General features: G+C 36.2%; 6 protein-coding genes and 1 pseudogene across 6 annotated transcripts in view; 2 read left to right on the top strand and 5 right to left on the bottom strand.

Annotated features, from left to right (window-relative positions):
- Positions 1-2315, bottom strand: part of LOC145032341 (acetyl-coenzyme A synthetase, chloroplastic/glyoxysomal-like) — a 4315-nt gene extending 2000 nt beyond the window's left edge. Inside the window, exons 1-9 of the mRNA XM_078981115.1 lie at positions 1835-2315; positions 1611-1754; positions 1366-1521; positions 987-1278; positions 797-879; positions 621-722; positions 425-513; positions 248-338; positions 47-160 (exon numbers count right to left, since the gene is read on the bottom strand). Of these exons, the coding sequence (XP_078837241.1) occupies positions 47-160; positions 248-338; positions 425-513; positions 621-722; positions 797-879; positions 987-1278; positions 1366-1521; positions 1611-1754; positions 1835-2212 (1449 nt within the window). The 5' untranslated portion in view covers positions 2213-2315. The remainder of the gene's footprint in view (positions 1-46; positions 161-247; positions 339-424; positions 514-620; positions 723-796; positions 880-986; positions 1279-1365; positions 1522-1610; positions 1755-1834) is intronic.
- Positions 2316-7246: 4931 nt separating this feature from the next.
- Positions 7247-8428, top strand: LOC145030289 (NADH--cytochrome b5 reductase 1-like; annotated as a pseudogene).
- Positions 8429-35916: 27488 nt separating this feature from the next.
- Positions 35917-37264, top strand: LOC145032339 (WD repeat-containing protein LWD1). The gene has a single exon (XM_078981113.1). The coding sequence runs from the start codon at positions 36029-36031 to the stop codon at positions 37112-37114; it is 1086 nt and encodes a 361-aa protein (XP_078837239.1). The 5' UTR covers positions 35917-36028; the 3' UTR covers positions 37115-37264.
- Positions 37265-37393: 129 nt separating this feature from the next.
- On the bottom strand, positions 37394-39794 carry LOC145032340 (Cysteine proteinases superfamily protein). Its single transcript, XM_078981114.1, has 10 exons — positions 39618-39794; positions 38926-39194; positions 38742-38815; positions 38552-38606; positions 38390-38464; positions 38229-38302; positions 38038-38086; positions 37862-37946; positions 37723-37779; positions 37394-37634 (listed from the first exon to the last, which is right to left on the bottom strand). The coding sequence occupies exons 2-10, from the start codon at positions 39139-39141 to the stop codon at positions 37588-37590; spliced, it is 732 nt and encodes a 243-aa protein (XP_078837240.1). The 5' UTR covers positions 39142-39194; positions 39618-39794; the 3' UTR covers positions 37394-37587.
- An 8806-nt stretch (positions 39795-48600) lies between these two features.
- LOC145032338 (magnesium transporter, putative (DUF803)) lies at positions 48601-52824 on the bottom strand. The gene is made up of 14 exons (XM_078981112.1): positions 52456-52824; positions 51660-51932; positions 51485-51569; positions 51328-51389; positions 51148-51233; positions 50988-51061; positions 50763-50865; positions 50547-50675; positions 50346-50445; positions 50117-50236; positions 49545-49635; positions 49405-49465; positions 49121-49223; positions 48601-48996 (listed from the first exon to the last, which is right to left on the bottom strand). The coding sequence occupies exons 2-14, from the start codon at positions 51750-51752 to the stop codon at positions 48778-48780; spliced, it is 1326 nt and encodes a 441-aa protein (XP_078837238.1). The 5' UTR covers positions 51753-51932; positions 52456-52824; the 3' UTR covers positions 48601-48777.
- Positions 52825-53618: 794 nt separating this feature from the next.
- LOC145032337 (DEAD/DEAH box helicase) lies at positions 53619-57829 on the bottom strand. The gene is made up of 12 exons (XM_078981110.1): positions 57059-57829; positions 56456-56927; positions 56188-56322; positions 55971-56095; positions 55744-55883; positions 55589-55659; positions 55344-55505; positions 55164-55250; positions 54876-55049; positions 54737-54781; positions 54245-54601; positions 53619-54057 (listed from the first exon to the last, which is right to left on the bottom strand). Exons 1-12 carry the CDS (start codon positions 57763-57765, stop codon positions 53956-53958), a joined length of 2577 nt encoding a protein of 858 aa, XP_078837236.1. The 5' UTR covers positions 57766-57829; the 3' UTR covers positions 53619-53955.
- Positions 57830-59062: 1233 nt separating this feature from the next.
- NUDX13 (nudix hydrolase homolog 13) lies at positions 59063-61661 on the bottom strand. Its single transcript, XM_078981109.1, has 6 exons — positions 61384-61661; positions 61196-61287; positions 60168-60279; positions 59989-60072; positions 59751-59900; positions 59063-59670 (listed from the first exon to the last, which is right to left on the bottom strand). Exons 2-6 carry the CDS (start codon positions 61264-61266, stop codon positions 59422-59424), a joined length of 666 nt encoding a protein of 221 aa, XP_078837235.1. The 5' UTR covers positions 61267-61287; positions 61384-61661; the 3' UTR covers positions 59063-59421.
- Between the last annotated feature and the right edge of the window lie 9946 nt (positions 61662-71607).

Here is a 71607-nt window from a genome sequence, read left to right as displayed (position 1 = left end):
GTTTATGATGAAGTTTTATATAATAATAATAATAATAATAACTTGCCTCGTCACCCTCACGCATTAAAGATCGCACCAGTGTAGGAGCAGTGTAAAATATTGTCACCTTGTACTTGTCAACAATATCCCAACATCGCCCAAAATCTGGATAATTGGGAACCTGAAAACAGTCAAATACCATGTATTTATTATATATGGAATCATAAAAAGTTATATCATAAAATAAATAAAAACTAAATTAGTTTACCCCTTCATAAAGCACAACCGTTGCTCCATTAAGCAGAGGTCCATAAGCAACATAGCTGTGTCCAGTAATCCAACCACAGTCAGCTGTACACCTACAATACAATAGAAATGGATTAAGTCAAAAAGATTCACTCACTCATATCATACATTCATAAACAACTTAGCTTAAAAGATTTACCAGTATACATCAGATGGTTTGTAGTCAAATGCATATTTGAATGTTGTTGCAGTGTAGATCATGTATCCTCCTGTAGTATGCACAACACCCTAACAAATGCACCAACATCATTTAAAAAAAAAAAAAAAAAAAAAAACAAAAACTCAACCACAGATTAGAAAAGATCAAATCAATAGGAGGCAGGGATATTATCGACCTTTGGCTTTCCTGTGCTTCCGCTGGTGTACAGAAGGAAAAGCGGATCCTCCGCATCAACCCACTCCACATCACATTTAGTAGAACATTCTGGAACAACATCCTGCAATTTTTTTTATAATTAATTAATCCTGGAAATTGTATAATTAGAAAAGAAACCTAGTATTTTTTTACTACCTGCCACCAAGCATCTCTTTCCTTTTGCCATTTAGTAGCTTCCTTCTTCATGGCTGACTCATTTGCATATGTCAAACACAAATCTGTTTGTGAACAATAAATAGGTCATACTCATGCATATATATAACTTAATTTTTACCTTAATTCTAATTATGTTTTTGTTATCAACATAAAAATAAATAGCTCATACCAACAGAGACTCCATTTTGAGATGACTCTGAGAGTGCAGAATCAACAATTTCTTTAAGGTTAATGATTTTTTTCCCTCTTTTAATTGCATTACAAGTTATCACAATTTTCGGTTTGCAATCCATAATTCTTTGAACAAGAGAATCTGCAGAAAACCCAGCAAAAACAACCGAATGAACAGCACCAATTCGAGCACATGCGAGCATGGTGATTGGTAGTTCCATAAGCATAGGTAAATAAACAATTACAGAATCACCCTTTTTGACTCCATTGTCTTTCAAGTAATTAGCAAGCTGTCAAAATGCAATCACAAGCTACAAATTGAGATCGAATAGTAGTGTGTAATCCATGAATGTAAGAAAAGGTATGAATCGAATCACCTGACAAACTCTATCTAGCAACTGGTTGTAAGTCAAGGAATCATCAACACCAGGTTCGTTTCCTTCCCAGTGAATTGCAATTTTGTCACCGTTTCCAGATTCGATGTTTTTATCCAAGCAATTATAGCAGATATTCGTGATTCCACCCTTGAACCACTGAACGAAATCACAAATAGCAATAGGAAAACGAACTTGTTAAGAATACGATGGAATTGGAATTGCAGAAGAAATGGAGATCTGATTACCTCTATGTCGATTTTCCCTTTTCTGATGTCGAGATTCTCAGAGTAAACCTGCTGATCCCATTTCTTCTTCCAGTAGAATTCGGAAGCTATGTCGGACCAAAAGCTAGCTGGGTCTTCGATTGATCTATTGTACATCTCCAGGTACTGAAACGGTATCAATGAACATCAATCGCGAGATTTTTTTTTTTTTTTTTTTTTATTAACGATGAAATGAGGGGAATTACCTTTTCGAAAGATGAAACGTGGGCCTTCTGGGAGAAATCATGACTGGGTAGGATAAGATCGTCATCGGAGGCAAGATGCTCGCCGAGGATTACAGCTTTCAGTTTCGATAACCGGGAGGTAAGAGAGGGTAGATGACGGAGGTGAAGGGCTGTGGTAAGATTGTTCGCCAAGTCCGGCAACCGTGATCGGAAGGGATTACCGGAGTTCACTCTTGCTCTTATTGTTTTGAACGATGAAGAAACAAATACGTTGGAATTGGTTCTATCCACAAATGGTCGATCGCCTCGATGAAGAACTTGGGTGAACTGGCAGTAGCTCCTCCTGTCAACGATATCGCCATTAATGCAATCGTAATTGAAACATGCATTAACAGCCATCTATCTCCTTTCCTTTCTCCCTCCCTCCCTTCTCTCTCTTAGAAATTCTAAAACCTGTAATTGAATATGGGAGCTAACTGAAACAATGAACATTGTTTTTCTCTTACCATAAATACGAAACCCAAGAAATCTAACCTTGGTCTTCTGTTATTTTTGTCTTTTCCTGTGTGCTATCTTGATTCATCGTACGTTTATGTTATTTTATTAAACTTACTGTAAAAAGAAGTAAAATTGAAGATGAAGAGTCCTTACTTTACCAGGTATATATAAAAGAAAGGGTTCTTTTTGCATGGGATTGGACCCCCATCGATTCTTGCAAACAACACGTCTATGGATTCGGCATTTGTTTTGTCTATGCAAAATCCCCCCCTTTTCACAGTCGAATGAACAAAACATCAGTACGTTCCAATGATACAAATCGAGAAGATCATCAATAATATGAATTGAACGTGTGGATGTCATCTTTACATAATGACCATCATCTTTAATTATGGCAATATTCATCTTCAAACCCTCAACTATACAAAAGAAGTTAGGCGAAATGCAAAATGTTATGTTTGCAAAATGCAAAATGTTATGTTTGCCATAAAAAATAAAAAAATCTTATGTAAACATGAAACATGTATCTTACAACACGTGTCTTAGAGCGTGTTATGGTTATTGAAAATATTTTACTTTTTTCATGAAAATTTTGAAAATATATTTGGCTGATTTAGTTTTTTAAGATTTTTCAAAAAAAATGAAATTTTATGTTTTGCAAATTGTATGTAAATTAGAAAAAATATTTTTTATTTTTTTTTTTATAAAAAATTCTATTTTCTAAAATAGAAAATGAAAACTCAATTTGTTTCAACTAATCGTGTCTTCTAAAATTTTCATTGAAAACTGAAAATAAAATTCAACTCTATTTTATAAAAATATTTTTTAAAAAAATAAAACAGTTTCCTACAACCAAACACAATATTAACTTTTGGTATACTAAAAACTCATAAAAAGATTATGTAATACATAGTACCACATCGTTAAGGATGAGTTTACACTATGACAAGATGACAAGATGGGTCTTTTACTCATCTAAAATTTTAAAATATACAACAAAATATGTATGAAAATATTAGGGCATATTGTAAAAGATATAAAGGACCTATTTATAGTATTTGACAAAAAAAAAGTATCATAACCTACTTTATAGTGTTGGAAAAAGAAATATAAATTAATAGCAAATCTATCATATTTGATGGCATGAAAGAGTTTCACATTGACTCCAAGATTAAAATAACGAGTGATTTTTCATTATAAGTAGATTATTCATCTTTCACATTTCTACACTATGAAGTTTGTTGATATTTAGTTCAAACCGGCTTTACTTCAAGTTAAAGTTGGTTTTAGTTAAAAATAAAAATAAAAATTAAGAAATGACCACTTTGGGCTCAATCCCTCACCATCAACTTTTATACAAATTGAAGCAGTTATTTTTTTTTTAACCTGATTTTCTTTTGAACCTGCTCGGTTGAATCTGGTTAATGAACCATATGGTTTTCTATTATAGATATTTTGTTAGCGCGTCGTGCCATAACATTCATATTGGATTTTCATTAAAGAAACAAAATAATTGGTTTTAGGTAATGTATAATAAGATTATGTAATTATGGATTAGATTTATTATTATTATTATTATTATTATTATTATAGAACGGCTACCGATACATACTCTAATCTACTTATGAATTTAGTATATGTTCGAGACAAGACTTCAACTCTCAACCTTATGGAGGGATGATATATCACCATACCTCTAGGTTAAATCTATTGAAATTTTGTAGAGTTCAATGAATTATAGGAAAAAAATCATAATATGAAAATAAAATAATAATGTAACAATCATTTAAAATATACAGAATTCAATGTATTATAGATATCTTAAAAAAATTCATGAGGCATACTTGGAGCAAGATATCATATCAAAATTGGAAAATAACAACTTAAGAGTTTCGACGCATTTATAGATTCAAATACCAACAATAACCAAAATTTAATACAACATACTAGATTTGATTAATCCATATCACCATATACGAATGCGTCTAATAACCATATCAATATCCTATATTACAACCAACAAGATTAAAATGGATGTTACCACAAGTATATGACTATTTAAAAAGTTTTATCTCTTAGTATACAACTATACATTAAAATGATATAAAAAGGATGTCTCTCAAAGTATAACATATGTCGAAAAATCGGCACCAAACATTTACTCTTCCCCATACTGGTCATCTTTACTAAAACTTGAACTATATGTTGAAAGTATGTCGTGGGACCGTTTCTATAAATTTAATGCCTTAAAAAAAATACTTCTCCGTTCTAAAATTATTATCCACGGATAAAAAAACACACAGATTAAGAAAGCATTAATTATTACTAACTTTATGCAATAAAATGACAGTTTTGTCATTACTTTGCATTTAATGTTCCATTAAATGCTTAGTTGGTTAAATAATAATTAGGAGATATTTTGTTAAAAATATCATTTATTTTTAGAAGTGGACTACTCCCTCCGTTCCAAAATTATAATCCATTTTTCCTTTTTGGTTTGTCCCAAAATAATAATTCACTTCTAAAAGTAAATAACATTTTTACCAAAATACTCATCATTATTACTTAACCAACTAAGCATTTAATGGAATATTAAATGTAAAGTAAGGACAAAACTGTCATTTTATTATATAAAGTTAGTTGTAATTAATGTTTTCTTAATTTGTGTGTTTTTTCTCTGTGGACAATAATATTGGGACGAAGGAAGTATTATTTTGAGAAAAACCAAAAAGAAAAGATGAACTATAATTTTGAGACAAAGGGAGTAATAATAATAATAATAACAACCAACACAATTGATAAAATTAGCATTGACTAACAAATCATCAATATATAGATGTAAAATAACACATCTATTTCCAACAACCTTTACAAATAATGAATAATCGCTCAAACTTTTCTTAACACCAAATTCTATCCTTCCACTTCATATAGGCATGTTTAATCCTATTGATCGATTTGAGAAGTTTACACTAGGTTTTTTTTATAAATATCCTTTGTGTTAAAGTTATGTAGAGATATCCTCGTGAAGATCCCTATATAGGAAGATATTATTGACATCAAACTTAAATAATTTCCAATTATAATTAACAAGATCAATCACACATCTTATAGTAATCAAATTAGAAACAAGTGAAAGAGATTCAGAAAAGCTGATTCCTTATTTCTAGTTAAAACCTTAAAAACTATCATGGCCTTTTACCTTTCCACCTCTCCATTAGCCTTATACTTGATTTTGTGATCCCACTTACACCCAATAGGAAAGTTACTTACAATTCAAGTTTCATTCATGTATAGGGCCTTTGGACCTAACCTAGTTCCGGTCTAAAAGGCTTGCTGATGAGTAGTAGGCTCAATAGTTTTGTCTAAGTTAAAGATAAAGAAATAATAGTTCAAGTATAACAAGAGAGTAATTGACAACATTCTCAATGCCATATTTATGTTTCCCTTGTATTATATAATTACCAAATGTCATGGGAACCGTATACTCTCTTCCAGAACTCTTAGGAACAACATTGCTATCATAAAAAAGGTAGGGTATATCGTTCCTTCTTCCCTCAAAATGGTTGACATTAATCATATCAATCTTTTAAGTTTTAGGATCAACATACAACCTATAATCAATTAGGGAAATACTAGGACTTAATTCACCATCATTTCTAGGTTGCTCACCAGGATCCTCATACTACCGGTTATAATATGACGAATGTGTCGATCATCAAGAGTTTGACCAACAATGCTAAAGAAATCCAAACAACTAATTTTATTATCTCCAACGTGTTCAACTACCTTTTTTTAAAATCTTCATAACATTTGACATCCCTAGAATAAAAAAAAGCTTTTACTATCAACACTTAATACTTTATAAGATTTCTTTAAATTGGAACAACCCATTACATATCAAGAACTATATTAATCTTGAATATGTAATTCGGTAGCAAAACATAAGCATCCAAACATTCTGAGATGTTGTAACGAAGGGATAGAAATATAAGCTATTTGATAAGGATTTTTTCCTTTTAAAACAGAAAGGAGTTTTGTTTATAATATATGTGGCAGTAAAAACACAATAACACCAAAATATTAAAAGAGCACCCCTTGAAATAACAAAGATCTATCTACATTAAGTAAATGTATGTGTTTCCTCTCAACAATTTCAGAATGTCATGTTTAAAAAAATTACCTATGTTGTTAAAAAGTATTTACAATTATTAGCTCTCATGATTTTGACATTTTTGCCAAATTGGTTTTGTAACATATTAAAAAAAACAATATTTTAAAATACACCATCCTTACTTTTCAAAGGATATTTTCCAAACAACCCTAGTAAAATAACCAACCATGATTAAAAATATTTAAATCCATTAATAGTAGAAAATTTATAAGATCCCCACATAACCAAATGAACCCAACTTAATTATATTACATTCATTGAGTGTGGAGGATTCTCTAGTTTGTTTAACCTTGTTACAAAAGGATTCTCTAGTTTGTTTAAATCTGTTACAAATTTCACAGAGTTTTGGTTTAGAATGAGTAATATGGGAAATATTCATTTATATTTTAAAACACAAAAACTTAATTAGAGGGATGACCTAACCTATGATATCGTCTAGAGTAAGACACAAAATAGACATGAATGAACAAATTAACCTTACATGTGTTACACTACAAGAATAAACATCTATAGGGACAAAACCTATAGGGACGACAAAATTCATCCCTATAAATAACCTATAGGGACGACATGTTGCATTTGTAGGGTTCACAAATAATGTTTGAATTTTTAAGTTATAACAACTCCACATCACCTCTATAAGTAAGGCAGGAATGAAAAATATTTGGCGCATGTTCGAATAAGAAAAACACCTCTATAAGCCTAATTTATAGCAATTTCAGATAAGAAAAACACCCAACTCTTCACCTTCTTCTCAAGCAATGGAATTCTTGGAAGCAAAGGAGATCCAAGTCAGAATTGTTGTTGCCATTGTTGTTGTTGTTGTTGCAACTGTAGCTTACTTTTATACCTCAAAGAGAAGCAGATGTTTTTATTTCTATTTCATACGATCTAACTAGTGAAGTTGTTATTTTCAAATTCTTAGTTTCCCATGGTTCCCATCTAAATAAGAAACTATTGTGTTGTCTGTAGGGAACATAGACCCTGGAAATTTTAAGGAATTCAAGCTTGTGGTGGACAGCACATAAGTTGCAGGTATATTTATTTAATTGGCTTTGTTTTTTCTTCACTCAATCCATCCTTTAATCACTCATAAATACCATATGTTATCTTTAAGTGGTAGGTGTGTTAGGTTTTGTTTCCTACAATTATTTACCTTGTTTTGTACTCTAGGGGTAAAGATAATCAAGGGGAGGAGGTTATCAAACCATACACCCCAACCACCCTGGACACTGATGCGGGATATTTTGAGTTAGTTATTAAAGTACACATCAATATTCAAATTTGTTGCACTTTGTGATTTGTTAATTCTTAATCTTGTTGTATAAATGGTTGTGACTGTGATATGTGTAGATGTATCCACTAGGTCGGATGTACCACTACTTTAGAGAGTTTTGTGAAGGTGACTATATGGATGCAAGGGGACCCAAGGTAGATAACCTCTAATAATTATAACTTCTTTTTCTAGAATGTTTGCAATTGTTAGAAAGAGCGAATTTTTATTCATACTTCATGTATAATTTCTGTAAATTCCATTCCAGGGGCATTTCAAGTATCAACTTGGTCAGGTGAGAGCTTTTGGAATGCTTGATGGGGGCTCTGGAATCACTCCAATGTTTAAGGTGTTTATTTTTTAATGTCTGAGGTCTTTGCATTTCTTTATAATATCATAATTTATGTTTTTGAGATTTTTTTTTTCTTTTTCAATGTAGGTTACTAAAGCTATACTAGAAAACCCAAAGGATAACACCCATGTGCATCTCGTATATGCTAATGTCACATATAATGACATCCTTCTTAAGGTGAGTAATTATAGGAAAGCATCCGAGAGTTGTCCATATTAATTATAAACATGAAAATGAGCGAGTCATGGCTTATGTAAATTGTCTTTATATTGCATCTATCGAAGCGGCATGTTGTCTTTATAGATGAACCTATTGTGACATCCCTAAAATCACGGCCAGAAAAGACCGGTTTCATTTATGTTTTTAAAATAATTTCAGTGTAAATCTATTGATTTAAAAAGAGTTGCGGAATTTGTTCCCAAAAACAAAATATGATAAAATAATATTTACCAAAGCATGTCATAAAGGAATTCATTTTCATTAGATATCAAAAATCAGGATATCATGTTCCGATACATACCAAAAAACATAAACGACAAATTACAAGTCATACAACAGTTATATACAACTACATGCTTATAAACAAAATAACTTGATGATTCATCCATCTTATGCCCTCGCGTCACTTCCTGTAATACAAATAAAACTGAGTGGGTCAGGCTTGGGAGACTGGTGAGCATATATGGTTTTCATCTCACAATAAATAATTATATTTAAATTCACCAATCAACAATAACCCGATTACCTATTCCCGTTATCCTCACTTTACGTCCCTAAAACAACATCTATCTCAAGGGACCTAATCTAGGATTTTTCATCGGGATGGACATTACTACAAGGGGTTTCCACAACAATAGATGTCCTAAAGGAAACCATGAAGAGGATAGAGTACACTGGTGAACATCAAGCCCATAACACCTACAGGTTATGAACCCGCCAGCATTCCACAGGACAGTCTAGAAAGAGTCTTTGGGCATCATCCATACTCCGCTAGATGACTAGATTAACAACATCAACATCGAGGTCTCTCATCAGTTTATCACGCGACAACTATTTACCCAAGTTCTACCCAATATTTCGTAGATAACAACATACATATGCAACTTAAAAACTGATAAGATATTCATTTAATACTCATTCCAAATATACAGATTCATTCCAAGTAACAGATAATATATATCTATATAGACATAGCACGTATTCACTAGGAGATACTTAATATCTATGTGTTAGAAGAAAAGGAATATACACTCACTTGATCAGAAGATGATCGGACAACACTACGACTTTAAAAGTAGTATTCTTCGGTGAAACCGGGAGATCTTCACAAAAACCGGGCTTCTCGCGGGTAGAGTTTCGGCTTAGGAACTTTGTTTCTTGGGATCTTCGGTGTTTCGGGACTTGCTTCGGGTGTCGGGATGATACCAGGACTTTGGGGGTATTTCTTGCACGTAAAACGAAGCAATAAGGATTGATAGAGAAGAAATGAGCAACAAATCCCGGAGACCTTGCATCCTATTTATAGGGGGATGCTGACCCTCAGAACGCGGGGCGTTCCCTCTAAGTACGCGGGGCGTTCCTACGAACGTGACGCGTAGGAGAGGGTTCCGATCCTATCCGATAAGACTTCCGAGTCAGCAGTGACGTGGCTGATCCGAGGCCTCGCAAATGAACGCGGGGCGTTCCCTCCTTGCTATGTGTGCATCGATCTTCATGAATTCATAATTTTCACATACGGACACCATTTTCGATGTTCTTTATATCCACACGTCGGTGAGATTAAGATCTACAACTCTCGTTTTGACTCCGTCGACTAAATTTGACTTTCATTTTTATTATATTATTTTTAGTAGGCCGGGACTGAAAAACTCCGTTAGAAGTTCATAACTCTACATCTGACGTCCGTTTTTGTCTGTCTTTCTTCCGTTGGACTACTATCGACGAGATCTTCGATTCTCGTTTAGATTGTTTTGTCTAGAAATCCCTCGATCTCAAATCCGAACTTCGGGCTGCATATTGCTAAGTCGAAACTTAGAAAAATCATAACTTCCTCATACGAAGTCAGATTTAGACGTTATCTTCATGCACGCTCTCGGTTTAACATATTCTACGACTTTCGTTTAGAACACTAAGGTTAGATATCTCTCTATCTTAAATTCGTATTTTACATCATACAGTGTCGTGTTGGTTCTGTCGCGAAACTTCGACAGGTCATAATTTCTTCGTTATAACTCGGATTTCGACATTCTTTAAATATTCGTAAACCTTGCCACGACCACTACAACTTCATGTATCGATATTGGGTTTATCTAACATTTTATTTTTAACGCTTAAGTTATCCTTAATTCAATTAAGTCACAACAATTAGGCATAAATCACATAATACTCAAATAATACACTCTTATTATTTCAAAACGAGTTACAAAGGGTGTTACACCTATAGAGACGACATGTCGTCTCTATAGCTTTATCTATGGAGACCAACAAGTTATAGCTACGAATCAGAATAGGACGACATGCTTTCTCTAAAGGTTACCTATTGCGACGATATTTTAGCGACGACAAAAAAGATCTATTGTGACATGCCTATGGTGACGAGAGCTATAAGGACGACATGTCATCCACGACACCTATAGGGATGACTTTTGAACCTATTGAGATGACATTTGTCGTCCCTATAGGTCCCATTTCCTGTAATTTTACTGAATCGTTTTTAACAAAAAAGAAAACGAATTTTACTGTTTGATATCGAGATATATTTGTAATACCTCATTTTTCATCTTTTAGCAAGATTCAATATAAACCGTCATTATAAAATTCAAAGTAGACATATACCACTTTTTAGCCCAAGTAATTGTCATAAACATGTAGGAACCTCGCTATGATTTCCATAGATATATAGAACGCTTAAATCTAAATTCGTAAAAATAAATTATGTCTCTTCAAAGTTTCGCAATTACACCGACATGGATCGGCGTATCGTAAAAAGTGACTTTTAAATAAATTGCTTAATAGCCTAAACATTGTAAACTAAAGTCGTAGTAGTAATAAAACCGAGAGTATACATATAGAAAACGTCCAAATATGAATTCATATGAGGAAGTTATGATTTTTCAAAGTTTTAGTGCAGCAGTGCGGACATAGAAATTGAAATTCAAATATGTTGATAGTTAGCCGAAATAATCTAAACAAGAGTTAAAGATTTAGTAAATAGGAGTTTGTTGATATAAAGACAATCGAAAACGGACTTCGTATGAAAAAGATATGAATTTTAAATGAAGATTAGTAGTCTAAGCCTTCTAAAATAATAAATTAAAAATTAATGTGAGAATTAGTCGACGAAGTCTAAAAAAAAGTTGTAGATCTCTTTGATAGCTACTGTCACACCCCCAAACCAAGGATGGCGGAAACGTCCGGGGGTGGAGGACTTCATGTATAGCATCATAACCACAATTTCAATAGTAATTCAAGCAAACACAACCAACATATATATATATATAATTGAAAAAGTTACATCACTTGTATGAATTACATGTTTCAAAATCAATTACAATATGTTGTCAAAATATGAAAAGTTTGACGCCTTAACGTCCCATCCTCAAAAGCACTTGATAACCTGATTAGTGTTTTCCTGTGAATACAAGTTGTTTGAAAAGTGTCAACACAAAGGTTGGTGAGTTCATAAGCTTTTATTAATAAACTTAGTAGAAGTCTTTCACATGTAAATGTCGCGTTTGTTTCAGAAAAATCCGATATTTTCCTTGAAATCCGAAAAATGTAGCCTTACAACCAAAGACTAGAATGTATGAGAAATCATCGTTTCTTATTAGGAATGTTGTGAGTTTAAAATGAAATGGAAAGTAAATTTATTTTATCAACCTAAAACCTACTTCGGTTTTATGAAACCCCGTAAACTTTATGAATTGTTGTCTCCCTAAGTGAGTCGCTATAATCATACTGTGACTATGTGAACCTGCCACAACGTTTCTCAGGCGTCGCGAAAATGAAATGACATTTGTCACCCGTAGACCTGCAGGTCCCACTGTAGCTAGCAGCAAGGTGTGGGGTGTCAAACCCAATATAGATCTATATACAAGTATCACGTTCTCCCTCAAGGAGATTCTGATTATAACTACCAGGAATTATATCCCGCACTCGGACGTACGGGGAGAGAGAGAGAGAGAGAGTCTCACAACATAGGTTAACAAGTTTACTTGAAATGTGTGTGAATATAAATCTTTCTTGTATGAATGTACCCTTTTTGTACGAGTGCGTTGAGTGATGTATCACAAACTATACCTATTATAGTTTATCTAAAGTGTATGTAATATGTATGAACTCTTTTATGGAAATGTATTAGTGTTATGAATTTATCAAACTGTACTTTTTATAGTTAAATAATCCGTGTTCTAAAATGAATGAATAATATTTAATATGAATGTCTTAGTTTCAGTTCATAATGATAAACTAACATGGAAACACATTCAAATATTAGAACTTATGATTATACACTTTGCTCAACATAATACAAAGTGTTATGATGTTTACATGCTGCTGGCTAAATTTAGCCATTCTACCCTGTTTTTGGAAAAATCATAGAAAAATCATACGAAGTCAAAAACTAGATCCGTAAATTCTGAGAGTTCACAAAATGTGTCTAGTTTACTAATAATTTTTATCACAATTTTTAATGACCTCCAACTTGGGTGAAAAAGTCCAAAATCACAGACTGGTCCGGATTGTTGTTTGAAATGATAGGCAGTTTTGTAAAAATCACCATAAATTGTAGAAAAATCGTATGGAGATGTGCAAGTAGCCATTTTAAAGCTAAAAACTTGAACTATTTGCACCTTGTACAGTTTTGAAAACAAAAATGTTTAAGATGCCCAAAACAGTCCGTGAATGGAGTTGAACTTTTCTGATGTAAGCTATTAGCAAAATTTAGTTATGTTCTTAGTGTTTTAACTTGTATTCCCCCCCTAAAAACTTGAGAAAACATGAAAATGTAGGGGTATGAACTCACCTTGAGTGATTTCAGTAGATGAATGTTGAAGAATGAAAGTGTTTAATTCAAGAACACTTGGAGATGCCTTGAAGGTTTTCGAGAATCTAACATCATAGTTAGGGAGTTTGTGTAAGCAACCAAAGATTTGAGTAGAATGAAATGAAATAATAATAGGGAGGATGAATTTTTACTTACTAAGTGTGGAAGAACACTTGAAATCAGCCTTGGATCTCGAAAATTTGTGTAGAAGAGTTTGAGAGAAAAAGTGATGTTTGTTACTTAGTGGAATGAGAGAAATGAGAGAAAATGAGGAGTGTGGTTGATTGTTCCAGCTCAAAAACGTGGGAGTGAGTGAAATTTGAGTGTAAGGGAACATTGAAGTGACATAGGTAAGATGGGGAGGTATGGCTGGTCATAGAGTGGGTGTGGGGTGGTTGCTTGTGTCATAAGTTAAGGCAAAGTCAACACTCTACCTTAAATAAATCCCCCATTAGATCTTTATTATTTAATTAATGATTTTTATAAAAATATGTTTAAATTATGAATATTTAGAGTTTATTATGTTAAAATAAAATTTCTGGAGAAAATCCCGCTTTAAAATCACGAAAAACGGGCTTAAAATGTTAAAAATATCAAAAATGGGCTGAAATGACAAAAATGCGAAATCTGGCCGAGGCTCGGCCCTCTTATGCTGAACCGAGAGAGAGAGGGAGACGGAACCGAGAGGAGAGGAGAAGGAGGGAAGAACCGAGAGCACGAAGAGACAGAGAGGAGAGAAAGGAACAGAGCGCGCGAGAGACAGAGGGGAGAGAAGGGAACAGAGCGCGCGACGCGAACAGAGAAGGCGGAACAGCGAACCGAGAGGTGGAATAGCGAACAGAGAGTGGGATAGCAAACAGAGAGTGGGATAGCGAACAGAGAGTGGGGGCGGACCGAGAGGCACCGATCGCTCGGTTAGTCTCGGTTCTCTTAGCCACCAGAGGCTCGGCCTCTGGTCTCTTAGCCACCAGAGGCTCGGTCTTTGGTCCTAAGAAGCCTCTCATTCCGGTTTCGGTTCCTAAAGCCTATTTTTCTCGTTTTCGTCCCGTTTTAAGCCGTTTTTGACCCGGTTAAGGGCCGGAATGACCCGAATGATTCTAAAAAGTTACGGGAAACTTTTGAGAGAGATTTGGGAGAGATTTCTCACACTTGGAGAGATTTGGGAGAGATTTCACATTCTTGAAGAGATTTCCCATACAAAGAGATATTTGAGAGAGGTTTCACATACTTGGAGAGATTTAGGAGAGATTTGACATTCTTAGAGAGATTTCTCATACAGAGAGATATTCGAGAGAGATTTCACATACTTGGAGAGATTTAGGAGAGATTTGACATTCTTGGAGAGATTTCTCATACAGAGAGATATTCGAGAGAGATTTCACATACTTGGAGAGATTTAGGAGAGATTTGACATTCTTGGAGAGATTTCTCATACAGAGAGATATTTAAGAGAGATTTCACATACTTGGAGAGATTTAGGAGAGATTTGACATTCTTGGAGAGATTTCTCATACAGAGAGATATTTGAGAGAGATTTCACATACTTGGAGAGATTTAGGAGAGATTTGACATTCTTGGAGAGATTTCTCATACAGAGAGATATTTGAGAGAGATTTCACATACTTGGAGAGATTTAGGAGAGATTTGACATTCTTGGAGAGATTTCTCATACAGAGAGATATTTGAGAGAGATTTCACATACTTGGAGAGATTTAGGAGAGATTTGACATTCTTGGAGAGATTTCTCATACAGAGAGATATTTGAGAGAGATTTCAAGTGTGGCATTTGTGAGTGTTTGGTTCCGTAATGCGAGTCTCTTGAGCCCGTTAAGTCATGATTAAGGATCCCACACACTCCTAATGAGTATGCAACATGGTTTTCATCAGTTTAATTCATTGATTAGTACTAAGGCTTAGGAAATTTTTAACACAAAACTTTTCTCCTGTGATGTTTTCCCATTAATATAGCAAGTTATACAGTACGAACATAACACAAACCCTAATACACAAGGTTTAATAGAGTTGACCGGCTTGACTTGATGACTTGACTTGACTCAAGTTTGACGATTGTCACATCATCCCCCCGTTAGAGGGAATTTCGTCCCGAAATTTAAATTCGGCTGGGACTTCAAGGGTTTGGGAAAAGATGTGGATACTTTTGCTTCATTTAATCTTCACGTTCCCAGGTAAACTCAGGCCCTCGTTTCGCGTTCCAACGAACCTTCACTATGGGAATGCGACTTTGTTTTGTTCTCTTGATCTCTCGATCCATGATCTCGACGGGTTCCTCCACAAAGTGGAGATTTTCATTAACTTCGATTTCTTCGAGTGGTATTACGAGTGTCTCGTCAGACAAACATTTCTTTAAGTTGGACACGTGGAAGGTAGGGTGTACATTACTAAGTTCTTGTGGTAGTCGGAGTTTGTATGCCACAGGACCAATCCTAGCAAGGATTTCGAACGGACCGATGTATCTTGGGTTTAGTTTCCCTCGTTTACCGAAACGTATCATCCCTTTCCAGGGGGAAACTTTTAGTAGTACCCGGTCTCCGACCTGGAATTCTAAAGGTTTGCGTCGCCTATCCGCGTAACTCTTTTGTCGATCACGAGACGCTTTTAGTCTTTCCCGAATTTGAATTATCTTTTCTGTGGTTTCCCTTATGATTTCCGGCCCAGTAAGGGTGCTATCAGGGATTTGCCCTCTGGCTAGCTGAGTATCTCCAACTTCGGCCCAACACAGTGGTGATCTACACTTGCGACCGTAGAGAGCTTCGAATGGAGCGACTCCAATGCTAGTGTGATAACTGTTATTATAAGAGAATTCGATAAGCGGTAGATGGGTATCCCATGCCTTACCGAAATCTATCACGCAGGCTCTCAGCATGTCTTCCAACGTCTGGATGGTTCTTTCGCTTTGTCCGTCCGTTTGCGGATGGTAGGCCGTACTCATGTATAGCCTGGTTCCCAGAGACTTCTGTAGGGACTGCCAGAAACGTGAGGTGAATCTACTATCTCGATCAGAGATAATGGATGTTGGTACACCATGTAGTCGCACGATCTCTTTAATGTACGTCCTGGTTAACTTCTCCATCTTGTCTGTTTCCTTTATTGGCAGGAAGTGCGCGGACTTGGTCAATCTGTCCACAACCACCCATATGGTATCCATCCCACCTGATGTCTTAGGCAGTTTGGTTACGAAGTCCATGGTTATTCGCTCCCACTTCCACTCGGGTATATCCGGTTGTTGAAGTAGTCCTGATGGTTTCTGATATTCCACCTTGACCTTGGCGCAAGTGAGGCACTTGCTCACATAAGTAGCAATTTCAGCCTTCATGTTTGGCCACCAGTATAACCTTTTGAGGTCTAGGTACATCTTATCTGACCCAGGATGAATGGAGTATCGAGTCTTGTGGGCCTCCTTCATTACAACGTCTCGGTACCCACCGAACTTCGGTGTCCAAATTCGATTCATGAGATAACGAGCTCCATCCCCTTTGACTTCCAAGTTCTTATCCATCCCTCTTAGTGCTTCGCTTGCCACGTTTTCTGGTTTCAGGGCTTCTAATTGGGCGTCCTTGATCTGGGTGGCCAGTTGGGAGTGGATGGTCATGGTTAGGGATTTTACTCGGCGACCCGAGTATTCCTTCCTGCTTAAGGCATCGGCTACTACATTAGCCTTGCCCGGGTGGTAGCGAATTTCACATTCGTAATCATTCAGAAATTCCACCCATCTCCTTTGGCGCATGTTAAGTTCTTTCTGATTGAGAATGTGTTGAAGACTTTTGTGATCAGTGAAGATGGTGCACTTGGTACCGTAGAGGTAGTGCCTCCAGATCTTCAGGGCGAACACCACAACTCCCAATTCAAGGTCGTGGGTTGTGTAATTAACTTCATGTGTCTTCAGTTGCCTTGATGCATAAGCGATGACCTTTCCCCTTTGCATGAGCACACAGCCGAGGCCTTGATTTGAAGCATCGCAATACACCACAAAATCATCGGTTCCTTCTGGAAGAGACAAGACTGGTGCGCTGCATAGGGCTTGCTTTAGTGTCTGGAAGGCGGCTTCTTGTTTATCTTCCCATTCGAACACCACCCCTTTCTGAGTCAAGGTGGTGAGAGGCTTAGTGATCTTAGAGAAGTTTTGTATGAATCTTCGATAGTAGCCTGCGAGTCCCAAAAACTGTCGGATTTCTGTTGGCGTTGTAGGTGTTGACCAATCTTCGATTGCTTTGATCTTCGAGGGGTCCACATGTATTCCTTCCTTGCTTACTACGTGGCCAAGGAATCCTACTTCTCGGAGCCAAAATTCACACTTTGAGAATTTAGCGTAAAGCTTCTCGGTCCTTAAAACTTCCAAAACTAGTCGTAGGTGATGTCTGTGCTCTTCTTCGCTCCTCGAATAGACCAGGATATCGTCGATGAATACGATGATGAATTTATCCAAGAAGGGTCGACACACTCGATTCATCAAATCCATGAACACCGCAGGCGCATTTGTTAACCCGAATGGCATCACTACAAACTCATAGTGCCCATAACGAGTTCTGAATGCCGTCTTGGGGATATCCTCTTCCTGAACTCGCAGTTGATGATAGCCCGACCTCAGGTCGATTTTTGAAAAGTGGCTGGCTCCTTGGAGCTGGTCGAAGAGGTCGTCGATTCGGGGTAGGGGATAACGGTTCTTGATAGTGAGTTTGTTTAGTTCTCGATAGTCTATGCACATGCGAAAAGACCCATCCTTCTTCTTTACAAATAAGACTGGTGCTCCCCAGGGCGAGAAGCTTGGCCTGATGAACCCTTTGCTCAATAGTTCATTCAACTGGCTGGATAGTTCTTGCATTTCTGTCGGTGCTAAGCGATATGGAGCCCTGGCGACGGGGGTAGCTCCTGAGATTAAGTCGATCCGAAATTCGACTTGTCGTGCGAGGGGTACACCAGGCAGATCGTCTGGGAAAACATCAGGGAAGTTGCATACTTCTGGAATTTCTTTGATGTCCTTCACCTCCTGTTTCTTATCTACAATGTGGGCTAAGAAAACATGGTATTGCTTTCGGAGGTACTTTTGGGTTTTAACACAAGAGATGATTTGTAGGTTCGCACTAGGTTTATTGCCATAAACGGTGAGAACGTTGCCATTCGGCAGATTGAGGCGGACGGCCCTTTCGTAACATAGAATGTCGGCACGATGAAGGCTTAGCCAATCCATACCAATGATTATATCGAAGCTTTTTATGGTGACCGGCATAAGGTCGATTTTGAACAAATGGTTGTCTAGAGTGAGAGTACACCCTATGTAAATATCATTAGCGCGCTCAACCTTTCCATTTGCCATTTCTACGATGTAAGAATCTTCTAGTGGTTGAGAATTTTGCTTAAGTATATGTTTGAATTGGTGACTTATGAAACTTCTTTCTGCCCCACTATCGAAAAGTACGCATGCATAAGAGTTATTGAGGAGGAACGTACCAGTAACCACAGAGGGATCCTTGACTGCTTCTCCCTGCCCTAAAGTTAGGACTCTCCCTACACCCCCAGCATTAGGGGCTCGTGCCTTGGGGCAGTTCCTCCTGAAGTGTCCCGTTTCACCACATCCATAGCAGGCTTGGCTTGCCCCAGTGTTGGCGGTCGTAGCGACTTGTGTGGCGGGTTGGGTAGTCGCTCTACAGAATCGTGCAGTGTGCCCCTTTTTGTTACAGTTATTGCAGTGTAACTCTCGACAAGCACCGTTATGGTGGTAGTTACACTTGTTGCACTTGGGAAGAGTTCCTGTATACGGTTTCGGTGGCGCTGGAGCGACGGCAGTAGTGGCGGCACGTACAGCAACAATCGGTTGCTTTTTGGCGGGGTCTTGAATTGGTTGCTTCCTTTTATTGCTCCAGAACTTCCTCTTGTTGTTCCCTCCTTTTGTTCGGTCGGTGGTGGTTATCACGGTACCACGGCTAGCCCTGTGATCTATGAGTTGTTGTGCCAATTCCTTGGCACTCTCAAAGGTAGTGGGTTTCGAGGCCAAGACACTATCTTGAATCTGGGATGATAGGCCCCAGAGATATCGTTCCACCTTCTTCTCTTCTGGAGTGACCATTGTTGGACATAGGAGTGCTAGGTCGTTGAAGCGGGCAGTATAAGTTTCAAGATCAGTGCCTGTCATCCTGAGGTTCCAAAGTTCTTCTTCAAGTTTTTGTGTTTCGCCCCTCGGGCAGTATTCCTTTAACATTAGGGCTTTCAAATCCTCCCAGCTGATTGCGTTAGCTACTGCAGGAGTAAGTGACTTAACTCGGCCATTCCACCAAGTAAGTGCTTTTCCAGTGAAAGTGAATGCCGCATACTTGACCTTGCTCGCTTCGGGACAAGCGCAGATTTCAAAAACTGCCTCGGTCCTTTCGAACCATTGCACCAGTGTGATGACGCCCCCGCTTCCATTGAAAGGATCGGGTTTGCCATTCGTGAAGTCTTTGTAAGTGCACTCCCTTGTACTCCCCGTGCTGTCCCCATGAATGGAATTGGTAGCTCCGGATCCAGAACCGCCGGAACCATGGGTTCCCATTTGCGACATTGCTGCCGCCACGGCTGCCGTCACTGCAGCCTGGAACATTGCAGGATCAAACTGCGGAGGTGGTGGTGGAGGCGGCACTGGGTTGTTGGAAGGCCTTGGTCTTTTCCTTGGTGGCATGGTTCTGTCATAAAAAAAAATGACTAGTCGGTAAGACTTCAATAGTGATAACGAGTTGAGTGATACTGGTTTCATCCCTCTTGTATTTTATCATAACTTTATTATTCGTAAACTGTTTGTGTGATCAGGTTATGATGTATAGTGCCAAACATTCAATAAATAAAACACATGCCAAATTTCATTGATAACTTTTAGTACATAACGTTTAGAGGGAAAAGTTTGACCTCATAAAGGTCTACATTACATCGTTACAAAAGGTAGTTTTTGGCATTACAAAAGCCCTTTGAATAGTGTAATCACATAGTCGCATGGTCGACCTACATACAAGGAGTAGCACCAACGCGTACTCATAAAATCCTACTACCAAGACGGGAGAATAGCAACAAGTTCTAATCGCTACGACCCTTCTTTGACGGAGGCTGCGATGATGTCGATGCGCCCTGTAGTTCCGCCAATTTGCGTTCTGCTGCAACCATTCTCTCTTCGAGTGCCATGTATCTTTCCCGATACTCTCTTGTTTCTGCTTGAGCCGCGAGAAGGTCTCGAATGAGTTGGTCTCGGTGGTGGGAGTCTCGTTCCAGGTTTCTGGTGCGATCCGTAGTAGACTGTACAATGGCACTTAACTCCCGGACCTGATCTGTCGTTGTCCTACCACGATCATCCATTCTTGCCATTCGTTGTATCGTGACAAGGAGAGCCCTGTCAGCCGGTCCACCATGAGTGAGATCATAGTAACCTCGTTGGTAGCCATATGGTGGCCGTTGGCGTTGTTGTCGGCTCCATCTTTCGATCGTTGTTACCCAAGGGGGTTCAGGTCCATTGTAACCAAAACGGTGCGCGGGTACCCTCGCGATGTAGGGAGGGTTGAATACTTCTGGTGGTTCCTCCGCTTCGTTCCCAACCATGACTACCTCATCACCTTCCTCTTCTTCCTCTTCTTCCTCTTCTCCCTCTTCTTCTTGGTCGTCTTCCTCTTCTTCCTCTTGTTCGTCTTCCTCCTCGGGATCCTCTTCGGGATCCTCCTCGGGTTCCTCTTCGGGATTCTCCTCGGGCTCGTCTTCGATCCAACCCGCGTTTCCCTGATTGGGAAAGTAGGGGTCCCCGGGTATGTGAAATCCTGCCATGTCGTCTGCACGAGAAACGGGGTTAAGAAGTACGTATCGGAAAATAATAATTTGGCGCTATAGAAACGTACAAATACTCCTATAGTATTTTTAAATGTTTATATTTGGTTCTTAGCGTGTTCTTTATGGAGTGTTATTAGGTTTTCAGATTTGTCGCTCATTACTACTATTCCTTAGTGTGCGTAAGTTACTTCTTGGACGGATATAGTTGATCAGGCTATATCCTTCCCAGAACTGATTACACATGCTAAGGCGTATTAATAATGTTCGACTCCTCCTCTTTCAATTTATGTTCTCCTAAGTTATGACACCATGCTAACATAGAATGCATGCAAGTATACTTTAAAACAAGAAATTATTTGTTTTCTAAAAGTACAACTCTTTAAATCACTTTAAGAATCAGAGACTTTTAGTCCCAAATGTGTTTATAGTTTGTATATCTTATGTGGTTGACATACTTAATTCACCATAAACCGTGCTCTGATACCAATCTGTCACACCCCCAAACCAAGGATGGCGGAAACGTCCGGGGGTGGAGGACTTCATGTATAGCATCATAACCACAATTTCAATAGTAATTCAAGCAAACACAACTAACATATATATATATATATATATATATATATATATATATATATATATATATATATATATATATATATATATATATATAATTGAAAAAGTTACATCACTTGTATGAATTACATGTTTCAAAATCAATTACAATATGTTGTCAAAATATGAAAAGTTTGACGCCTTAACGTCCCATCCTCAAAAGCACTTGATAACCTGATTAGTGTTTTCCTGTGAATACAAGTTGTTTGAAAAGTGTCAACACAAAGGTTGGTGAGTTCATAAGCTTTTATTAATAAACTTAGTAGAAGTCTTTCACATGTAAATGTCGCGTTTGTTTCAGAAAAATCCGATATTTTCCTTGAAATCCGAAAAATGTAGCCTTACAACCAAAGACTAGAATGTATGAGAAATCATCGTTTCTTATTAGGAATGTTGTGAGTTTAAAATGAAATGGAAAGTAAATTTATTTTATCAACCTAAAACCTACTTCGGTTTTATGAAACCCCGTAAACTTTATGAATTGTTGTCTCCCTAAGTGAGTCGCTATAATCATACTGTGACTATGTGAACCTGCCACAACGTTTCTCAGGCGTCGCGAAAATGAAATGACATTTGTCACCCGTAGACCTGCAGGTCCCACTGTAGCTAGCAGCAAGGTGTAGGGTGTCAAACCCAATATAGATCTATATACAAGTATCACGTTCTCCCTCAAGGAGATTCTGATTATAACTACCAGGAATTATATCCCGCACTCGGACGTACGGGGAGAGAGAGAGAGAGAGTCTCACAACATAGGTTAACAAGTTTACTTGAAATGTGTGTGAATATAAATCTTTCTTGTATGAATGTACCCTTTTTGTACGAGTGCGTTGAGTGATGTATCACAAACTATACCTATTATAGTTTATCTAAAGTGTATGTAATATGTATGAACTCTTTTATGGAAATGTATTAGTGTTATGAATTTATCAAACTGTACTTTTTATAGTTAAATAATCCGTGTTCTAAAATGAATGAATAATATTTAATATGAATGTCTTAGTTTCAGTTCATAATGATAAACTAACATGGAAACACATTCAAATATTAGAACTTATGATTATACACTTTGCTCAACATAATACAAAGTGTTATGATGTTTACATGCTGCTGGCTAAATTTAGCCATTCTGCCCTGTTTTTGGAAAAATCATAGAAAAATCATACGAAGTCAAAAACTAGATCCGTAAATTCTGAGAGTTCACAAAATGTGTCTAGTTTACTCATAATTTTTATCACAATTTTTAATGACCTCCAACTTGGGTGAAAAAGTCCAAAATCACAGACTGGTCCGGATTGTTGTTTGAAATGATAGGCAGTTTTGTAAAAATCACCATAAATTGTAGAAAAATCGTATGGAGATGTGCAAGTAGCCATTTTAAAGCTAAAAACTTGAACTATTTGCACCTTGTACAGTTTTGAAAACAAAAATGTTTAAGATGCCCAAAACAGTCCGTGAATGGAGTTGAACTTTTCTGATGTAAGCTATTAGCAAAATTTAGTTATGTTCTTAGTGTTTTAACTTGTATTCCCCCCCTAAAAACTTGAGAAAACATGAAAATGTAGGGGTATGAACTCACCTTGAGTGATTTCAGTAGATGAATGTTGAAGAATGAAAGTGTTTAATTCAAGAACACTTGGAGATGCCTTGAAGGTTTTCGAGAATCTAACATCATAGTTAGGGAGTTTGTGTAAGCAACCAAAGATTTGAGTAGAATGAAATGAAATAATAATAGGGAGGATGAATTTTTACTTACTAAGTGTGGAAGAACACTTGAAATCAGCCTTGGATCTCGAAAATTTGTGTAGAAGAGTTTGAGAGAAAAAGTGATGTTTGTTACTTAGTGGAATGAGAGAAATGAGAGAAAATGAGGAGTGTGGTTGATTGTTCCAGCTCAAAAACGTGGGAGTGAGTGAAATTTGAGTGTAAGGGAACATTGAAGTGACATAGGTAAGATGGGGAGGTATGGCTGGTCATAGAGTGGGTGTGGGGTGGTTGCTTGTGTCATAAGTTAAGGCAAAGTCAACACTCTACCTTAAATAAATCCCCCATTAGATCTTTATTATTTAATTAATGATTTTTATAAAAATATGTTTAAATTATGAATATTTAGAGTTTATTATGTTAAAATAAAATTTCTGGAGAAAATCCCGCTTTAAAATCACGAAAAACGGGCTTAAAATGTTAAAAATATCAAAAATGGGCTGAAATGACAAAAATGCGAAATCTGGCCGAGGCTCGGCCCTCTTATGCTGAACCGAGAGAGAGAGGGAGACGGAACCGAGAGGAGAGGAGAAGGAGGGAAGAACCGAGAGCACGAAGAGACAGAGAGGAGAGAAAGGAACAGAGCGCGCGAGAGACAGAGGGGAGAGAAGGGAACAGAGCGCGCGACGCGAACAGAGAAGGCGGAACAGCGAACCGAGAGGTGGAATAGCGAACAGAGAGTGGGATAGCAAACAGAGAGTGGGATAGCGAACAGAGAGTGGGGGCGGACCGAGAGGCACCGATCACTCGGTTAGTCTCGGTTCTCTTAGCCACCAGAGGCTCGGCCTCTGGTCTCTTAGCCACCAGAGGCTCGGTCTTTGGTCCTAAGAAGCCTCTCATTCCGGTTTCGGTTCCTAAAGCCTATTTTTCTCGTTTTCGTCCCGTTTTAAGCCGTTTTTGACCCGGTTAAGGGCCGGAATGACCCGAATGATTCTAAAAAGTTACGGGAAACTTTTGAGAGAGATTTGGGAGAGATTTCTCACACTTGGAGAGATTTGGGAGAGATTTCACATTCTTGAAGAGATTTCCCATACAAAGAGATATTTGAGAGAGGTTTCACATACTTGGAGAGATTTAGGAGAGATTTGACATTCTTAGAGAGATTTCTCATACAGAGAGATATTCGAGAGAGATTTCACATACTTGGAGAGATTTAGGAGAGATTTGACATTCTTGGAGAGATTTCTCATACAGAGAGATATTCGAGAGAGATTTCACATACTTGGAGAGATTTAGGAGAGATTTGACATTCTTGGAGAGATTTCTCATACAGAGAGATATTTAAGAGAGATTTCACATACTTGGAGAGATTTAGGAGAGATTTGACATTCTTGGAGAGATTTCTCATACAGAGAGATATTTGAGAGAGATTTCACATACTTGGAGAGATTTAGGAGAGATTTGACATTCTTGGAGAGATTTCTCATACAGAGAGATATTTGAGAGAGATTTCACATACTTGGAGAGATTTAGGAGAGATTTGACATTCTTGGAGAGATTTCTCATACAGAGAGATATTTGAGAGAGATTTCACATACTTGGAGAGATTTAGGAGAGATTTGACATTCTTGGAGAGATTTCTCATACAGAGAGATATTTGAGAGAGATTTCACATACTTGGAGAGATTTAGGAGAGATTTGACATTCTTGGAGAGATTTCTCATACAGAGAGATATTTGAGAGAGATTTCAAGTGTGGCATTTGTGAGTGTTTGGTTCCGTAATGCGAGTCTCTTGAGCCCGTTAAGTCATGATTAAGGATCCCACACACTCCTAATGAGTATGCAACATGGTTTTCATCAGTTTAATTCATTGATTAGTACTAAGGCTTAGGAAATTTTTAACACAAAACTTTTCTCCTGTGATGTTTTCCCATTAATATAGCAAGTTATACAATACGAACATAACACAAACCCTAATACACAAGGTTTAATAGAGTTGACCAGCTTGATTTGATGACTTGACTTGACTCAAGTTTGATGATTGTCACAGCTACGCATGAATATAAAGAATGTAAAAAACGGAGTTCGTATAAAGAATATGCGAATATTTGAAGTTTTCGGTCAGCGCCTCGCACGCTTCTAGAACCAGCCACGTTGCACCAGCTGAAAGGGAACACGTGTCGCAAGGAGGGAGGACGGCAAAACTATGGCACGACGCATGCCTGGTATGTGCACAGTGCGCCTCCTAAAATTTCAACTATAAATACCCCCTAAGACCCAATTCATCCTCACACCATTTTCCAATTTCTCTTTCAACTTCTATGATCAGTTTTTGAGGTCTTCCTTCGAGATTTCAATAATATTTTTGTTAGCGGCACGTTGGGTATCTAGGCTTGGCTAATAGAAGTGCTCGATATCGAATTTCTACCAACAGAAATTTTGGTTTACGCTAGAACTCTCTATAAGTTAAGTTATGCTTACTAAGCTTTTAAGTGCAACTTATATTTATAGTCATAGTCGTTATTATGAACCTATAAATAATATTTATCAGTAATTATAGTTATAATATTGTCTGATCTACTTACAGAAGAGGTGCATATAATGGTCACGTTGGCTTGGTTGTTGGTTTTCAGAAAAGCTATATGCCGAAATGATCTTGCCTCCCAACTGTCCTGCCTGGCAGATCCTTATTTGATAAAACTCTTAGTATTCATTGGGATTAGTGAAAGATCTAGTTGTTCATTACCAGATTCCCATAGGGGCTAATAAGTATAGTATTATAAGCTAATCCTCGTTACGTGCATTGTCCGCTAGTGGGATCGCCCAGAAAGTTGTTAATCTTTTGAGAAATTATTCACATGAGTTATCTCACTATACTATTGTTGTTACGGCGGGTTCTAGTTGCAGGTTTATATCTTCATGTGGAGATCCTATCTAATAACCAAACGGGAATCCACTTTGCACAAAAAAAAAACAGCTGCTAGGATATAAAGTTATATTGAGGGTAGGACCGTGGTATTGCTCTCCGGTGCCCAAGTTAGATTATGGATATGATAATTGCTATGATATTGCATCTAATGTTTCTTGCTCTTGTTTTTCATACTTGGTTACCATGCTTTTGAGAGTTTTTATAGCCCTTTTTTGGTTATGCGGGTTCATGGTTTGGTCTGGTTCTTCGTTTATTGACTTTATTACACCATGTTCTTTTGAGAGTTTTTATAGCCCTTTTTTGGTTATGAGGGTTCATGGTTTTGTCATTTTATTACTTTATTACACCATGTTCTTTCTTTTGCGTGATCTCTGGTATATGATTTCAAGACTTGTATACGGTCATTTAAGCTTAGATTCGTTCGTGATGGGTTGTGGTTCCTTACTGCCCGTCCTATGGGACTCGAGTCGATATGGGACTATCTTGAATAATCGGCCCGGGTACACCATTAATCCCCCCCTCCCCCCCCCCCCCCCCAGTTTGAAGGGTAAGGAATATTGTCAAAATATTTTTCCATTCAAACTTGAACATCTGCCTTGGTTATCGAAACGTTCGTCGCATGGGAAGCTCAGGCAGAGAGTATGCGTCAGGTGAATTGGAAACTTGAGAGGATTGGGGGTGAGAACACCCGGTTTGTGCAACATAGTCGGGGATTATTGACTCGTTGCGGTCGGTTCTGGGTTTCGATGTCGATGTCTGGTGGGGTCAGACAGACTATTTTGGAGGAGGCTCATAAGTCTCGCTTCTCTATTTACCCGGGGCCACAAAAATGTATCGGGATTTGCGATTGAGTTACTAGTGGTCGTGCATGAAGCGAGAAATCGCTTGGTACGTAGAGAGGTTCCTGACCTGTAGGATGGGCAAGGTCGAGCACCATTGGCCGCATGGCTAGCTACAACCTCTAAAGGTTCACATATGGAAGTAGGAAAAGATCACGATGAATTTTATTATCAAGCTTCCGAGGACGGTGAAGGGCTTCGTCGCTATTTGGGTCATTGTGGATCGATTGACGAAGAGCGCCCACTTTTTGGCGATACGAGAGAGTTTGTCAGACGAGAAGTTGGTCGACTTATATATCCGTGAGATTGTTGATCGTCATGGGGTGCTGGTCGACTTATATATCCACTTTTTGGCAGAAGTATCACGAGGAACTGGGCACACGGCTGCACTTCAGTACAACCTATCATCCACAGACAGACGGACAGAGTGAGCGGACCATACATACTCTCGAGGATATGCTGAGAGCCCGTGTCATTGAATTCGGTGGGAGCTGGGACTCCTACCTACCTCTTGCAGTGTTCTCCTACAACAACTTCATTCCAATATTATGCCCCACCATATGAGCTGTTGTATTGACGAAGATGTCGCACCCCAATCTGTTGGGTGAGATCGGTCATAGGGTGACGGGATATACAGAGGTAGTTCTGCAGACTACCGAGAGAATCCAACAGATCAAATGCAGACCGCTTAGAGTCGACAAAAGAGTTACACCGACAGACGTTGATCTGATTTGGAGTTCCAGGTGGGTGACATGGTACTCCTAAAGGTCTCACCCTGGAAGGGTGTGATCCGCTTCAGGAAGAGGTGGAAATTGGGTCCCCGATATATTGGACCATTCAGGATCATTTCCAGAGTTGGCAAGGTGGCGTATAGATTAGATCTCCCTGAGGAGTTTAGTAAGATCCACAACACTTTCCATGTTTCACAGTTGCGGAAATGCATTCTGGACGAGGAGGCAGTAGTGTCATTAGATGATATTCAGGTCAATGAGCGCTTGAATTGTGACATCCCCATTTTCACAGCCAGAAAATACCGATTTTGTTTATGCTTGTTTAAAAATCAGAGTAACATTTTAAAGAAAAGTGTTGTGGAATTTGTTCCCAAAATAAAACATGATAAAGATTTATCAAAGCGTTTCCGAAGAAATGTATTTCATTAAAAACCTCGGGATATGATGTTCGATACAGATCAAATGCATAAACAATACAATATAAGCCTTACAACATTTATTCACCTCTACATGCCTATAATCGGTAATCCCTCATCCAAACATCACATCTATGCTTGAGTGTCACTACCTGTAATACATGAAACTGAGTGGGTCATGCTTGGGATCTTGGTGAGCACATATGGTTTTCAACCTACAATAAATAAGTTTATTAATTTCATCAACCAACAATAATCCGATTACTCGTTCCCATTATCCTCACTTTACGTCCCTAAACACCTATCATAAGGGACCTAACCTAAGGATCATCATCGGGATGGACACTACTGCTAAGGGGGTTCCTCAGCAATAAATGTCCTAAAGGCAACCATGAGGGGGATGGAGTACACCAGTGAACACATCGTTCGAAAACACCTACAGGTTGTGAGACTGCTAGCATTCCATTGGACTGTCTAGAAAAGTTTGTGGTCGTCATCTATACTCCGCTAGATGAGTAGGTCAACATCGACATCAAGGCCTTTCATCATTTTATTTCATCACACACCAACTATTACATCTACCTATGTTTTACCCAACACATTTTGTAGATATAAAATACATATACAATTTAAATCATTTAAAACATGTATGAAAAAGTTCATCCACCATAGACAACAAGTATTCAGATAATATGCACACATAGCACGTAATTTATATAAAATACTTCATATCTATGTGTAAGATGAAAGTAATTATGCACTCACTTGTTAAAGTGACAACTCGAAATTTGAGCAGTGCTTCGCTTCTTAACAATATGATTTCCTTCGACGAAACCTAGTATCATTATCACTAGATTTTAGTTTAATATTTATTGCGACTAATTATTAGTCTAGATTCGTCATTAACTAATAGTCTACTTCATGATCTATCAAGTAAGGAACAGCCAGATAGGATCATATCGGAGGTAGGGTCCGTTTGGTATACGAAGTATACTGTTTGGAAATCCAACTTTAAACACCTCACAAAATCACAGCCTAGACATCATCCTCGTAAGTAGATCAATTAGTATAACGACTTTGAATCACTGAAAAATATTATTTATAGGTCCATAATAATGATATTATATTTAAATATAAGCTACATTTAAAGTAGGGTAGGCGTATCTCACTTACAGCGGGTTTTGCTAAAAACCGGGTTCCGCTGGAGCAGAGCTTTTGAGCCGAAAAGCTCTTTTTCTCAGAGCCTTTGGACGCTCCGGGGCTTTCCTATAGCACCTTGAGCTTACTTGGGATTTATAGGGGTTTTGGGAGTCCATAGAAAAGTTAGAGAGAGAAAGAAAAGCTTATGGTGTGAAGAAAATATGAAGGATTCACCCTTTATTTATAGGGATTTTATCGTAGAGTAGGCCCTAAGTTTTGTCTGCATCTTCCGCGTACGAGCTCCGTTTTCTATGTTCTTTATATCCACACTTTGGTATTTACAAGTTTTACAACTTTCATTTAGACCCCTTCGGCTAATTCTCATTCTATCTTCGATTTGCAAAACTGTATCGAATTTATCGCGCTCGAAGAGTAGGGACTAAGTTTCGTCCATATATTTAACATACAAGCTCTATTATCGATGTTCTTTATATCCACGCGTTGGTATTTATGAGTACTACAATTTTCATTTAGATCCCGTCGACCAATTCTCATTCTATCTTAGATTTACAAAACTGTATCGAATTTGCCGCGCTCAAAGAGTATGAACTAAGTTTCATCCATATCTTTCGCATACGAGTTCCGCTTTCGACTGTATTTTTATTGTTGAACTCCTATTAACGATATCTTCATTTCTTGTTTAGATTATTTTGGCTAAAAATCGACCGATCTAAAATTCAAATTCTGGGATGTGTACTGATATGCTAAATCTTAGAAAAATCGTAACTTCCTCATACGAAGTCAGATTTGGAAGTTCTTTTTATGCCTACTATCGGTTTAACGTATAATACGACTTTTGTTTAGACCGCTAAGGCTAAAAAGTATTTTATAAAAAATTCACTTCTTAAGTCACACAACGTCGTGTCGTTTTGTCGTGAAACTTCGACATGTCATAACTTCTTTATTATAATTCGGATTTCGGCGTTCTTTATATGTACGGAATCCTTGTCACGACCACTATAATATTCTTCATCGATATCAGGTTTATCTAACATTTTATTTTTTATGCTTATTTTTACCCTTTATTTATTACGTCTTTATAAACAAGTATAAAGCACATAAATTCACATAATACACAAATAATTCATCTTTATTAATTCAAAATAAGTTACAATGGTTGACCATGACTATTACATCACTATACTAATGCTTATCCCAAAAACACGGGCGTTACATGAAATTATGTGGAGAGGCTGGTGGCTGTTCTTGAGCGGAAAGGTACAGTAGGAGCACAGGAGGGGATCTGAGTGGACGTGGGATCCAAAGGCAGAGATACAGGAGCACTATTCAGGATTGTTCACCGCATCAGACTTCGAGGACAAATTCTAGTTCATGTGGGGGAGAATTATAACACCCCGACTCCCAGGTAGAAGTTTTAAAGCATTATATATACATATTTATGGACCTACATGATGAGTCGGTTGCCCCCAACTCGTCGTGTAGAGGCGAGTTAGCCCGCTTGGATTGTTGGATCTACTCGACGAGTCGGAGGACCCGGACTTGATGAGCAGGAGCTGGGAGATGAAACCCTAATTTTTAGGTTTTGCACCCTATTTAAAGGACATTAAGTCCCTTACTCCAGTCCTTTACCACCCCCTTTACGGCTATGAGAAACCCTAATCACTATTAACCTTGTTCTTGAGTGATTGTGACTTTGTGAGGTTTAAAGAGTGATTTTGGTGCTTTGTGTGAAGAAGGTGTGAAGTATAAGAAGCTTGGAGCAAAAAGGAGCTTGTGGATCTGACTCTGCCTCATCTTGGCATCATTTTGAAGGTAACAAGTCGTTACCTTGGCTTATATTTTGCTAAATCTCTTCATATTTGGGTTTAGGGCTATCTTTAGCACATTTAGTGTAACACCGGATTCCTGGTACGATTCCTGTTTATGTATTTTTCTCATTTTGCCTTGGACTCAGCGAGTTGGAGGCCCGACTCGCCGAGTAGGAGCGATTTTGGCAGGGGATTTAAGTGAGGGACTCGGTGAGTCGGGTCCCAGACTCGGCAAGTCCATGCTGGACGAGTAAAACCCTAACCCGGGTGTTTGCACCCTATTTAAACACTCTAACTTGACCTACCTTGTCCCTAACACTTCCAGAGAGCTGTAGAGCGAAACCCTAGCCCCCATATTGATCTTGTGAGTGATTTTTGGCTTGTTGAAGGAAGTTTGGAGCTTAGAAGAAGAAGGAGGAGGTTGAAAAGTGAAAGGAGGGGAAGTAGATCCGAAATCTACACTGTGAGAAGCTTCCACCCAGGTAGAAAAGTTCCTACCTTGACCAATAGTTCATTAGATCCCCTTTTTGTCCCTAATTGATGGTTTTCAAGCCCTAAAACCTCAAACCCATGTAGTTATGCTCTATGTTATGAAATAACTGCAGATCTGGACCTTATGGACACCTTAGAAGTGTAAAGTCTCTGTGGTTGAAGTGATTGAGGTCCCTATTGAGTGTATGACCTCATAAAGAGCTTGGAATTGCCTTTTGGAGCTCAAAGGGCCATGCATGCACGTAAAGTTTGCAACTTTACGTGATAAGCATACCCTAGGAGCTTAGATCTATGGTTTGGAACCATTGCATGTCTTAGATTTGGTCCGTATGGGAGGAGGGTTCAAGGGACTCGGCGAGTTCCAAAGTGCACTCGGCGAGTTCTATGAAGATGGTCTTAGACTCGACGAGTTGGATAAACAACTTGGCGAGTTCTTTGAAGATTGCCTGGAACTCGGCGAGTTGTTCTCGAACTCGGCGAGTCGGATCGCTAGTCAGTCTAATCGTCCTAAGTAATGAGTTAAGGGTGACTCAGTGAGTGAGAAGAGGGACTTGATGAGTTAGTGTTGGGATAGTAGGAGAGGGACTCGGCGAGTCCAGTCAACTGGAAGTTGACTTTGACCAAGGATTTGACCTTGGACCTAGGGTAGGTCAGTCATTTGAACTAAGGGTATTTAGGAGTGACTAATATATGTTTATGGATTTATAGCCGGAGGATTGCCGCTGCAGCATTTAGTCGTCTAGCAAGCGGATTTTCAGCAGCTACTTTCCGAGGTGAGTTACCTTCCAGTAGCGGTGGGTCTACGGCTACAATGTTGGCCCACCAATAGGAGTTGTATGTTAGATGATTGTCTTTGTGATATCATCTAGGTTTGCTACTACCTGATATGTTATATGCTGGCATGATATGTTATATGTGATAGTAGTAGAGTTCGGTTGTTAGGACCGAAGGGTAGGTCAGGCACCCCAGATATGTCTGATAGTATGTGATGGTATATTTGTATGCTGGCATGATATGTTATATGTGATAGAGGTAGTAGGAGGGGAATAGTCCCCAAGTGCGGTTGTTAGGACGGGTAGGTCAGCACCCCAGAATAGCCTGACATGGGTAGGTTAGCACCTCAGAATGGCTTGACATGGGTAGGACGACACCCCATAATGGCCACATGGGTAGGTCGGCACACGAGAATGGCCGTACCGGGCAGGTTGGGAACCCCACAATTGCCCGACAGTATGTATGCTATATGATTGTATGGTATGTGGTACGATGGGGGAACTCACTAAGCTTTGTGCTTACAGTTTACAGTTATGGTTTCATGTACCTCTTCAGCGAAGGGGAAGGAGCTGGCGCGGTAGCGGCATATCATACACACACTCCCATTTTCCGCATCATGATATATTCTGGGATTTGTACTCTGACATTATTATGACTTATGTTTTGGGTTTGCAGACACGAAATATGTTTTAAGAAATGATATGGTCGAATGTTGTTTATTTACAAATGTTTTACAAAGTGTTTAATCGAAAATGAAATTTTTGGACTTGAAAAATTGGGTCGTTACATTTAGGAGTCATTTCGAGTATTGTGGCAAGATCTGAAGTTGTAACTTCAGATCTGGACTCCCCTTGGTCCCTATAACTATAAAGTTATGAGATTTGGCAAGCTTGGGCATTTCCATTTGAGTTAACCTTTCCCTTAGTCTAGTTTTGGCATTTAGGACCATGCATGTACGTAAAGTTTGCAACTTTTCATGGAAACCATGCCCTAGGAGGTTGGATCTGCAATATGGAGCTTTGGGGTGGCTTAAAAACATTTGTATAAGTGATGGACTGCATGAACTCGACGAGTCGCTTAGCCGACTCGGCGAGTTGGATGAAGGTTGCCCGTATTTGATTCTGCATGAACTCGACGAGTCATTAAGAGGACTCGACGAGTCAGTTAGGGTTTTCCCCGACTTCTAGACACGCATGGACTCGACGAGTTGGTTAGAAACCCAACGAGTCGTTTAGGGTTTATGAATTTATGAGTTCTCAAGGAACTCGACGAGGTGCTAGCTGCACTCGACGAGTTGGGTCAACCTGAAGTGTTGACTTTGATGGTTGACTTTGACTATGACCAAGGATTGACCAGTTTGACTTCTGAGGGTATTTTTGTAATTTGGGAATTTATGGAAGTGGATCATCAGTAGATGTAGGTGTTGGACTTGGAGCTGCATTTGGTGGAGTTTAACTTTATCACTTCGAGCTACTCGTGAGGTGAATTCTCCTCATTATATCAATAGGGTCTAAGGCACCAATATCGACCCTTATTGGATTTGTATCCGGGTATATTGCATGATATGCTTATTGATTTACATTCTGGTAGTTAAGATGGTGATAGCTTAGTAACCTGGTAGGTCGGTATCCTGGTTTATAGGATTATGCTATGTTAGTGATATGTTAGATCGGTATCCTGACTATAGGATGGTTGCTATGTTAGTAATCGGTTAGATCTATATCCTGGTTATAGGATCGTTGCCATGTTAGTGATATGTTAGATCCGTATGATTATCTGTACATGCTAGCTAGCGTATGATATTTATGTGCACATGTTGGTTGGTTTGGGGGATTGGGTTAAGGCAGGTACTGCTTTGTGCTGTAGGCCAAGATACCCAGTGCAGACCCGGGAGGGCATATAGTTAGGCCGATGGCCCAGCCAGTGGTCCGGATAGGCTGAAGGCCCTGAGAGGCGGTCCAGACATACTGAAGGCTCAAAGAGCGGTCCAGATAGATTGAGGGCCTGTGAGGTGGTCTAGTCAGACTAATGGCTCATTATGCATGTTGTGTTTAATTGTATGATATGGTTATGATTGTATGATGTTGACATTTTGGGGGTAACTCACTAAGCCTTTGAGCTTATATTTACCGATTATTGCTTCAGGTACTTCTGATGATCGCGGGAAGGTGAATGCGTGATCATATAGCTCCTCATATTTCATGATTTTATGATTTGATTCTGGGATACTCTGAAATTATAATATTTTGAAAATAAGTTTTGTAATAATCATTGGTTTTGAAATGTTTTAAAAAGTTTAAATTTGACATGATTTTTATGGATTCCTCGTCGCTAATCTTTATCAATCGCCCTAGACATGCCTTTTTCTATTTGAGCAGATGTATATAAATCAAGAACTGATGGCATAACAATAAAAACTTCCAAAACCCCTAGAGAACAAGCTGCTAAATCAAAGGTTTGGCATCTAAAAGGAAACCCATATTTGAACGTGTTCATCGTGTGTGTGCTTTGAATCGATTTATGAACTAGAAGGCTTGAACTTATGAAATCGAGTTTTGAACAGATTTTTGTTCATTGGGGCTCTATGGAAGGAGGTGAAATCTGGAGTTAAGGTACAGAGCAAAATCGAAGGTCTCGGAACACGTAGATTCAAAATCGGAGGTCCAAAAAAGGGATTTTCAAAAGAAATCAAGAATTCTGTTTGCATGTGTTCTTGTGAGTTACAAAATCGATGTGTTCTTGTGTGTGTGTATGTGTGTGTGTGTGAGAGAGAGATAGAGAGAGAGAGAGAGAGAGAGAGACCTATCATTTTTTTAATTGTTTAAATAAATAAATGAGTATTAGATTTAAAAAATGAATGAAAAATAAAAATAAAAAAAAATACCCAAAGGGTATTATAGTCATTTCAGCTTACTGATGGATTAAATCCATAATTCTAATATGTGCCCTAAGGGCACGTATAAGAAGTATTAATTAATCACAATTATTACCATAATTAAATGTTAAACACATTAATTATAAAAAATATTACCATAATTAAATATAAAATTCATTAATAATCTTAATGGATTTGACATTTAATTATATAACAATTGTGATTAATTAATACTTCTTATATATGCCTTTAAAGCAAATATTAGAAAATCCAAATGAAATTAGTTTAAAATTAGTTTAAAAAGACCATGAAAGCCAAAAAATCAAGATTTGAAAAAAACATCATAAAAAATGTATTCGACAACACCAATTTGCAGTTTTATCTTTTTTTTAAAAATGTAATCGACAACACCATTTTGTAGTTTTATCTTTTTTAAATATATGGATTTTCGTTTCGGAACAAGAAATATAAAACTGAGGGTATTATTGTCGCAATAAAAGTTTATCTAAAAGTAATCATTTTTTCTAACATAAATTAAAATTAGATGATTAAAATGATATAAAAATAATGATTTTTTTTTTAAATGTTATATAGCACTATAAATTATAACAATGGATTTTAGGCCTTTAGCTTTACTCGTAAAAGTAGCATCCAAAAATTGCAGATAGGGGATTATCCCAATCCCTGATTCCGATTTAGGTTTAAAGTTGGTGAGGAAGAAGAATCGGAGTAACCATGGGAGCCAATAGCGATCCCAACCAAGATGGATCAGACGAGCAACAGAGACGTTCTGAGATCTACACCTATGAGGCGCCATGGCATATCTACGCGATGAACTGGAGCGTTCGCCGTGACAAGAAGTATCGTCTTGCCATCGCCAGCCTTCTTGAACAGTATCCAAATCGTGTTGAGATTGTCCAACTCGATGATTCCAACGGCGAGATTCGATCCGACCCCACGCTCTCATTCGAACACCCATACCCGCCTACCAAGGTCATCTTCATCCCTGACAAGGAGTGCCAGAAGCCTGACCTCCTCGCCACTTCCAGCGATTTCCTCCGCATTTGGCGAATCTCCGAAGACGACGATGGCGGCGAAGACGACAATACTCACAACGGCACTGGCAACTCTCGTCGGGTGGAGATGAAGAGTCTGCTCAACAACAATCGCAACAGCGAATTCTGTGGTCCGGTGACGTCCTTTGATTGGAACGAGGCGGAGCCCAAGCGTATAGGAACATCCAGTATCGATACTACCTGTACGATTTGGGATATTGAGAGGGAGACCGTTGACACGCAGCTCATCGCTCACGATAAGGAGGTTTACGACATCGCGTGGGGCGGCGTTGGTGTTTTTGCATCCGTCTCCGCCGATGGCTCCGTGCGAGTTTTCGATCTCCGGGATAAGGAGCATTCCACGATCATATACGAGAGCTCCGAGCCTGACACACCGCTTGTACGTCTCGGCTGGAACAAGCAGGACCCTAGGTACATGGCTACCATTATAATGGACAGCGCCAAGGTGGTTGTTCTCGACATTCGTTTTCCAACACTTCCGGTGGTGGAACTGCAAAGGCACCAGGCCAGCGTCAACGCCATTGCCTGGGCTCCACACAGCTCCTGCCATATCTGCACCGCCGGTGATGATTCCCAGGCTCTCATCTGGGATCTCTCTTCCATGGGTCAACCTGTTGAAGGTGGATTGGATCCCATTTTGGCGTACACTGCTGGTGCTGAAATAGAACAGTTGCAGTGGTCATCTTCTCAACCTGATTGGGTTGCCATTGCTTTTGCATCCAAGCTTCAGATTCTTAGGGTATGATTGTGTATCAACAGTTTGGTGTTATTGTAGCTTCGTGTTGTGTGGTTCTAATGATTTTTAGATTGACTTCTCTATATAGCTTTTCTTTTGGGAATACATTGACAGTTGCTTTTCTCCTGTTTTCCCAATTAAGTGTTTTTCGTTTTCTAATCTGTGCATAGTATTTGCTTTTCTAGTCCAATTTTTATCATACCAACAACATTAAAAAAAAAAAAAAAAAAATCTTAATGAGATTATTGATCACTCTTATGTAGTTACAAACGGACTACAAAAAGCAGATATCTCAAAGCTATATATGGTTTTATAAAACAAATGCATTACAATTTTTACAATAATTCGACATTTGTTTATTGGTGTATATAGATGAACATATATGTGGGGGGTATTATGCTATTACATTCAGATAAAAAAAATAAAAGTAAATTTAAACAAATGTTTAGAGTCTCCTGTCCTGGATGCTATGAGTTGTGTCCTTAAAACAGCCAGTGCTTCTTCCTTGGCTTCTGCTGCACCACAGCTTCTGCAAAATGAGAAACCATAATTAGTTATAGCATTGTACTTTGTAATTTTTGGATTCTTCCCAAATTATAAAAGCAAAGAGAATGGACCTCGAATTTCATAGAGTGAGTTGTAGTGCACTTCAGACCAAAAGCTTAGCCACAGTTCTGTTTATATATAAAAAAAATCAGACAAATTTTAAAGAAAATAAAAAGTTGATGTGCGACAGAATGATAATGAATGTAATACCTCGCTGAGGCGTCTGTTGCTGTGGAGTAATTTCTATAAAACAGGTGTCTCTGAATGAAGTCAAAAGACATATCTTTGCAGCAAACTACATGTATAGAGAAAAAAAATCATCAAATCTAATAAATAATCTGAACATATAGTAATATATATTTATAAAAATGGTATAGAGTAGACACCCTATCAGCAGCTGCTTGTAGAGTAACATGATCCCCCCATTCACCTGTTCTGTAAGTGCCATGAATAATTGAATATGATGATTTAGTTACAAAAACATATTACTATAAAAGAAGCGTATCATTATTATTGGCATTGCCATATAAAACATGCATGCATAAGAGAAGTGACGACCGCGTATGAGGTATCCTACTTGGATATTTTTTTGCAATATTTCTTGTATTTCATTGGAACATAGCCTTCATATAAAGCACGACACTCCTTCAACTGTGTCACAACATCACATCATTAGCGAAAATCAGAAAACTCATTTTACGTCACATTTTAAGTAACAATTAGTACAGAAGAGCTAACCTGCTTCACAACCTCCTTTCGGACATGTTTGTGATACTCAGGTGACCTGTAAAGCTGGTCTGAAACTGCACGGAACTGACATACATGGAAAAACAAATTAAATATAAATAATCAAGGATAAAAAAAATATAATATATTTAAAAAAAATAGACACACGTCCACCTGGCAATTTCCGTCACCAGAGACCCTAACTTCATATAAACCATAAACGTGTAACCTGAACAAAGATAAACACAGATGATCCAGTATCCACACCCAGCAGTAATAGAAGAAAAAGATGATTTCTCATATTATTTATAATAAACATTGATGATTAATTTACAAACACAAAGCAACCAAAATAAATGCATACCTCTGACTCAATCGTTGATGATCCAAACTGGCGTCACTTATATTAGGAATGAAGGAATTAATCCTTGGGATGTGCTGAAATTTTCAAGGAAAATAAAATTATATAAGAAGCAGTGTTCAAAACTTCAAATAAACGACTTGGTCAATCAGAAGCTTTGACCTCTGAATCATCAAATTCATCATACCCGAACTGGTTCCAGGTTGGTAAGGCGGCGACCAACTGAACCATCTAATTTAGCATACTCTTCAGACAATACAACAGCAATCATCCCATCATCATCAACATCAACATCCGGCTGACTGCTTAATGAAGTTGAGCTAGAACATTCACCGACACTTGGAGCCTGAATATGATCTGAAGATGAATGCCCTTCGAAGGGAGGGGTTCCGTTTCTCATCATCCACAACGATCACGGAGTTGAGATTCTGTATGTCAACTGCAAAACCCCAAGTCCTGCAACCAAAAATAGCTTTCAGACATCATTCAAAACATTAAACATTTTGAATAAATTGATAAGCTCGTCTGATCATCTCCCCCAAATAACATCCCAACTCAAAATCAAAACCAAGAAGGGATGTCAATAACGCTCGTCTGGTTATATTGAGTTGAATTTCAAATAAAATGGAAACCCCACGAGATGCCATACCACTCCGTTCAGATCCAAGATAAGAGACGTAATAATTACGGAAAGATAGAGACAACGAAGGTATAAAAAATTAGGGCATCACATTTGCCTATAAGAATTTGTTTCAAATAAAAGTCAAATTCGTTCTCGGATCATATTGTATAGAAATGATTAATTGAAAAAAGTAACGCGTAATCCATTGAGAAACATAATAATTGACATAAGAGATACCCTGCGATTATTAAGCTTACCTTCCGGCGAATAATGTGGGGAAAGAAGAAAGAGGGGAGAAATGATGAATCTTTAACCAAAACGAGGGAGAACTAAAATCAGATAAGCTGTCGTTCAACCGGTAATTGACTTTCAGGATTTGTAGGTGGGTGGTGGCAAGGAGCAACTGCAAACTGCAATAGAGATTCAAAGGGGCCGAAGAGAAGAAGAAGCAAATAATGTTGATTTGGGCCCCCTCTAAATCCAATGGGCTAGACTTCCACTGATTTGATGTTTTAAAATAGAAACTTTCTCATTGCTTTTTATTATTTAGTAGGTTAAAAAAAATTTAAAAATTCAATACTAAAGTATATTGAAAATGATTGTCAATGTGATAATGCATTTTAATATAACTTTAAAAGTATTATAGTAAAATAGTACAACTTAGTGAACAAGTTTATTAAAAAAAGTTATAATACGAAGTTCTAAACATTTAGAAGTTTGAATTTATAAGAAAAATAAAAAACTATTAAAAATTTAAAATGTTCATTTATTTTTTAAATTTAAACAAATAATTTAAATAAATAAACAAAAGAAATAATTGGGTTTTAATTTAGGAATTTTGAAATTAAAAAGAAAGTTGCATTAATAAAATTGATATATATTTATTACAATTATTACAATTAAATACTATGTATAATTTAATAAAATAGAAAAAAAAACCATAAAATGACTTGTGGAAAAGTTTTAATTTTATAGTCTCAAAATTACATGTGACAAAATGAATGAGAATGTGATATATGATAAAAATATATATATTTTTATTTATTAGAGTAGATTTGAGATTATTTATATTTTCACATAATGTATATCAGTAAAAGAAAGTTTTTTAAATTTTAGATATAATTATAAAATAAGTATTCTAAAAAATAGTTGATTAAAATCCATATAATGATAACTTAACTTGTTTGATTTTGTATATATTAGGCAATCTCAAATAACTTAATTCAGAATTCAAATTTTAAATTTATAACATATCTTGATTTAGTTTAATTTAAAAAACTGAATTAATAGAGAAAAAATATGTGAGACTACCACATGTCAATATTTGAATAAATGATAATTTTTTGAACTAATACTTCTATATAATGATACGTGCTACAAGTTATTTGTATGTATTAGATACTATAGATTTTCAATCAAATTTTATAACTTTTTTAATTTAATTCAAGTGTGTTGTTTTTGAAGGGGGAAATAGGTTACTAAAAACTTTAATTTGGGGGGTTAAAAATCTGATGTATATGGGAGAAAATGAGACTTTGCAACAAAATAAATAAATAAATAAAATAAGTGGAAAAGAAAATGATAAAGCAAAACGAAAGTGAAAGGCAAACAATAATATTATTGGCAAACAATAATCTTATGAATCTGTATATATAATGAATATAAAGGTTTGATGATATATCGATTTTGTAAAATGTTTAACATAAAATATTTCGTTTAGTCTTATTTTTGTTATTCAAATATGCAAAGGTTGTTCGCCTTTTACCTTTTGTTTTGTTTTAAATATTTATTATACAAGTTTGTTGCCCGTTAAAAAATTGATGATACACTATTATATAATATTTTATAAAATTTGGTACAAAGAATATAATAATATATTATGATTTTTTTTCATATTTATATAAACAACTTCAACAACCATTATTGTTATAAATTTTTATTTATAAATTTGTCAAAAAAATCATGTTTGTGTTGTCGGACTTTTTTTTAAGCATTGAAACTTTTTTTTTCAAAATTGTTTATCACTAATAAAGTTTGAATAAATATAAATTCAAAAAAACTAAAAAAATAAAAAATAAAGATATATGTGTTTTTTAGGCTAGAAGATGTATGAGACTTTGGTCCACATCTGCATCAAGAAGATGACGTGCAGATATATTTAGGTCTCCAGTCTTCAAAAAAACAAACAGTCTACGAAGACTAATGTCTACACGTGGTCTGCGCCGCGCAAACAGAAAAGACCAAGAAGATTTGCGGACAAAAAAAAACAAAATATAATGTGGGACCTAACAGACACCCAACTTGCCCCAATTTCAAGGCTCGAGCATCCATTAGGTTAGATGTAAGTGTCTTAGAAGATATTAAACGTCTTTTCATACTCGATTAATAGAAATATTTAAACTATGTAATGTATATTTCTTACTTGTAATAGCAACGTGCTTATAATGTGTATGGATCTACATATATTACCCGTCGATAAGGAAAAGCAAATTATGTTATTTCCGACAATTTACCATTGAAACATTACTACAGAAATGGTTACTGGAAAAAACTAAGATTTACAGAAACGGTCCCTATACGAAATACTTATAGAAACAGTCCCTATGAGATTTACAAAGCTAAAAAAACAGTCCCTAGAAGAAATTAAGAATTACAGAAATGGTCCTTATAAGAATTAGTCGTAAATGATCGTTGTAAGAAATAATTACAAAAATACTTCATATGTAATCACGATATTACAGGGAGGCATTTAATTTTCAAAAAAAAAATTACAAAAATATATCTACTTGATCACAAACTTATAGAAATAGTCCATGGAAAAAACTAAGATTTAGAAAAGAGGTCCCTATATGAAATAGTTACAAAGATAGTCCATGTAAGATTTACAAAGTTACAAAAATGGTCTACAGAATAAATTAAGAAGTACATAAATGGTCCCTGCAAGAATTACTTACAGAAATGGTCACAAAAATAATTACAAAGATAGTCTCTATATAATATCGATATTATAAACATTATTGTTGTATAATAGCAAGAAAATAGACTCTGTATAATATCAAAATCAAAGAAATGATCCTTAATGTAGGACTATCCTACTTGGTAGAAGCGTTGCCTCTTAGGGCATCTCTAATGATGCCTTATTTATAACTTATTAGTATCGGCCTTTATTTTTTTAGACAAAATTACACAGATGGTCCCTGTGGTTGGCACGAGAGACCAAAGATAGTCCTTATGAGGAATTTTGGACGAGTATGGTCCCTGTGGTTCCAAATTGTTGCACGAATAGTCCTTATGACATACTCCGTTTAATTGTTGTCGTTTATCTAAATCACGTGACCCTCACACGAGGGTATTTTTGTCATTTGCTTATCCCTTCTCTCTCATGATCTGCAAAAGATAGTCCCTTTCCCTATAAAAATTAAACCCCCATCACTTCCTTCTTTATTTATCGTCTCCTCTATTCTCTCTTCTCTCTTCTCTCTTCTGTGTGTTTGTAAGAAAATTTGCATAAGAATGGTAAATTGTTTTTGTGGAAGGCAAGCGGTGATAGTGACATCATGGACGGATCTCAACCCAGGGCGTAGGTTTTGGAAATGTCCTAGCAGTTGCGGTTTCATTGCATGGTTTGATGAGCCCATGTGTCGAAGGGCTGTGGCTGTCATTCCAGGTTTGCTAAGATCCAAGAACAAGCTTCAAGAATCTCTGCTGCAAGCAAGTTTGGAAGCAAAAAAAGTGAAGATGATGATAGTTTTTAGTTGGGTTTTCTTTTTCATGTATGTGTACAAAAGATGCTAATAGTATTAGTCTGAAGATGATGGTTCTTTTGCTTGTGGGTAGATAGATGATGGTTCTTTTGCTTGTGGGTAGAATCAGATATTACTATTAATTTGAAGATGATTTCGTTTTTTTGTTTGTGATGTAAGAAATGTTCGTATGTATGAATGGAATGCTTTTTATTTGGGAAACTTTTAGTCTGCAACCATTGAAAAATATTGGTCTGGAACGTAATGAGTGTAAAATATTGGTTTGCAACTTAATGAACTATCCAGATCCATTAAAGTATTAAAAATGAAAGTTAAAGGTTTTTATAGGGTTTAGACCATTGTAGTATAATGTGTGAACCATTGTAAAGCCATAACAACATTAGAAACGTTCAAAAATAAAATGCAAACTTTTGCATAGTCATAAAGTTCATTACATAACCTTAAAGTGCAAAGTCATAATACCAAAAAAATATCAAAAGAGCTTGCAGACTAATGTATCATAACCAAAAGAACCATCTTAGTCTAGCACCCTGTGTGAACCATAATACCAACAAAAGATAAAGACACACAATAACCAACTTAGTCTGACCTTTCTAAGGTACCAAAACAAACAACACAAAAGACCTTTCTAAGGTTCCATAACAAACAACACAAAAGACAACAAATCAAACTTTTTCCTTCATTTTGGATTTATCCTTTTTTCCATCTCCCTGCTTCTTTGCCTTGCTAAGCTTCTTGCCCCCTGCCACCACATTTCTAACTTCAGTTTGTCCCCCTTGTCCCTTGCAACTCCTAGAGTTGTGACCCTTGTTCTTGCATTTGCTACAAGTAACTGTAAGGAACTTCCTGGTCAAACTTTTACCTTGATTATTTGGTTCTTCAGTTTGAGCTCTCTTTCTCTTCTTTTTTGGTCTCCCTACCTGCATAATTAATAAATTATAAAACAATATAAACGTATAATAACTTGTAAATTGAAAATTATTTACCTGTTTAGTATGTTTGGGGGGTGTTAGTGTTGTGGGGCAATCTGACTTTGGCCACATACTTCTTCCATTGATTGGTTGAACTTTGTACTTGTACATTTCATTCCATGTGCTTAACCTATAACATGGATGTACCCACTCCTCAAGAGGTGGGACATTTTTTGCCCCATGCTCAACCTTATCCCAAATGGCACTAACAAGATGAGAGCCTGGTATCCCAGTGATCTCTGTATGCCTGCAACTACAGTTCCTGTCCCTCCAATTAACCACAAATTGTTCCCCCATTGTCCCAGTAACTTGAGTCTTCTCAGCACCATTAAATATGCAAGTGTATTGAGAAGCATGTTTCTTAACTCCATCTAAAAGTTTTGTGGCTGTTGGGGTAAGAGGCCCTTGAGACTTATCTATCACATTTTGCACAATACAAATTCGTTTCATTAAGTATTCCCTAATATATTCTAAACATGTAATTATAGGTTTGTCTCGAGCATCTAACAACTTTGAGTTGAAAACTTCACATAAATTATTCAACAAAATATCTGTATGTGCTCTTCCTGTACAATGCAACAAAATATCTTATAAGAATCTGTCAAAGTGTAAATCTTCCTTGAATCTGTCAAGGTGTCTAACTGTTATATAAGGGTAAATATACCTGAAATATGTGCTCTGGCCCAATGTTTGGGTGGAATTTTCTTTAACCAATCACATGCCTTTGAATTGAACTTGTTAAAATCTTCCATGAATCTGTCAAAGTGTCTAATTTGTTGTTGCTGTTGCACATTCCCATAAATGATCTCTGTGCTCCTTCCCCCTCCATTGTAGCTTCATGTTTTCGTGAATATGTCTTAAACAAAACCTATGTTCAGCGCTAGGGAATAGGTTGGCAATGGCAGGTAAAATCCCCTAATAAACAAGTAACAAAAATGTTATTTTTTAAAGGTAGCAGACAAAATTACACAGATGTCATGAACAAGTATCATAAGAAGACTAACCTTTTGCCTGTCAGAAATAAATGTGAAGTTTGAATTTGTAGACAGCTCCAAATCTTCACCTAGACACTCTAGAAACCAACTCCATGAGCTTATGTTCTCGGCTTCAACTATGGCATATGCTAGTGGGTAGATCCCATTATTGGAATCAAGACCCACAGCAGTGAGAACCTGTCCAGGGTAAGGTCCCTTCATGAAAGCCCCATCGAATCCTAAGAAATCTCTTAAACCTGCCTTAAAACCCAGTTTTAATGCACCTAAACAGACATAAATTCTCTTAAACATCCTAGTTTCCAAGTTTGCATTTGGTTCACTGTATACATCAATCTTCACAGTTGTTCCTGGGTTGCACTGTTGTAATTCTAGTACATAATCCCTGAGAAGGCTGTATTGCTTTTCATAATCTCCGTGAACATGTTTCTGTGCAAGCTGTTTAGCCCTAAAGACCTTCATTCTTGACATCCCCACCTCGTATGTCTTTTGTAACTCTACACGCAAAGCTTTGACTGGGATAGTTGGGTTTCCTTCCACTTGTTGAAGAATGGTGGTTGCAAGAAACTTAGAAGTACACGCTTTAATAGATCTTGACTGCACACATCTATGCTCATGAACCAAAGTTTTCACCATCCAATCGCTTTCTTCATCAGATCTAGAAATTAATACCACCCAAGGGCATGTTGCTTTTTGTGAACTGACTGTTTTGTCCTTGCATTTGATTCTACTTTTTGTCCATGGCCCACCTGTCATTTCTGGGACCACACCCCTGCATTTTGCCCTAATTCTTTGTTTATCATTTTTTGCAAAATAAATGTTTCTCCTAGTTCGAATTGAATGCATTTTAATGTAGTCCTTCGCTTCTGATGAGGACTTAAATATTTGACCCAGATAGAATGCAGTTTCATGTACTACTCCTGATGAACACGTGGTTGGTTTGTTTAACCTTCTCATTAACTTCTTCCTCTCATCTTCTTCTACACCAGCTGATTCAAACAACTGTGTATCTATCACTTCCAAATCGTCATCAACTGTGACATCAGGTGCATTGAATGATTGGTGGTTATCTAGATTTGGAAAAGAATAAACACCACTGTGGAATTCTTTCATATTCACTTCGACATCCTCCACCATATTAAGTTCATCCACTAAAAAGTCACTATCCTCGCTTATACTTCCATTGGTACTAGTCTCATCACTAATAGCATCTCCAATTTCTTCATTGTCCCCCATCTGTTGGTAATCATCGTCCCCCATCTGTTGGTAATCATTATGATCCATATAAAAGAAAGGATCAAAGTCTTCTGAAGGTCCAACATCTTGGGCTTTGTTAAGCTCCTCACTTGCAGGCTGAACTCCAACATCTTTCAATACATCTCTATCAAAATGTCCAAAAGGTACAACAGACCTAGAATAGTCATAGTTCTCATTCAAGTCCAATTTTCTACTACATGATCCTACCTCTGTACTTGTAAACTTTTTTCGATTGAGTTCCGGAGAAATAGGCTCATTGATTTCTTCCAATACGACCTGATTTGGAGACATAAAGTATGTATGGAGTCTAGTAGTTCCATGTTCAGTATACACCATAATCTCTTTATGATTAGCGACATGCTTACTTAACAAAAGTACGTCTGAGTCATTACCTAAAGGAAGTAACCCATAACCGATTTCAATCTCTGGAATCAAGAAGTGGTAGTAGATAGGCTCACCGTTGATATAACCTATCTCCTTCATCATATCGTCTAACTCATGTACGGAGAACACGTCCATGTCTACGTAGTCAACATAGTCAATACTCCCACCAACGTAACGTCTTCCTGGGTATTTTGTGAACATACCCCCATGGTGAATCTTGAATGTGCAAAAACTACTTAACTCAACTGAAAAACAAATAAATAATGATATGAGGAAAGAATGAAGTCTCAAAATTGAATGTGCATAAATTACTTAACAAAATTGGAAGTTGTTAACTGATCACTCACCATAAGCTTTGATCAGGTCAGGATTTTCTGAGAATTTTGAACGGACATTCCACAAAGTTAGAACCATCGCAAATGATGAAGATGAAAACCCTAGTTTCCGTTTGATGTTTTGCAGTGACGAAGATGATAAACCAGAGGAGAAAAGAAAGGGACGATTTCTTGGGGCAACGTAAATGGCAGCTGGATGTAAGGATCATTTATGTATATGATCATTTCGTGTAACAAAGCAAAAGATGAAAATACCCTCGTGTGAGGGTCACGTGATTTAGATAAACGGCAACAATTAAACGGAGTATGTCATAAGGACTATTCGTGCAACAATTTGGAACCACAGGGACCATACTCGTCCAAAATTCCTCATAAGGACTATCTTTGGTCTCTCGTGCCAACCACAGGGACCATCTGTGTAATTTTGTCTTTTTTTATATATAGCTTATTACCATTGGAGCATAAAACTTATTTGTTTTTTTTATTGACTACTTAATATATATTGAGTGGTCAATATACTTATACGCTTTGTACTTATACGCTTTGTACTTATACGCTTTGTCATTTAACACCCTCATACTTTAGCTATATTTCATTTTACCTTCCTAAATATATTTTAGTTTTAAATTTTTTTTTATCTATTTACTAATTAATTATTTATATTAAATATCTAATGACATTTCTTATATGGAATACAAAATTATAATGATCATATATTTTTTTCAATGTTTTTTTAATCACTATTCCTTAATAGTTTTTTCATGTTAATTTTTCCGAACGATATTTTGTAATATACTTATTTTGAATGAACTTATTATAATGTTTTTAATAAAATTAAAATACATGTGTTTAAGTGAAGAATAATTAAATAAGTGGGTTTTATAGAACATTTTAGATAGATATCGGTAAATTAGTTAAAATTTTATAAAAAAAAAAAGCTATTTTAGGAGGTCAGCAATTGGAGTGGTCATTTAGTCATACGTTAATTTATTATAATGAAGATGTGGCAATAGCTTGAAATCATAATATGCCTTAACGATCGAAGATGCTCTTAGATTGAAGATCTCTAGCTCTAACCTAGACTTGAACAATTTCATGATATTAACTTTTAACCATTAACTTCATCATTAAAAAAAATAATAATAATAATAATAATAAATAAATGATCTATGCGTAATATTATATGGAAAAAAATAAAAAATAATAAAAAGAAGCCCTTGATATTGTAGAAATGGTCCCCACAGAAAAGTGACAATTCGGAAATAGTCCTTGTAAAATATCAAAAGTATAGAAATTGTTTTTATGTAATACTAGTAAAATTACAAAACAATCTATATGACAAAATTACACTCATTAACTCTAAGCAATAGCAAAATTATAGAGATTATCCATATATGACAGAACATTGCAAAAATCAAGTCGAAGACAGAGAGTTAATATATCCTTTTAAATTTTAGAAGACGTGAAATGAAGTCTTAAGTCTTAACACATCACATGTATCCTTAAATAAGAGGTGACGGAACGTATACACTTACACTTTTTAAGTAAGAAACAAAAAAATTTTAAGAATCAAAGAAGATATACATCCAATCCAATCAAATCCAATTCAATCAAATCAAATCAAATCAAACAGCTATACAACACGTGGCAGTGTCGGCTACCTTTTTCCCCAATAACACTACTACAAGTACAAAGTACAAACGCTAGTTACTAGTTAGTCCTCCTCACTTGAAGTAGTATCCAGCATATTTACAGTTTCGTCCTCCACCGGAATCCTCCCCCACCCCGACGGACTTCTCAACGACAACTTTGACCGGTGTTCACCTCCGACACCTCTAAAGCCTGTGATTTTTGAGGAAACCATGGGCATCGCAAGAACCGATGAAGCATGCATGGTATCATCCCCCATACCAAGCAACAGTGTGCATGTACTCTGTACCCAAACCAAAAATTGGAAATTTTAATTTTTAAGAAGAAAATAATAATTTGGATTCCATCTTTTTGTATCGATGAGGATGATGCCCATCTGTATCTGGAAAGAAAAGTCGGACAAAAACCTTTGCTTTCACCATGGCTGCTGTCGCTTTTGTTGCCATTACTCTTGCCAGCGACTTCATGTCCTTGATTTGCAGTTGCGACTCTTCACATGGCTTCGACAACCTTTCATTTTCAATACATACAAGACTTTCTGTTATTTCCCCTTTTTGTTTTTTTTTTTTTTCTTTATATCACAAAAAAAAAAAAAAAAAAAAAAACTACATATGTTTGGGAAATAACTCTAGCTTCTTGATGTTTGATTGATTTGATTGTGTTGTGTGTTTATCAAACTAATGTCATGTACCTTTCTGTTTCAGGGTTGACATGTGATGAAGCCACGGATGATAAGGGACTTTCCTTCACTTCTGTTAAAAAGAAAAGAAAATGAATTTCCGATTTTGACCTTGCGATTGTGAAGTAAATGGATTAGGTTTAGTTTATTACCTTTCGAGTCGTCGGGTGCCAGCAATGAAATTCCTATGAATACTGAAATCATTCCCAGAATAAACATCGCCGTCCTCAAGGCGTCAAGTACCTGATCATATACAAACAAACAAGTAATGTTAATTATTTTGTTTTTTACTATAACCTACCTCCCTTTTTTATATTATTAATTCTGGTTGTAAGCTTTTTATATCTACTTATACAAAAAAACTAGTCTTTTTAGTTTGAGCATATTCTATTGTGGATGATTTTGGTTTTTTATCATTAATTGAAAATTATTAATTAGAGAGTACAATGTCATCCTAAACATAAACTTTTTTAATTTTTTTTAACGTCGTAATTTACAATTTCAATTTATAACTGTTCACAACAGCCAATTATTCTCAACATCACTTTTAGACACAAGAATAAAATGTTCATTCAGTAAGTCTTTGTTTATGCAACACTTACTCCAAACAAAAATTATATCTGTACAACACAAAACGAAGAAGAAAAAGAAACACCCCTTAAAGACTTTCCCTATTAAGTCTTATGAGAGAGAGAGAGAAAGAGAGAGAGGTGAGAGAGAGAACCTGATATTCTTGGAAATACACAAATCCAGTACAAATTGAGAAAAATGTCCAAGCTATCTGAAACATGGGGACTATAAGTATGGCATCAAACTGTGATAATCCTTCGTTCAACCTTGCCATCTGTAGATATATGGTATACATAAAAACAAGTCAATACATATCATCCAAATTTTTCACTAATAATAATAATAATAATAATAATAATGTTAATATTATTATTTATCATTACCCAAAATCCAGCTGTACATAGAAACAATAAAAGAATCGAATACGTGAACCAGCTATCCAAACGATATGAACTTGACATGGACAGTCTTAAAAGATTTGAGCTGAAAAAATAACACAAATATTCCATTCATTAATACCAAGTTTACCAAATTAAAGCCAACAAATCACATCATGTAGCAATGTAGCATTAAGAAAAACTCACAGAGACTTTGCAAAGAGAACTGAACATGATCCTATGGCTCCTGAAACTACAGCAAATGAAAAAGGAAGCAGTAACTTCCAGTATCTCATAAGATCCTTCCCTGGAATAGCAAGCAACAATTCTCCTCTCCTGTTTAATGTTAATCCATCCCAATTTATCAAATTAATTAAATGAAGTGATTTTTTAGGGGAATATATTTCGATTTGAAGAGCTTACCTGTATACATAATGATGCATGAGAACCACCACCACCAAAAGCAGACAGTAGAAAAGGAATGTAATGTTGCTGTACTTTTCTGCCAACTGCTCCTGTGTGTAAACTGTAAAATTCACATACACAATATTAATAATCACCATAAGAATTTTAATTTCCCTAAACTTTGAATAAGAATTTGAAAAAAAGAAAATGTGTAAAACCAATGTGGTATATGGTATACCATACCAGGTGATTGGTGATTGCCAAAAGCAACAAGGAAGATGTTTCCAAGAACAATAAAAGTTGTGGCGACTAATACTCTGCATAAAAAAAAGCTACAAATGTTAGTAAAAGTTACTTTCAGAACATATAACAAAAAAAAGATGCAGATTAAAAAAAAACATACTTTACAGTGACTGTTTTCTGTAAGACGAAATAGGCAAACGCGATGTTTGACACAAATTGTATGGATCCCAATGCTGCAAGAAGTGACTGTGAAAACACAAGACAATAGAATACCTAAATTACAAATTTTGGATTTAAAATGTTGCTTTGAAATGATTTTGAAGCTGCAAAATTCACATACCTGAGCAGCATATCCAAAGGAAATAAAGTTAAGGGCATTTCCAAAAGCGAAAAATAGAATACCTGTGAACATATCGATATATACTTAGAAAATAAATAAAAAATAAATAATGTAATAGAAAGAATAGACACAAAAGAGCAGAAAAATTAAAGTTTACCTATTCTCCAAGATTGGAAGCTTATGACAGGCCTCAGTAGTGTCTTTCCATTAATCCCTTCAACTAACAGAGCATGTCTTTCTCTCTACAATGTTTTAATTACAATTCAGATTAAGAAAAAAGGACGATTGCATTTACTATTTTGACCTATTTTGTGAATACAAGCATTAAGTACCTCGTCATGGCCCAATTTAAGAAGATTAGTTCCGAAGTTAATTGCAATGCTTCCAAAAAGGTTAATAAAAGCTCCAACCACCCACTCGCCCATAGATTAAAAAGGTCTATGTGACAGAGGTGATTGTTTTTAATAAATGCAATGAAAGTGGCGTCTAGAGATCTCCAATAATCAGGAGGTAGTAGTCAGATGAAGGAACTGAACAACAAGAACACTTTCTCTAGCATCCATCGGTGAGTCCACTTGGTGTTAATTGGATGAGAATTGAATCGCCTGCAAGATGAACATGTTAGTTCAGAACCAATTAGAGCATATTAGGTTTGGAAACTAATATCGCGGTTGATTCGTGTTAACATTGACGAAAAACAGTTTGAATGTATGATAGCTGTGACACTAGTAGTCTTGATGATAACCAAAGCCAAAACCCTTGATGGGGTCAACTAAACGACTAACAATCAAGTAACAACGCGTTTACCTCCAAAGGAACAAAAAAGCCGATTTAGGGAAAGCAAAAGAAAATTAGTTGATTGATTGAAAGAGAATAGAAAAGAAACAAATATGATCGTATTCGTATCAGATCCCATGTTAATATACAACAATCTAACAGCTTTAGGGATGATATAAATTGTCTAGAAAATGACTACCGATTTAGGAAATTGAAAGGGTAGGTAACTGTATCGGCTTGAAATCGAAGAAAATTACAGATCCCAGGTCAAATCCAAGAAAATGCGTCGGGTAATTGTAAGAAACAAAGAGAAGTCAAAATGAGAGTTGCCTGCAGGGAAGATTACGTTACCTCAGGTGTGAGAAAACAAGAAGACAGCTTGCTGGAAACCAATATGCTAACGTCGAACACGATCTTCCGGGATCAAGGAGGATAAACCAAATCTGGGAATTTGTTTACAGGTAGTATTTTCAAATTTAGCACGAATATATGATCAATTATACACCTCCAAGATTTGAATATGAAGGGCGACCCAACAAAATTAATATTTTCGGGGAAACAAGGATGCGAATCAAACAAGAATTTGAATTGAAATTGAAATTGAAATTGAAAGAGAGAGGAGGTGTTTTAGACCAGGGGTGAGGCTGGTCTTTGTGTCGAATGTCGATGGGTAAACGATGTCTTTGGTCGCATTGGGTGGCTTTTGCATTTTGCAAGGCACACGTGATTTCCCAACGCAGCCGTCGGCGACCTCAACAACAACAATTCGTCCCCTTTAGGGCTAAAATTACCAAATTAGCCCCACATTGTCAAACTCGATTGACTACTCTTCCAAGTTTCTTAATTGACTTTCTTCATTACCTAGGGGCTATAAATTAAATTGTTTCATTTTGAAGCCAAAATTTTAATTGCTATTTTTAGAGTTATAATTATTTTACTTATACAGGCAATGGTATCTGAGAAGTGGTATTTATCTTCGATTCAAGTAATTAAAACCCGTTTAATAAATGATGTAGTTTAAGAATAGATTAGATTGTGTTTTGTTGATAATAAAATGACATGCCAATTTTGATTTTTAAACGTCACAATAGATTGTTCAACCTATTCAAATAAAGTTGATACCAACGTATATGCATTGACAAAAAAAATTCTAGAAAATATGGTATTAAAACTTTTGTTTACTTTATATCCATCCATCGTATGAAAAATTCGTCTTAACTGAATACACATTATGCTAACGGCCCAAAACATCTTATTGCAATGAGATAGGAGATGTAGATGTCCATTGTTATACGGTTGAGGCCTCCCTCCATAAGGGGAGGTAAAATTTTCTTTTATGCATAAACTAAACATTTCTTAAATTTTTGCAAAACCACCATTTTGTAATTCTCCAAAGAAATATAAGATAGAATATGCTTTTTTGGTAGTCGATGATAACTATATCATAAGCTCAAATTAACAACTTGGAGTTGGATTATACCCTAATCAAACAACATTTTGCATATTACTTCACATAAATAATAAGACTCCTAAAATTTCATAAATAAAAAAATCTATGATGATAATTACAATAAGCCAACAGTTGAGCTAATTAGTTACAAAACATATTCCATATATTCACGGAACCATGACCCAACCCCCATATGTGGCCTATCCTGTGTGCATACACCCTATCACTAGCATGCATCAGCATCAGCATCAACATCAACATGCATTGTTAATGTTTGGGTTCAGGTTTCATCTACACAACAGAAACGGTCAGGTTGGGTTCGTTTAGGTTAGTTTATGCCCGATTCGTTTTGGTTCCTTATGGATCATCTTGATTACACTCCGTGAACGTGAAGCGTCCATTTAGTATCTTATAAGGGCTGGTAACGCAGAATGAAGTTCTGCTAACAACTGGAATATCCAAGTAAGAAGCTGGTCCTTTGGTAGATCAATAAGTAATTCCGCCTATAAAACAACACAACACATCACAACTTTACCTTATACTTTATACTGTGCTTGACATGCATTGGACTCTGACTCTGACACTGACTATCTTAGATTGTGAGTGTGAGTGACAGGCCCACCCAAAAATGCCCTCCTTGAATATAACAAATATAACGGGGCGAAAGGAAAGGGGTGATTTGTATTGTACCTTAATTTGGCCTGCTTGAAAAGCAAGCATGTTGCGGTGAGTGTCGGAAAACATGGCGTCTGTGATCATCTTGAATACTTGTTGGTTCATGTTTGTCATCATTACCACGGTTTTTCCATTAACATAGATTCTAGTGATCCCTATATCTGCTGCCATTCTTTTCACATAAAGTTTTTTCAGTAAAGATTCCATGGCGTAAGGCTCTTTTCCATATTGCCTCCTGAGATCCACTGTAAACTGTACCAAACTCCACGTATCCTTTTCTGCAGCCTTTTCTGCATCCTTCACTACTTCTATAGGATTGTCCAGATAATTTATATACTCCGATGACAGACGAGGGTTTATGTCCAATTCAAGCTGACATAATAAAAACAACATACAACAGATAATTAGACTGCTTTTACCCTGAAAATTATAAATGCCCATTCTTATAATGAAGTTGATTTTCAAAGTACAATATTGTAATAGTAAGATATGGTCCACTTAAAATACCTTGACGGATTTGAAAGAAACCGGATGAGTTCGATGCACATCAACCTGGTTTTGGACATGAGAAAGACTCTGAAACTAAGTCAACAGGGACAAAACGGTAAAATGCACAAAGACAGGAGTGAAGGAAGAAACACAATACCATGGACAAGCTCTCGAAAAGCATTTCAAAGAAGAGATCGATGCCTACATTTCCAATATCTCCTGTTTGTTGCACACCAAAAATATTACCAAATCCCCTAATTGTCATGTCTCTTTCTGCAAGTTGCAACCCTTGACCAAGGTCACCACATTCTTCAAGAGCTTCAAGCCTTTTCTGAAGTGTTGCAAAAGATTGTATTTTACCATTTAGAGATCATAAAATGCAGAATTAACAATGTTGTATACAGAATTATTAGTTGTGTTGACCAAGGAAGAGAAGACCATGTACCTTTGCTGCTGGAGTAAGCAACAACTTGTTGGGGTAGTATAGATGAGCATGAGCCTCCTTATTTGACCTTCCTACCCTTCCACGTAACTATACCAACAAAGTTATCAAATAAGAAAAAGATTAGACGCATACATAATGACTAGAAAAAGTCAACTATATCTATCAGTAATGACAAAATACCTGATAGAGTTGTGCAAGCCCAAATTGCTGAAAGTCTTGGATTATGATGGTGTTAGCATTTTGAATGTCAAGCCCACTCTCTACAATATTTGTAGAAACTAGAATCCTGATTTCTCCTTCCACAAATCTTGTCATTGTTTTCTCCAATCGTTTCGAATATAGCTGTGCATATAAATTTAAATGGTTATATTATTTCATTTGTTCTGCAATTGATGTACTACAAAGCATAACAGCAAAATGTTTACCTGTCCATGAGCAAGGGCAACTTCAACATCTGGAAATGACTTCTCAAGAAATGCCAGAACCTCTTCAAGACCTGTGGATGATAATCAATGAGCTGAAGTGAAGTAATTGCTTTGTCTTGAAATACTTTTAAAAAAAAGGTCAAATCATTTGTTACCTTGGATACGTGGTAAAACATAGAAAACCTGGCCTCCACGATCGAGTTCAAACTGGATTGCTGATATAACTTTTGCCTCACTATACTCTGAAAGATGGGTTTTTATAGGAACTCTTTGAGGAGGTGCTGTTGAGATCAAACTGAGGGAAAAGAAAGGGTTACAGAAAAGTTTGATCTTTATTGATTTCAGAAATATGCTGACTATGATCAATTTTCTATGATGTTACCTGCAATCACGAAATCCAGTTAATGCTAAATATAGGGTTCTTGGTATAGGAGTTGCTGAAAGAGTAAGAACATCAACTGAAGTTTTCATTGAAGCAATCATCTCCTTCTGTTTGACACCAAACCTCTGTATACCACAAAATCAGGCATCCCTTCATATCAAAAAATCAAAGGGTAAGGATGATTATCAAAGATTGGTAAATGGAAAAGGAGGTAAACCTGTTCTTCATCAACTATAAGAAGACCTAATCTATCATATGAGACACGACTTCCAAGAAGTGAGTGGGTTCCAATAATAATATCCAGTTCCCCATTTCTGATCATGTGAAAGTACTCCTCTCTTTCTGATGCAGTCTGCATGCTGTAAAAGGTTAGGTTCATTGCAATGTCGGTATCTTATACAGAGAATATCATGAAGCTATTTCCAACATATTACACCCTAAAAATGGTGTAATTTAAAAGAGAAAAGAAGAAAGATTATTTTCACCTGAAATCTGCTCATGAGCCCAACCCTGATGTTGGGGTAATTGGAAAATCTCTCTGATATAACACTAAAATGCTGTTTAGCCAAAACAATGGTTGGTGCTAATACCATTGCCTGCTTTCCTGATGAAACCACATAAAAGAGGGCACGTTGAGCAACTTCAGTCTTGCCGAACCCAACATCTCCACAGATCAATCGATCCATTGGTGTTTCTCTCTCTGTCAAATCCTTCTCAACATCAATAAAGGCCTGTAACTGATCAGAAGTGGGATTATGGGGAAATTGAGAAGCAAATTCAGCCATGGCAGGGTTCCTGGGGTATGGGGGTCTCCTCAGTCTTAGCCTGTTTAAATACACCTCCATCAAATCAACAACCATTTTCTGAATTGCAACCTTCCCTTTGATCTTCCTCTTTTCCCAAATACTTGTGTCCTTCAATCTGCCCAGACCTCGAGGTGCTGAACTTTCATTTGGACTGCAAAAAAGCATCCCACACCATATTATTTAGGACTCAGTTCCGCTACTATAAGGAAAACAAAGTTTCGAAATAGATGACAGCGTATGTAAATTTGAGTTAATAATCAAGTTGAAGAAGTATATACATACAGATTATAGCGATAGAGGAATCTAGAGGCTTGCTTAACAGGAAGTTTAGCCACTCCATCAGCATACTGAATGTAAACGTAGTCAATTGGGGTAGTTTCGCCGTCCGGGATGCTTGGTCTGATCGATATAAAACGACCTATGCCAACTTTCTTATGCACAACATAATCACCTTCTTCAAGAGTAAACGGATCAACTTTGTAACTGAAATTAGCGTCACCGTTATTGGAACCGCCTTTTCTAAGCATATGACCCTTTTTCAACTCCAGCAACCCCCTTTGCTGCTGCTGTTTCACCATTTGGATGTACTTATCAACCTCTTCATTCGATACATCGGCACTGGAACCGGAATCCGACTCAGTGTTGGGCCTCCCGGAAGCTCGTCTAGAGTATTGTTCCTTGAGAATTCTGTCGTTGAATATGGAAATGGGGTCAGTGTCAGATTCCTGGCTGTCAAAACGAGCAATACGATCAGGACCAGTAGCGATGGCACTGAGAGCAGTGAGGGATGGAAACTGAGAGGAGGAAGAACTGTGGCGGCGAAGGAAGTCATGGTTATTAAATGGAGAAGAGAGAATTCTACTTCCTCCTCTGAAAAATGGCGTCCATAATCTGAAAGAAGAAGCATAATGAAGGAGCGGGGGAGATGGATGAGGAGGAGGAGGAGAGGAAAAGCAAGCTAAAGGTCTGATGATAAGAGTGGCCGCCATGGCCAGACAACAGGTACTTAACGAACAAGGGGCTCCGAAAGCCGATAAGCCGAGAAGGCAGGAGAGGCGTTAATAAACAAATAGATTAACAGAAATATAAATTTATGAGCAACACTTTTAGTCCTTTAAGATATTCTATTTGTAAACTTGGTCCCTGCTTTAGTATTTTTAGGTCTGTCAAATCGGATTATCGTGTCGTGTTTTTGTCTGACACGACACGACACGACAATGTTTTTTGTAACACGAACACGACACGACACGATGTCGTGTTTTTTTTCACTAACACGAAAACGAACCAAATAAAAAACGACAACACGACACGACAAAGATAATATTACATAACTATTGTTTTATTTAATTCATATTTAATTATATATAACACGATAAAAACGACAAACACGAAAACACGACAAATACATGCTCAATCGTTTCAATTTCGTGTGGATTTGTAAACACGAACACGACACGACATCGTGTTTTTTAAACTTGACACGAACACGACACGAAAACGAATTCGAATTTTGATTTCGTCCCGATTTCGTTTCGTGTCGTGTATTTTTGTCATGTCGTGTCATAAATTGACACCCCTAAGTATTTTATAACAATCAAGTATCTATCATTAACAGCTTTCGTTAACTGAAGAGCAACATAGCTAAATTATCATCTTGTTTTATAACAATCAAGTATCTATAATTAACAGCTTCCGTTAATTGAAGAGTAACATAGCTAAATTATCATCTTGTTTGATAAATATGATTCGTATCTTCAGTCAATAAAGGCTATCAATAGTGGTTTTATGAACAACGCTGATTGGTAATCTAAAAAAATACCTTCAAATTAATTGAGTTTTTAATTCAAAAAACGGTTAAATTTTACAGAAAATTATAACGATGAAAACCAAACAAGGGTTTAGCCATCTCACTATCATGGGTCATTTCCTGTCATCAAGCGCCGTTTTTTATGCAAGATTAGTAATACCACTAATCTTGAAACAAAGTTACCAATTTAAAAGCAAGTTTGACACTCAACATCTAAAAGTGACAAAGTAATCTAAGACCTGGTTTCTTTTGTTGTCTAAATAAGTTATATTTTTAAAAAATATATATGAGAAAATGATTCCATGTTTTGGAAAATGAAAAAAAAAAAAAAAAAAAAAAAAAAAAAAAAAAAGCAAATTTGTAAAAGAATCAAAGGCTTTATTTTGTTTGTTAAGTCGTTCAATATGTATACTTTACTGGATTAAATCATGTTTTTATTAAGTCCATTAAATGTCATCTTGCAGTCAAAGATATACCAATGAAGAAGGAGCGCATATTGCTCATTTCACACACACATGCTACAATGTATCATTACCCAAACTCTACAACTTTGGTTAAAGTTTAAAACACAGACAGGTTTCTGCCTTACACTACTAACACACAATTAACATGATATTGATCGATCGTCTTGCAGTCTCTAAGGGGCTATACATACATCTGCATCTCCAAAAGTATGTGCAAGAAAAACAATACAAGATACAATTGCTTATTATTCCTACTCATTCACAAACCCATTGCTACGCTTCATCAGCAGCTAGCAAGGTAGAGAACAAGACATGCAAGCATTTTGTCAAACACCTGGTGTGCAAGTGCAAATTGCAATGCACGGAAGGAGTGACTAGAGGAAAATACCAGCAGGAAGCATGATGCCATATGAATTAGCGATAGCCATAGTCATAATAGGTCCATTGACATGGCAATTTGTTGACATCAGTTGACAATCTTCATCTTCTTGTTTAATTGTCTTGTCTTCTTTCATTTCTATCAGCTTGTTATTATTTCCCTTTTCCACCACTCTTTGAAATTCTCTCAATGCACTCTGCATCCACTCATAGCGACATAATACAAATGCTTCTTCAATCGCCACCTATATTATAAATGTACAATGCTTTAATAATTAATACAAAGAGATGAATCCAAAGTCAGTTGCTATTTCTTGATGCTTACCCATTTTCTGCTGCGGTTACTTTGTTCAGGCCATGCTTTAAGCTCCTCAGTTACCTCTAATGCAAACATGTATCCTTTGCATCCCCCTTCCTCACTACAAGCTTCCTGTTTGCTCTTGCTTCTAAACTCCCACACTCCAAGTGCCTTTCCCTACATGTCAAAATTACATAATTATCCCTGTTTCTTTATTTTTTCTCATCAAGTGTATTAAATATTTTAGACATTTGTTTGGCCTTACTTTAAGAACTCCTCTTACTCCAGCTTCCTCTAAGGCTTCACGACATGCAGCTTCTTCAACTGTCTCATCGCTCTCCCATCCACCCTGTAAATATATGTATTAGTACAATCAAATTCAAAACAATTATTTACAAATCACTTTATATCAAAAATTGAACAAGTGAAGAAGAGATTAAGTACCTTTGGGAATACCATATCATTACGATTTGGTGAAGATACCATCAATACTTCTATTCTCTTATCTTTATCATTGTGTTGATCTTTAGTCTTCACCAGTCTGTATGGAATACACCTGTTGTACATAGGTTTATAGTAAGCACATAGTAGAAAGAACATGGTCTGTTATAGAGATTGATTATAAAAAAAACATATATTTTTACTTTTACGTGTTACAACTAATTTGTAACAAGGTAGGAAGAATCTGTGGTAGAATATGCGGGATTCATTGTAATTCAAATTATACTACCACCATCAATGATATAATCCACCGCTTTTAATTTTGTAAAGTCAACATTAACTCTTGAATAGAAGAAAGCAAACCGCAGAAGCATATCATAGCATATCCACATCGTGCTTTGGTTGCAAGAATTTTAAAAAAACAGGGTTATAACAACTCAATTTTCCATGTTATTCATGCCGATAATATAAAATTGTTATATATTTCTATAAGCTTTTTGTTTTCTTGTGAAGCTAACAATGACTGAATTAAAAACTTTCGGCATGTTTTGTCCTATTCACAAGCAAAATCTTTTGCTATAGTTATCCAATATGGGCAAAGAATCTTTTTAATTGCTAATTCTTCTTGTCACAATTATCGAAGTAGGCCCCTGCCCTTGTAAGGGACGATAAGGAAACGAGTCGGTGATGACTCATTTTAATGGTGTGACAAATCAAACAGTAATTTTATATATTTTAAGGTTACGTCTAAAATCTTGTTAATGGAAACTTGCTAAAAATTATTAATAATCACTCGTCTATGAGTACGAGAACATGATTGATTGATTGCGGGAGATGGAATAGAATTGCAATGATTTCTATCTTTGGATCTCCCATTTTAAGCAAATTTTGAATCCAAGTCAACAATATTTATGTGGATTTCTAAATCAATGGATTAAGCATGAGGTATTCTAATTGGGACAAAATGTGGAAGAGGTGATAATGCCCAAAACAGAACGAATTTAAATATCATAAACGAATAGTAGAGATACCCGGAAACAAGGCGAAGATTGTTGTCGTAACGCTGAAGATGGCGACCCGTTCTTGCTACAATTGATGACATGATCGATAAACCGAAAGAATCCTTTCAAAAGTAAAAGTAAAATGGATCATTCATTCATTGTAATTTGGAATTTGTAATTTGCAAGTAACAAAACCATACAATACAACAGGAAGATACCGTATTCGAGGGTGGGGAAGCAAAATCAAAATGGGAAATCCATGGCGATTAGGTGAGCATCAAGAACTGAAATCAAGCTCGTGAATCAATTAATGGAGGGCGTGTGCAAATCAGATCGAAAGAAACGAAACAATATAATAAATATGAGAAAAAGATGTAGGGAAGAAGATATGGAGAGGGATTCATGGGGGACCGTTAAATAGTTGTAGTAAATTGTGCATCACAATTCATATATAAATTTGATTTTTGTGAACTCCCTCCATGGATACATGAATGTTGATGTTGATGGTTTGCAGGCATAACTACAAACTACAAACCCAAGGCGTTTACTTGGGTCAAACCCTCTTGGAAGGATGTGATGAGATGGGCAAAAAAATTAATCATTAATCATTCAATTCCATTCTAATTATTATTAACGTTTTTAAAACACGTCAATAACCAAATTATTGAATTTCATAAAAGATTCTAAATAATGCATCTCTAAATTATATGCAAAAGTGATGATAACAAATCTTTAAGGTCGGATTTGGTTTATAGATTTTATAGAATTCTGAAGGAATTTAAATTAAAACTTCAACAACATCATTGTATTTAATTGAAAATTCATTAGAACTTTTTTTATGAAGTCTATTGAATTCCGTGATCAAGTGATTTTATTACAAGAAAAAATAGTTATTATCTTTTTTTAACGGTAAAATTATATATTAAAAAAATTCAGCAACCGGACAAAAGTATAATTAAAAAGGACAAAAATTCACCTTAAGGTAATTCTATGGTCCGAAATTAGCAAGGTGTTATGTTTGATGCAATGGCGTGTCACCCATCACTACCACAAATTAGCAAGAACTATATCTAACAATGTTAACCACAAGAGTAAATTGATTTATGATTATGTGTTGTTCTATTGTTTTAACTATTAACAATAATTGAACATGTCGTGAATAAAGTATATGGCCTCACGAATAATTCGGGCGCCATTAGTTTTCCATATGATATTGTTATTGTTAAATGGCCAATTTTTTTTTAATTTAGTTTATCTTGTCGTATATTACCCCTATATTGTAATATTTAAATGGGACTTAGAAAGTGAGTTATCTACTGTAATAAAAGACTCAACCAAGTGACCAACTTTTGGCCTTGTCTTTTATTAAAAATAGAAAGAATGTGAATTTGTACTAATTTGACAATAACAACATGCACATCCACCCATTTCATGACACGACAACAATAATGGTTTACTCCTTTCTAGACATAGACAAAATCCGAGTTAATACTCATTATCATCTTATGTTAAATAGAATTAAAAAAATGTCATGTCTAAAAATGACAAAAATATTAAATCGCACAAGCAACAAAAACTGAATTTATATATATATATATATATATATATATATATATATATATATATATATATATATATATATATATATATACTATTTTATAAAACAAATCTCACTAATCACTAATAAAATAATATTAAAATTTAAACAAACTCCTATAAATCTTTTTTTCCAAGATTTTGATCAAATTTTTTTTCATCCAAATAAATACTCAACATCTTATAATTTGGTCATTTCATGATTTTTTTTTTTTATTTTTAATATGACATGTTTCCTAAAACAAACTAATGATTGAATTGAAAATAATCATTCTCCATTGAAAAGAAATTAATTGTCGAAACAAACTATTTGTCGTCCGCCGCTTTGCGCGGGTAAACGGCTAATATATATATATATATATATATATATATATATATATATATATATATATATATATATATATATATATATATATTATTTTTTTTTGAGACCGTGAGACACAATCTTAACCATTCATTTAGTAGATAAAAAAACATTTTAAAAATGCAAAATAATTGAAAATTTTCGGGAAAAAAAATTCAAATATTAATATATTATTATCGGAATTTATATTTTCCAAAAAAAATACCAAAAAATATAAAAAAAAATACATTTTTTTACATATTCTAGTAGAATATTATAATATTCTATATATCTGACAAATCTAGTAGAATACTCTAAAATTCCAAAAATCATATTAGAATATTTACAGTGTAATACTCAATTAGAATATTTCACATACTTAAAAAAAACGGTAATTTATTTTTAATTTTTTAGGTAATTAAAGTTCCAAAAATAATAATTAAAATTTTTTTTTGGATTTTTCCTTTTATTTTGCATTTTAAAATTATTTTTTAAATTTGGTCACACGGTCTTACAAAATTAGTATGGTCTCAAATGAACCTGAACATACATACATACATATATATATATATATATATATATATATATATATATATATATATATATATATTAAATTTAACATAATTTAAATAAGATTAACAATATTAAACTAAAATTTTAAGAGAGAAGAAAGGAAGATTTTGAGAGAATTTGTTCAAGTGTATTTAAATTGGTGTCTCATTCTTTACAATAGATGGATATTTATAGTGCAAATCTTATTCTTCACATGTCTACGTAACTAGTTATATGTAATATGTAACGTCCGGTTCCTGATATGTATCTTAAATAAAAAATATTTGCATTTTTATACTGGGACCTTGACGAGTTGGAGGCTCAACTTGTCGAGTAAGGACGGATTTTGGACGCGGATGGAAGAGCCTACTCGCCGAGTCGGAAGCCCCGAGTCGATGAGTAGACCTATTTGGGTGAAACCCTAAATTTTAGGGTTTGCACCCTATTTAAACATACTAACTCACCTCCTATGCAGCCTCCATCATCTCCCTTAGTCCATAACGCCCTAACTCGTGTCCCTTGGGCTTTGTTGAGTGTGTGAGTCATTTGTGAGAGCGTTTGTGTGATTTTAAAGCTAGAGGAAGAAGAAGAATGAGCTAGAAGGTTCAAGGAAGCAGTAGATCCAAGGTTCAAGCTACATTTCTAGTCCCTTAAAGGTATAAAGTTGCTTCCTTTACTTTCCTATTGCTAGATCTCTCCATGTTTGAGTTTAGGGCCATCTTTTAGCAATTTTGTGAACCTTTTTGAGTATGAAGTATGATCTGAAGTTGTAACTTCAGATCCAGATCCCTTTCAGCCCCTATAGCCATAAAGTTCACGAATTTATTATGCTTAAACCCTTCCCTTTGTCCTAGACTTCATTTTAGACTTGGAAATGGTGTTTTTGGCTCATAACACCTTACATGCACGTAAAGTTTGTAGCTTTACGTGTAATATGGACCCTAGGAGGTTAGATCTATGTTTTAGATGTGTTAAGCCCGACTGAAAGTGGATGTATGAGTTTGGACATTGAGGAACTCGACAAGTCGCTCATACGACTCGGCGACTTGGGTCACAGCTTCCCCAATCTTTTTTTATATTAAGCAATTTGTTGAGTTTTGAAGAGGACTCAACAAGTTGGGCTCGTTTATGGACTTGAAAATCATGGAACTCGGCGAGTTCAAGGCAATGTCCCAACTATATGAAGAAGGACTTGACGAGTTCAAGGAAGAACTCGGCGAGTCAAGGAATAAACACTTCAACTTGTATGAAGAAGGACTCGAGGAGTTCAAGGATGAGCTCAGCGAGTCATGAGCAAAAGGTCCCGATTATGTATGAAGGAGAACTCGACGAGTTCTTGAAAGACTCGATGAGTAGGATCGAAGTTCCAGGATGTTGTGGGTTATGGAACTCAACAAGTTTGTGGACCAACTCAGCGAGTTGAGTCAACCAGATGTTGACTTTGACCAAGGTGTTGACCTTGACTTTGACCTTGATGTGAGTTTGTCCTTTGAAAGGGTTAAGAGTATGAAATGGTAATTAAGGAAGGTTATTATGTGTAGGAGATTGAGAGGAGTTGATCGCGACACCGAGGACAGTTCAGATACTTCACGACATTGAGGTGAGTTACATTCCAGTAGAAGTAGGTATAAGGCACCAAGGTCGGCCCACTAGTAACAGTTATAGTATATATAATTGTCTTCGTGATAATTATCTGGTATGTTGTTATCTGTTATGATTGTGTGCTAGCCTGATATGATGTTATGTGATAGTAGGTAGTAGGGGGAATAGTCCCCGTATTACGGTTTTAAGGACCTAAGGGTAGGTCGGGCACCCCAGATACGCTCGACAGTATGTTTATGCTATGTTGTTATGTGGTAGTATTAGGGGTGAAATAGTCCCCATAGTTGGTTGAGTTAAACCGAAGGGTAGGTCGGCACCCCACAATTGCCAGACAGGGTAGGTTGGCACCCCAGAAATGCCAGACATGATAGGTCGGGCACCCCAGAATTGTCCGGAAGTATGTTAGTTATATGGTATGTGGTATGATAGGGGAACTCACTAAGCTTCGTGCTTACAGTTTTTAGTTTTGTTTTCAGGTACCTCTTCATCGAAGGGGAAAGAGCTGGCACGGTAAAAGCGCATCACACGCACATGATTTCCGCATTATGAGATTCTTGGGATTGTACTCTGACATTGTTACTATTTCTATGATATGGTTTTGTGACATGTGATTATGTTTTTATGAAATAATGTGACTCGATTATGTTTTCTTATAAATGTTTTTCTAAATCGTTATATCAAAAATGAAATTTTTGGTCTTGAAAATTAGGATGTTACAAGTTGGTATCAGAGCCTTAGTTTAAGGGATTCGGACACCCTTTCGGGAGTGTCTGGACTCAAATCGAGGGTTTGAAAGATTTTCACAAGAAAATAGTTTTCCAAAAGTTAAAGTAAAGAGTTTTGAGAAAGAACAAGGTGTGTGATGCGTGCAACCAGTCGAGCTCAAGTAAGTTTTCCCCAAGATACCCATACATTTTGTGTTATGATATGATATGATTATGATAACTACATGCTAGATTAGGGCTAAGGATCTAGGTGATGGGTTTTAGTATACTACAACATCCTATGGTACACATACAACCCTAAATACCTTGGATCTATGTTTTCACTAATTATACATGCAAATGGTTTCCGATGCATTAAACCTATAACTAGCATGCAATTTGTTATAAACAATACAAGATACTAGTTAGGGTAACATACCTTTTATGTGGCTTGAAGTCTTAATGTATTTGATGTTGCTAGAAAGACTTTGGCCCTTAAGAACTTAATGCCCCAAGTGTTGCACCTCAAATGGAATCACAACTCACCTAGAACAAAGGTGACTCTTGAGAGAGAATTCCATGCACCCAAAACACCTCCATATTTCTCTAAGAAAAGAGGCACACATTTTTGGTCATGAACTAACATATTTATATGTTGGATTCCAAGGGTCATGGGTATAACCTAAATCCATATCCATGGGTTTTATGATCCATGGTTCATGTGGCCCAGCTCTTCACGTGTCCATACATAAACTTGGCCCAACATGGATCATAAGCCCAACACATATAAATATAACTAATTATCATAATTAGTCCCCATAGATTTAATTAGTCTCCTTTGATCACTAAATTAATTCCAAATTAATTCTTGATCAATACTAATTAAAACATATTTATATATAACCTTTCTCTCAAGTGACCATCCTAACAAATAGTCCTAGTGTTATGCAACCCAAATGGACCATGCTACTCTCGGGTCGAGTACATACCAATAATAGTTATGAGCTTAGACATCTAATCCAACAGTCTCCCACTTGGATAAGTCTAAAACTATTATTGCAAATATGACTCCAAGATCCTAACTAGCAATCGTAGCTCTTAAAAGTCGCTATCGAACTCTGACCTAGTCAATGATATGTCCATTAGATAAGGGATCATATATTCCTCCATTCTAGATATCATATGGACTGAGACATGGATTATAATCATTCTCTCTGTCCATTTTTCATTTCCCGGTTTTTAATTTATGACGACTGACTAATTGAACAAATCAAATCAATCCAGGCCCGGCCGAGCACTTACGTTTGTCATCACTAAATCATCGAGGGGCCCACAGATATCGCTTTTATCCCTACAAGGGTAAAAGGAATGGATAAACTTCGACCTTATGCTTGTACTAACTACTTGTTGAATCATACACAAAGGCACGTTTTATAACATCAAGTTACTGCTGCCTTTTTGTACAATCAATGTATAACCAACTCATAGTCAAAAACATCATATGTCTAGGTTTGAAGAATATAAGATATTATCGTCTCATGATCACTCGTGATAAAATCCATGAAGTGATTCAAATGAGTGTGGGTTTAATCCAATACTCGAATCTCATTCCATGAGAACTCATGAATATTGCAACAAATTTTATATGTCTAAACACTTTAGACATCTACAAACCCAATTAATGACAGTCTTGATTCATACCTATTTCCAAAGTATGATTGACTATGGAGAGTTTGAATAACCTAGTTATTCGGGAAGTCAAAACATGCAACGTGAAACACAAGAATAATACTAATCCTATATGGATCCAACCACTTTTGAGAGTAAATAAAACACCTTTTATTTAAACACCATATTGATTACTCATTATTCATTGTATAATGTTTCGAATAATCAAATTTATACTTGAATCAAAAACAATAGTCATGCCATGCTCCAAGCATGCACACTATGTTTGTCCAAACAATAGTTATGTCATACTTCAAGTATGCACACTATGTTTGTCTATGATCCTTACTTTGTGAAATAGACCAATTGAACATGATTCTAATGATGCTCATTTCACTATCCCAAATCCTTATCGTAAATGTAAGAATTCCAACTTCCTGCTATTTACCAAAATCTGTTAGATTCTAAACTTATATGCATTGATCCTCTTATAATGACTATGCACAAAGTCATAAAGACTTGTCAACAAACATTACAAAGTATTCCAATGGAGACCAATTCCATGGAAATAAAGTCTCGAATTCAAAGTACATTCCTTTGAACATCCTTCTTGCATTAAGTTTTCTAATCTTACAAAGATTTAATGAATAAATTCCACTTATGAAACATTTCCATATTCCCATTCTGAATATCGCTTCTGAATAAGAGTTGTCACCTTTCAGAATATGTCAATATGGTCCTTTCCAAAAATTTACATCATACTTCCAACTGTCCATGAGCAACCAATCTTTGGTAAACCTCAGATTGTCCTCGAAAATTGCTTAATCATTTTAGTCATATCCAATTCTAGACCTTTTCCCCACTTAATGCCCTACGCATTTGGAAAATTTAGAAAGGATAAATATTATAGCACATGTAATCGATCCTATACCCGAAGCATATGGGACACGATTCATGATGTCTCACATAAAGACATGATCCTAGACCAGTCTTTTGCTACAATATTTTGTATTTGCCATGTTTTCATAATTCGACTATGAAGAGGGATGTTGTAATAATAATCGAATTTTAAGAACGCAATATATATAGAATTTCCTTATGTTGAACCATTCCAACATAAAATCCACACACACACACACACACACACACATATATATATATATATATATATATATATATATATATATATATATATATATCCTTGACTAAAGATAATTAAAATCTCAATCTAAGATTTTCGAATTAAAATGAAGTATAATTTCCTCCCCCTTAATTATAGCAAAACAACTTTTCAAACCTTGTAAAGTACATTTTGCAAATTCAAACTTTTATTTTCTATAATTAACATTGCTAACTTGCAACACCTAATATAATAATCATGCTCCCATTAATATCATAATTATTAGTATAACACTTATGCTCCCACTAGCTTTGATATGTACCCAGAAATCAAATGGACTTCTAGAAATTAATACTTTATTGATTTTCTTACCAAAGTTCAGATTTCTGATACGAGATGCTTTGATAAAACTTTATCAAAATCATACATCTTTCCTTAGATAGCTCACATGTGTGTCTAAACATTTTTTTTAGAACTATGAAAAGGGATGCAGTAATCAGAGTCTCAATTTTTTAGACCTTTGCCATTTCTCACAAGTCCATGTTACAGTGCAGGTTAACCACACACGCTCCAGTAACGACATTGAGAATGCAAATATCATAATTGATATCTATTTAAAATCTACTTAGTGAAAGTGTTTCCTCACCATCATTTTCATGAATCGAAGAGAAACCTTATGACACTTAGATTTTACAGTGTATGTGTTTCTATCCATGTGAATTTGTCAATACCATGATCATAAGAGGAGGTTAGTGACAAATCCAAACTCATATGGACTGACCTTGTTCAATCTTAACTTCTTGCCACCTGGCAACACAAGTGCCTACCATTGCTTTCAAGTAGTTATGCAAACATCTGAGAACTCATGAAACTCACATGCATAGTCAACTCTAACTGGAATGGGCACAGAAACAAGAATATGTCAACACAATAGGCTATAAACCTCAAGTCGTGTGCTAGTAATAAACAAAAGGTTTTGTTCTTGATTAGTTCTTGAAACTTTTCAAGATCATTAAGACTCCCACTGACCTCTTGATGTATAAGATTCTCTTGTTAAGAACCATTCATTGACAAAGCAAATATTCAAGAGTTAGTGCGGATTCTTATCAAGACAAACACTTCACACAATTGGCCTTATTTGGTCTCTGTTTTATCCAAAACATCACAACTTACCAATTTCAAATGTACAAGGGTAAGAAAACATGTTACTCTACATTTGACAAGTGTTAAAAACCTTCTAAAGATTATGTCACTCAAATTAAAATATTGGAGTATGACTCTAAGACTTGGTTTTGGAAGTATGACTCATCTTCTTGATTTAACCATTTCAACAATTCATGATTCCTCTCCTTAGCCATACAAATATACTAAGATATCCTTAGAAGATCAATTGTGATATGGTTCCATAATCGCTAAGATAATCATAAGACACGATACTAAAGTACTTTCCCATCTTTTCAGATTGGAGAAACTTTTATCTTTCTGCCTAATTTGATTCTTCTCATTCATTCTGTCATACATTGAAACTTTTCCAATGTTTCAGAATTATACTTAAACTTGTAAGTATAACCATATTTACTAAACTTTAGTAAATCATGACGAATAGTCTTATCGTTCTTTTGTGTTGGACTTAATCAGCGCACAACCAAGTGTACCCGATCCCTCTACCCTTCACTTGACTCACATATACACGTGAACAAGGAATTAGTCTTATTTTCCCCAATATGAAAATTCTCATTCATCATACAATACCGGTTGCATGATTCCAAGTTTCTATCCAACTGAAACTTGGGTGATGATTTCCTTATTTGGTAAATTATGACATTACCATAAACGAAAGAATCAAATCCATTTTCCAATATTGCTATCAGTGGAATCATATAAACAAATTTTCACAAATCCCATTGTAAGGAATTTTAAAATAAATAAAACCAAAACGTTTCTTTTATTTAAAACTTGCGGAAAAAAACTTATCCTTATAATGCAAATGCATATGAAAAACATATTGTTATCTATTCCTAAGCAATATATCATAACGCTTAAGTAGCAACTTAAAATTCTGATCTTCAGATCATGCGATTGAAATCTATCTCTTCACGATCAGAATTAGCTTACTCTTCCTTTAAGCTTTTTTTTTTCAATTCTACAAAACATCAAAATGTGACCTAGTCACATTATGTAATAAAAATCTCCAAATAGGAACTTAATAAAGTCAGATATAGGACTTTACCTTAAGTATAGTCAAATTTGTTGACTTTTACCATTCTTATGGACTTTCAGGTAAATTGGGCAGCTTCGCAACCAACGCCCCTTCTTTTGGCAATGGACTCTTTAGTAATGGTACATAGTTTTAGACTTAGCCTTTCTCTTTATCATTTGGTCAACCGGGTTGACTATGGCCGATCTCTTTCCATTCGGAAGAGAAAGCTTTTCTGGACTTCTAATATCACCATTGTCAATGTCCATGGAGGTTTAGGAAGTAGATCTTCCAGTCAAATTTTCTTTACCAGTGCTCCAAATCATTGCTGATTCAATAACAATAAGCACATAGGTAAGATCAATAAAGGTCATGTCATCATCTTGTCATCAGGAAGTGACTAAAGAACCCAGTCAACAACCAACTTCTTGGAGACTTTGACACCCAACTCTCCCAGCCTATCAATATGTGACTTCATCTCCAAGATGTGAGTGCACATAGACTTGCAAATAGGGCTTGAGTGACCTTGAAGTATTCAAGCCTTTAAACTTGTGGGTTATGGAGAATTATTGGAGGAGATGGAGAAAGTTTGTTCCAAGAGATTTGGAAGATCATAGTTGTTTGAACTAGACATCTACAGTGGGAGAAGTTCAAGTTAGT

The sequence above is a fragment of the Lactuca saligna genome, chromosome 2, assembly GCF_052625555.1.
Source record: "Lactuca saligna cultivar CGN05327 chromosome 2, ASM5262555v1, whole genome shotgun sequence".
NCBI lineage: Eukaryota > Viridiplantae > Streptophyta > Magnoliopsida > Asterales > Asteraceae > Lactuca > Lactuca saligna.
Note: the sequence above shows the minus strand (reverse complement) of the source record. Positions and strands in the feature narration are given on the sequence as shown.

Coding starts and splice junctions, on each gene's coding strand:
- LOC145032339 (XM_078981113.1), top strand. CDS start 36,029: ATGGGAGCCAATAGCGATCCCAACCAAGATGGATCAGACGAGCAACAG.
- LOC145032338 (XM_078981112.1), bottom strand. CDS start 51,752: ATGGGCGAGTGGGTGGTTGGAGCTTTTATTAACCTTTTTGGAAGCATT. Junction 50,866..50,987: donor TGGCAATCACCAATCACCTG/GTATGGTATACC, acceptor TGAATTTTACAG/TTTACACACAGGAGCAGTTG. Junction 50,446..50,546: donor GTTCTCTTTGCAAAGTCTCT/GTGAGTTTTTCT, acceptor TTATTTTTTCAG/CTCAAATCTTTTAAGACTGT.
- LOC145032340 (XM_078981114.1), bottom strand. CDS start 39,141: ATGATGAGAAACGGAACCCCTCCCTTCGAAGGGCATTCATCTTCAGAT. Junction 38,087..38,228: donor TATTGCAAAAAAATATCCAA/GTAGGATACCTC, acceptor TGGCACTTACAG/AACAGGTGAATGGGGGGATC. Junction 37,780..37,861: donor GCAACAGACGCCTCAGCGAG/GTATTACATTCA, acceptor ATATATAAACAG/AACTGTGGCTAAGCTTTTGG.
- LOC145032337 (XM_078981110.1), bottom strand. CDS start 57,765: ATGGCGGCCACTCTTATCATCAGACCTTTAGCTTGCTTTTCCTCTCCT. Junction 55,884..55,970: donor ACTGGATTTCGTGATTGCAG/GTAACATCATAG, acceptor CTTTTCCCTCAG/TTTGATCTCAACAGCACCTC. Junction 55,506..55,588: donor TTGCCCTTGCTCATGGACAG/GTAAACATTTTG, acceptor TTATATGCACAG/CTATATTCGAAACGATTGGA.
- NUDX13 (XM_078981109.1), bottom strand. CDS start 61,266: ATGTCATCAATTGTAGCAAGAACGGGTCGCCATCTTCAGCGTTACGAC. Junction 59,901..59,988: donor GAGTAAGAGGAGTTCTTAAA/GTAAGGCCAAAC, acceptor TTTGACATGTAG/GGAAAGGCACTTGGAGTGTG. Junction 59,671..59,750: donor GTAACCGCAGCAGAAAATGG/GTAAGCATCAAG, acceptor TTTATAATATAG/GTGGCGATTGAAGAAGCATT.